Raw genomic sequence first — 65,787 nt, forward strand, 5'->3', positions numbered from 1 at the left:
ATTATTAGGATTTTTTAAACTTTTACTGACACACATAGTTAATAGCAATGTGTTATAACTTTACCGAAAATAATAATCTGTATATCTTTAATTGTTTAGACGTTATTAAGATATAATGCATCTTTCACATAGGGAACATTTGTAACATGTTAGGAAAAACAAACAAATGATTTGAAAATATTCATAATTACAGCATACAATTTGTCAGGCTTCATAACAATGGTATTTATAACATACTCTGTAAAAATCAAGCAAATAGCATTTGTGGTTCACGAGAAAATATGTATATATAATCAAAGCTATCAGACTATAGCAGCCGGTGTATGAAGACACATACGATTATACAGCATTATTTGGCAGCTTCGCAAGACCTAATTTTAAACGTTGTTGGTAAGTTAGATAATTAGTGGGGACCCGCTATTTGCAGTTCTTCCCCTCCATAATTGCTAAAATAAAGTTTTACTGACATTTTATTGACCCTACCACTGCATAGGGCACATCTGTAACATGAACGCTACTGAATGGCACATACATTGAAAACTACGGAGAACTGAGACAAATCCACTTTACACTTCATAAATAATCTTAAAACGTTTCCAACCAAGGCAACACCCACTTGAAATACGTTCATTCTCATTTTTGGTAAACAAAAAGAGAGATTGTTACATATGTTCCCTATGATGCATCTACAGAGAGAGAGAGAGAGAGACAGACAGACACTAACTCTCTCTCTCTCTCTCTCTCTCTCTCTCTCAGCTGGGAGTGTGTGGGAGGGGTCTGCAGTGAGCGGGAGTGCTGCTGAGAGCTCTGTCCTTTGGCTGCGTTTTTTTGTTGCTTTACTTTTTTCAGTTTGTTTATTTTGTCTTCTGTTTTCAGTGCTTTTCTTATTGTGGGGGAACAGGGGAGGGGAGGGGGGAGTACCGGTAGTTCTTCCCGGGTCGGGGGGTCGGACCCCCTGAATGCGTCTTTTGAAAAACTGACCCGACGCCATGGAGTCAAGATCGCTCCGGTGCAGTTCTGCCCCCTAGAGCAGTGTGTGTTAGCGGTTGGGGAGGTAGCAGGGTGTGAAAATATCAAGTCTGCTGCCATTGTTATCTTCTTAAAAACCACTGATCTGCTCAATCAGCTAGTGGCTAATGGCACAGTGTTAGACGACACTTTCACCCCGGTGTTGCCGCTCGCTGCTCCTGCCCGGAAGGTAACGCTGTCTAACGTCCCTCCGTTCATCCGCACCGGCTCGGGCAGCTGATGTCCGGCATTAAGAGGGTCCCGCTGGGCTGCAAAGCCCCGCAACTGAAACACGTCGTGTCCTTCCGAAGGCAGCTGTATATGATCCTCAATAACATCAATGAGGATCTTAATGTCTCCGAAGTTGGATCTCTCTTGCTGCCACCACCACGAAGATTGCTCTTTAGTAATGTTGGAAAGTCAAAGACAGCAACCGTCAGGGTTCTTGCATATGACGTATTCGTGCTGCACCTCTCTGCAAGGATCCAGGACAGTTTGTCAATGTAAACTCCAGTGCCTGGGAACTTTTCCACCTAAAAGACAATGGTAAATAAAAAACAAGTTTATCCCCAAACTATTCTTATATTATGTTAAGTGGAATACATTATCAGTAAGGCTGTGATTTTGTTACAGAAATGTGTTATTAAAGACCACAGTATGTCTCAATTCTAAGTTTATTAATTTACAGACATAATAAAGTCAGTGAATCTGTGACACCCATAATTCAATTACATTCTTATTATCAACTATAACTATGAATATAACTGATAATGTAGCATCATTAGATTGTTTACAACCAATATTTGTTTTCAATATATATATTTTTACCTTGTCTTTGTAATATTGTAGACCAAGAGTGTTATACTTGTTTTGGTGATTCTTTGTCAGATTCAGAACAATTTGCTGTGGGGCTGTCAGAACCACTTGATGGTGACACACTTTTGTCTTCATTGCTGATAAATGTGGCTTTTGTTACAATTTTTTTCAGATTGTCCAAAAGGTCTGGAATCTCTGGAGAAAAAAACCTTAGTATTAAATGATAATCATTTCTAGTAATATATTTAATGCAAAGTGAAAACAAAACCATCAATGCCTGCAATTATACTTGAGAGACTTGCTCTATGTTATTGGCAAACTGACCTTTTTGTGGGTCATTAACATTAGCTACGAAAAAAATAAAAGAGATAAAATACAAGAATTTCCAGGTCTAATGTAATGCATATAGTCATTAATGTAGGATTATGAAGTTATGTTGAAAAACTTTATTTAATAATCAGTATTATTAAACTATTAGACAGTGCACATTAAGAGTCTGTATTGTGGTTCTAGATTACTTCAGTATGATCAACTATAATACATTACTCTGGAATCTAAATTACTGAAGAATAACATTTATCAAGGTAAGGAATTATTTGCTATAAATAAAAAAACTTACCATCAACCATACGGTTTCGAAGACATTGGTTTTCATTTTTAAGTCTTGTGTTTTCCTTTTCGAGCTGCTTAACGTTTTGCTGTAGCTCAACTTCACTGGACTCTTTAAATGTCTGTAGAATATGACGGGATCTAATTCTTGAAGCTCCATCGGTTTTCTTTCTTATTTTGTGCTGTATTCAGAGAGGAAAAGAGTTTAAAATTAAAATATATATATATATATATGAATATGATTAAAAAAAAACAATCCTGCAATACATTTATTTAATATTTGCAGTAATTATCTCACCGGTAACTGTGGTTCATCAAGGTCACTATCATCTGAAATTTGAAGTTTTTTGTTTGGTTTAGGTACTCTCTTCATTTTAGGACAGGGCATTTTTGTTAGGTCATTAAGTTTTCTTCTTAGTTCGCCTTCTTTTCCTAAAATAAAAATAAAATAAATAAAACCCTGCATTATGTCCACAGATATTTGGGGATTATATTTATTTGTCATAAAAATACTGTGCTTTGACCATACAAATTAAGATGAACAGCCAACACTGAATCAAAACTGAAGTTAAATTATATCTGGTTTAATTTATTTTGTGATTTGGGGGATTTTATTGTAAAGCACAACACACAATAAATCGTTCTTACAAATGCCAGTCAAGTATGACGAGTTTTTAGCGCCCTCACCACCACCTACCATGTTATAAGAGTATGTTAGACGTACAACACATTAATAACTTAAACATTCATTTCAAATATACTGTGATTGTATATATCAAATAGCATGTAAAGACTTTAATGTTTTTTTTTTTTAAATAAACATTGTTACCAGTCATAATGATCTGCGCTTCATGGACAGGCCATCCACCTTTTGGAGGTTTGTTCGTGTCTCTCCACTCTGCTCTGAAGTTTCGAGTCGTCTCTTCGTCATCATCAGCAATGCTGAATAAATCAAAATTGCGAAAGCAAGCAGTGGGAATCACGCTGTAAGAGTCTTTGTCGACCCCGCTTTCCCACTTCACCAACGCGTGCATCACCGCCATACTACCTTCACCTTCTCGTCCGTTTTTCCCCCGACAAGTCACGGCACAAAAAACAGTCCCGCTCTGCATTCTGGTACTTGGCGTTCTTAATAACACCAACAGGGTGTAATCGCATAGACCACTCGAGTATAAAGTACTACATATCCCATCTGTTACAGTTTTTTTTCTTCTTCTGAAACTGCAAGCGCACTACATAAAGTTTGGCAAATGAAGAAATTTGGATGATGAGTTTACAATCTTATAAACAGTATTTAAGTAAACCTAGATATGCAATTCCAAAAAGAACAGCATCGAGATGGAGAAACAGGATACAAAAATAATAATACAATGTTTATACTTTTTGTATTTTAATTACAGTATGTAATTATTGCCTTTTGATTTACATTTACAGAAAAAGAACGGCGGCAAACGTGGACTACCCAACAAGAAGCAACAAAGTTACTAAAATATCAGATTCTCAGGTAAGCTTCATGCAGCCATACATGTATAATTATAAAATCAATCCAAAAAATAGACCTTGTTTACCCTACAACTGATTTGAGTGTTAATTCTATTTAAGATATAAAAAAATATTTTATTTTCTGAACTAATAATCTGTGAACATTCTATTATCTCTATAATTTTAATTAATACATTTATTTTATTATTGGTGGAACATTATGTTTTTCAGCTCAGATGATTTCACGTACCATCAATTTTTCTGTTAATAAATGTGCAAAAACAAATCAGATGGATAGGCCCCTACATATGAACATTAAGTTAAAGGCCTAGAGTGAGTGTTCTTCACTTCCAGTCATGGCGGGCCACAATCCAGCTCTTTGTAACTCATCAACAACCAAAGACCTGGGAAAAGGGTTAAATGGCTTCAGTTAAGCCAATTAGGTAATTAAGAGCTCAACTGGAAAAAAAACAGCAGGCATAGGGGTACTTTAGGACCACAGTCACTGATATAACCTACAATGTTGTTGTAATGAAAATCAGCAGACAGTGGGCCTCCTCCAGGACTAAGGTTGAGAAGCACTGGTCTTGAAGACCACAATAACAATCGACCTCAAGGGCTAGGGATATTCGAGGTGATGCTAAACCAGTCCTGAATGTTTAAATATAATGTTATTTTCTTGTAGTGTGCCGTTGCTGTTAATGCAACCAGTTATATTGAGCCATCAAATACAGAAGCTGACGAAAGACATCAACATGTAAATTTAGTTGTAAATTTAAAGTGTGTGTGAAAAGTATTTTGTATATGGAGATTAACCCATAGTTTCACAGATAAATTGTGGACCAGTGATATTCAGGATCTTCAAAACAAGTCCTGAATGCTCAAACTTAACACTTCTTTTTTTAGAGTGTCGTTGCTGTCAATCCAGCCAGTGATGTGGAGCCATCAGATACAGAAGCTGATGAAAAACAACATGTAAATTTCCTAAATTAATATGGTGCATCAAAATACTTATTTAGCACTTTCAACTGTTTCTTTGTGATTCCTAAAATGACTTTACAGGCTGGGGCTGGGGGAAGACACTGCGCCCGCCTGGAGAAGCCTGTACAAGCCCCCCTCAATAAGAGAGCTGGCAATCTGCAGTGGAGGGTGTTACACACCATTATTGCTGTCAATTCTTTTATTACTGTTCTTAACCCTGCTGTGTCCGACGCCTGCCCATTCTGTGCTCAGAGAGAGACCGTGTTTCACTGTTTCAGCACTTGCTCTCGGTTGTCACCCATTTTTAGTCTTTTAACTCGTCTTTTTACTGATCTTAACCTGATTTTTAACACAAAGGTTTTTATTTTAGGGGCGCGATACACCAGAAAGACCAAACATGTGGACCAGCTGGTAAACTTCTTGCTGGGCCAGGCTAAAATGGCCGTCTATAAGACTAGGAAGAACAGAGTGTGTGGGGAGGGCAGTGAGGATGCAGTGAGAGTGTTTGCCATGCTGGTCAAGTGCAGAGTCAGACTAGAGTTTAACTATTACAGGCTGATGAATGATTTGGAGAGTTTTGAACAGGTCTGGTGTATTAATGATGCCCTTTGTGAATTGTATGACGGGGAGTTGGTTTTTATTATGTAATTCATTTATAGGGTTTAGTATTTGATGGTTGTTTTGTTGTGTGTATTGGGTTGCTTTCTTTAAAAGTGTACAGATCAGTGGCGGAGTTAATGCTTGTTGGGGGGAGACAAACAAAGGGGAACACTATTTTTTATTTATTTATTTATTTTCTTTTGTATGAATTATTGCGTGTTGCAAACAGGCAATGAAGTCTGATAAAAGTCAAAAAGTCTCTCTCTCTCTCACACACACACACACAGCCAGCAAGACACACAGAGCCAGCCAGCTCAGCGATGACATCACAAACATCTCTCTCAGGTGACTCCTATGACATCACAGATCACGTACATTCCGTTGCTTGCCGTCTGTCAACCACTCAGTCACTGCCAGCCAGACTGGCTGGCTGACTGGATGGTGGGGCTGCTTGCTGCTGCTGCGTACCTTAGCAAGCTTATTTGCTTGACCGGCCTTCCTCCTCCGCCCACATGCCCACCTATGTCCGATCTGCTGTTCACCTGGATCACAGCTCCGCCCCAACAAGGCAGAGCCTCCCAAGAATGGTACAAACTCACCCACGATCCCCTCCACGGAAAGCTATAGCAAAAGGCAAAAGCATTATACGTAATGAAGAGGAACCCGAGTCCAAGACGCATCCGACCAGCCATACATATTTGTGTGTATTAAAGATCACATTTTATTACATTTAGATTTTCTGTACTTTATTACATCTTTTTGTGATTTTTAAATGTATTGTTTCTTTTCCTTATATATGTATGTATGTATGTATGTATGTATGTGTGTGTGTGTCTGTGTGAAAGTGTATGTGTTTGTGTGTCTCTGTGTGAAAGTGAGTGTGTGTGTGTCTGTCTCTGTGTTTGTGTGTCTGTCTCTGTGTGAAAGTGAGTGTGTGTGCGTGTGTCTGTCTGTGAAAGTGTGTGTGTGTGTGTGGGTGTGACAGTGTGTATGAGTGTCTGTCTGTCATGTAACTCGCACATCTGTGAGGGCACCATTTTTGCAGAAAGAGATGTACACATTTTGGAGCAACATATGCTGCCATCCAGACATCGTCTTTTCCAGGGACATCCCTGCATTTTTCAGCAGGATAACGCCAAACCACATTCTGCCCAGATTACAAGCGCATGGTTGCGTAGGCAGAGAGTGCGGGTGCTAGCATGGCCTGCCTGCAGTCCTGACCTGTCTCCGAATTGAGAATGTGTGGCGCACTATGAAGTGCAAATTAAGACAACGAAGGCCCTGTGCAGTTGCGCAGCTGAGGAAATGCATAATGGATGAATGGGGGGAAATCCCACTTGCTAAACTTAACCAAGTGGTGTCTTCAGTGCCCAAGTGCTTAATAAGTGTTATTAAAAGAAAAGGTGATGTTACATAGTGGTAAACAGTCGACTGTCCCAACTTTCTTGGTTTCTTTTCACTGCTAATGAGATGCTGTAGAGTGAGTTAGTTATATTGCTTTCAGGAGCTCTAATCGTATTGATGAGTTCATGCAGCATTTGTAATTGAATTTCAAAAAGAAATCCTTGCTGTCTGGCCTGTGTGTATGAGATGTACTCTGTCAATCTTTGGCTAACAACTGAAACATTGGTAGAACAGAAATGGCAACATAAAAAAGAAAAGTACATTTTAAAAGAGCACATTAAATAGGATGAATATACAGTTTTTTACAATCACTTTGTCACTAATTTCAGAACCTTGATGTCATTTTTCAAAACTCTAGACACAAAACTCAAAACGGTCATCACTTGTAACACAGGCTGTCCAATGTTCAAAACATTGCATTGTGCATTCATATCTTTAAAGAAACCTTGCACTTGCAGACTTGTTGGTTCAAATAATTCATTTATCATGAAATACCATAGTAACATTTATTTAGATCACCCACACAGAAGATACCGATAGTTTCACTGTGTAGTTGTTCGTACAATCATTAAATATTGTAGTACAAAATATGTGATACATGTTTCATTATGGTACTACACATAAATACATCACTGTAAAAGGACTAGTAGAGAGAATACTACAGACACAGTGGAATCATTGAACAAAATCTGAAATGTATTGATGCAATACAATCAAATCACACCATAGGTTTCTTTGAAGCCATGCAACAATAATTAGCTACAAAAAAGAACAAAACTACAGTAAAATGTCAACTGCAGTGTTCCTCACCTGGCTTAGTGTAAAACAAAGGATTGATTACTGTACTTCTGAATTTCCATCAGCCCTGTGTTCAGGTTCAGGTTCTCACAACCATTTTTCACAAGAGGCATCTTGAAACTGAACATACCTGAACATACTCAGTCATCAGCTGCTTCACTCTGTCTGCATTTCTTTCAAAAGGCACACTATACTCTGTGCTACACATTGGTATGCAGTATACAGTCATTTGACAATTGAGAGTAGCCTAATGTTTAGTGCATGCTGAAGACTTGCCGCTTCTCAGTACGGAAATTTCTGATGATTGAGGCCACAGTTGATCCTGAGTTGATTCTGAGGTTTGATTGAATCATTGTAGCTGCCTCAGTCATGGTCATGCCATGATTTACAACATGCTCTACAACTATTTCTCGGATTTCACTGGACACTATTTGCTGTTGCTGCCGCTGTCTGGTCCGTGGCCTTGTCCTCTACCACGTTCCCCCAACACCTCTCAAATGAGGCCCATGGCTGCCTCTCTGGTGAGGCCTAAGCCCTCCTCTATGACGAGGCCCACGACCACCTCTCAGAAGGGGTGCATGTCCCCTTCCATTCCTTTGACCACCACGTCTTCCTCCTCCCACTGCTTGACCTCTATTGTGACCTGGATGACCTGCCGGCTCCATGTTATCACTGTGTTGCTGGGGTGGATAGCACTCAATTCACTCGATACTCGTACCACAATGTGAAATCAATCATCAATAACCAGTTGGCAGTATTGGAAAAGCAATTACAAGGGCCTGCATACATACAGTAATGTCAAATCTGATGTGGAAGAACAATCATCTTCAACCAGGTTGGAGCGTTAGTTGCAATGCCTTTAATACACGCAGCGTGGAGAGGAACAGTGACTCAAGTAGATCCCAAAGTCGCTCTGCCTTCATTTTAACAGTCAGAGCTTTTATACACAAAAATCAAAGAGCTGGTTATAATCAGAAAGTCATTACTATGTTATCTTAAAAGTTAGCTAAGCAGAATTTATATCATTATAGGACAGAGTTCGTAGATCAACACATGGATTAGGGAGCAGGCACTTCAATCATACTGTTTGACATTGTCTCCAAGATTCTCATCGTAAATAACAAACAGAAATCAAACTACCTTCTGGCCTGACCTTCTAGCTTGACCTTATCTTTCTTAAGTATACAAGAGAGAAAAACAGGTATTAGAGAAAGAATTTCTAACTTTCCTTCCACACTGCAAACATGGTGTGGAAAAGTGCTACATGATGATGAATGATGATGAAATATTACATCCATAGATAATGTAGTCCAACTGGTTCATGCTCCTCGTTTATTGATGTCAATGGATCTCATTATCCTGAAACTTTCATGATCGAAACATGGAATATTGTTTGTCAGTTTCCATAAAATTATGCATTAAGAGTAATGCAACAGTCACTTATCATTTTGAGCAGCTGTATCAATTGATAGTTAGATCTTTGTAATGAAATGAATAGACAGTGATCTCAGATGTAATGTGTGAATTGCATTTTGAAATGGTAATACTTTGATGTTAAGTTGTGTCATTTTAGTTCAATGAACAAATGATCTGAGGTTGATGTGTATTGTATCCAAGCAATTGTAAAAAAGTGTTAGAGTTTTGAAAAATGTGCATTTTGATCATCGGGTGTGAGTTTAGTGTCTAGAGTTTTGAAAAATGACATCAAGGTTCTGAAATGAGTGCCAAAGTGATTGTAAAAAAGTGTAATATCAGGGGACAGTGGCTATTAGTGATCTGGCCTTCCATGGCCTCTGTATTAATGTAACAGGTCACATTGTATGTGTACACTGATACTTGATAGTATAATATAGTACAAGTAAAAAACATACATAGGTATCATAGAAGTATTTTGCAGAAATGATTATGGATAGTTATCAAAATGGAGAGGAAATGCTAAATCCAGTCTCCCCAGGCTGAGCTTCTATTGCTACACCTGCTAAGTGGCTGCTGGCCCCACTATATGGATAGAGCCACACCAAGTACAAGAGTCTCCCCATTGCTATTTATATCTCCCTATCCAGTCTTCTATAGGTGTCAGGGTGGGGTGCCTATTCCCCTGCATGCTTTGAAACCTATAGCACCTGGGACGCACACTTGGGATCCGGTTCCTCTGCCCCTCACATACACATGAGGAATCCCAGGTGCTCAATACGTCATACTGTCTCTTTCATCTCATGTGTAAACTATGGACAAATACATGACTAAACGTGTTAAGTTGCTTTTCCCAGAATGCTTTGCGCCACGATATGCAAATAACGGGGACTATGATTGGCTCCCTGACATTACCCACACTGCGACTGATGCTACCCATTTCACTACCCAACAAAGACCCATAATATGCGTGTGTGTGTCTGTCTGTCTGTCTGTCAAAGTATGTGTGTCTGTGTCTGTTTGTGTGTGTTTGTGTGTCTGTCTCTGTGTGAAAATGTGCCTGTCTCTGTGTGAAAGTGAGTGTGTCTGTGTCTGTGTCTGTCTGTCTGTGAAAGTGAGTGTGTGAAAGTGTGTGTGAGTGTCTGTCTGTCTGTCTGTCTTTGAAAGTGTGTGTGAGTGTCTGTCTGTCATGTAACTTGCACATCTGTTAGGGCACCATATGCAGAGATGTACACATATTGTTCCTTTTCCATATACACTCACCTAAAGGATTATTAGGAACACCATACTAATACTGTGTTTGACCCCCTTTCGCCTTCAGAACTGCCTTAATTCTACGTGGCATTGATTCAACAAGGTGCTGAAAGCATTCTATAGAAATGTTGGCCCATATTGATAGGATAGCATCTTGCAGTTGATGGAGATTTGTGGGATGCACATCCAGGGCACGAAGCTCCCGTTCCACCTGTAGCGTAAGGTACACTTATAAATTTCAATTAAAGAAGTGAATTTATAGTATCACCTTATCACGAATCCTGGAATCTTGTAGAACTCAATTTCTGTAATAATTGGACGCAGACACCAATTCCAAAGATATAAATTGTCAAATTTATTCAAAACAAAGACTAAATGTAGCACTACACTAATTATACAAAAGGGAAAAACTAATTAAAATTCAACTCTAGATCAACAAATCAAAGACAAATCACTTCCGTGACCAAATCAAAGACCATGGGATCGCATATGATAACACAAATCTTAAACAAAAGAGGTTATAAACACATTGACTACAATACCAGTTAGTAAGATGAAGGTGAGTCTCTTGTTAGTATTATTAGTCAGACATTAAATAACTACGCAGGTTAGTATTTATGTCAGGTAACTTCTCGTTATATATATATATCAGTCTCATTAACGTTTAGGTACAGAGAAAGATCCTATCATTACTTGTTACCACAATTTCCCTTAACTGATTATTATTCAATGATTAAGGATAGGCAGGGCCACCAATAATCTAATGTCTATTAACTTGTGTCAATTTCAGACTAAACAGTTAAACAGGAATGAGAAGATATTTCTCGGCGTTGACAGATTTTATTTCTAAAATTATCAACAAAACAGTTTAATGCAACACACATTTATATTTAAGAAAACTAAATGATATTACACATTCTAGAGTTATGAATCACAGATTAACATTTCTAATTGATTTCTCAAATGTCATGAATCATGAACTCCAAACTGTTAAACTTATCTGAACTTCGTCGCAGAGAGGCCTCTCTGCCTTCGGGCTCAGATAACAGCACACGGCACGAGGTCCGTGTGGTTTGGAACAAAGGCAGTCCGGTTCGGCTTTGTCCAAGAACTTCCACTCAGTCGATGCACCTGGAAGTTGGGGTTTCGCGAAAGTAGAGTCGTTTCCAAACAGATTTTCCACTGGTTTGAAGGCTCCAAGGTTGTGCACAAAATCTTCTTTGTAAGCAGGTTTCCACCGTAGTTACTTGAAGACAAAGTCTTTGAGGAAAGCAGGGCCCTGTTTGTTCCAAGGGTCAAGTTTCTTAAGACTCAAATAGCTATTTAAGTGACTGACACTTTCGTATTCAGTCGACTTAGTCAATTGTCCAGCTGTAAAACTCCACTGATCAGGTGGGTCTGTGAAGTTATTTATTTAATAAAGTCCTTTAAAATAATTCTTCGCTCAATCTCCTTCTCATAGTTTAACTCTTCTGTTGCCGGCAAAGACTTGGTTGGTTTCTGATTCCGGTTCTGGCAACAGAGCTACAGGTTGAGCTGTGGCAGCGAGTTTCTGGTTCAGGTGAGAGAGAGAGAGAGAGAAAGACTGTCCGCTGTTCCTTATAGTCTGTCAGATCAGTAGGTGATTGGTCCCTGAGTTCTTGAGATTGGATTTCCGTTTCAGCCCCCAGTGTCCTATTGGAGGGAGGCTTTATTTATGACTGATGTCAATCCATGCCATCTTTTGGAAATGCCGGTTGGCCTGGGTTCGTAGCTCTATGTCGGGATTTCGGCTCTCATCCACTTCAAAGAGTTTTTATCACCTACAGGCCCCTTTCTCCAGACATCTCATAGCAGAATTCCAAACTATTTGGCCTCTTCTCGGTGCCATCCTCCCCAAAACTGTCACTTTGATGCAAACCAGTTCCAAGCTGATGAGCTAAGGAAATCTGATAACTTTGGGGGGGGAGAGGTCTTCTTTAGATCAGTGCTTCAGCTCAGAGCCCAAATGCTCTTATCCAAATACACCCAACATAACGCTACATATGTATGTATGTATGTATATATGTGTAGAAGGAAAATTAGAAATTATTTTCTTACACCTGTTTTTCTCTCTTGTATACTTAAGAAAGATACGGTCAAGCTAGAAGGTCAGCCCAGAAGATAGTTTGATTTCTGTTTGTTATTTACGATGAGAACCTTGGAGACATTGTCAAACGGTATGACCTACGTGCCTGTTCCCTAAAACCATGTGTTGACCTATGAACTCTGTTCTATAATGATATATGTTCTGCTTAGTTAGCCTTTAAGATAACATAGTAATGACTTTCTAGCATGTATGGATGTATATATATGTATGTATGTCCAATTGCCTTGACAATACAAATGAATTGAATTGAGAGGAAGAGAGAGAGAGAGAGAGAGAGAGAAAGAGAGAGAGAGAGACAGACAGACAGACAGACAGCTCAGCGATGACATCACGAGCCTCTCTCAGCTGACTGCTATGACATCACAGAGCACGTACATTCCGTTGCTTGTCGTCTGTCAACCACTCAGTCACTGCTAGCCAGACTGTCCCTAAGACAAAGTGTACAATACTTCAATTATATCTCCTCCAGACAGATAAAGAGTATTAAGAGCTACGATGAAGATACCCAGGAGACGTAAAAAGCTTGCATCACCTGGTATTTCCTGGAGGTCACCCATCCAAGTACTAACCAGGCCCTGGCCCGTTTAGTTTCCAAGGTCTGACGAGACCGGGCACGTTCAGGACGGTGTGGCCGCAAGCCGAAATGCCTGGCTGCATGATGTCTCTTAAAGGCTGACGGGTGTTGACGGAATTTCCAGCAAAAAATAAAAAATAAAAAAATAAAAAAATGGAGGGAAAAATAACAGTGCAGGAAAGGGTGTTGAAAGTAGCCGGGAACGTGTACAATTCTTCAATTATATCTCCTCCAGACAGAACGAGAGTATTAAGAGCAACGATGAAGTTACCCAGGAGACGTAAAAAGCTTGCAGCACCTGGTATTTCTAGGAGATCTCCCATCCAAGTACTGACCAGGCCATGCCCCGTTTAGCTTCCGAGATCTGACGAGACGGGGTGCGTCCAGGACGGTGTAGCCGCAAGCCGAGAGGCCTGGCTGCATGATGTCTCTTAAAGGCTGACGGGTGTTGACGGAACTTCCAGCAAATAAAAAAAGAAAAATGGAGGGAAAAATATCAGTTCAGCAAAGGGTGTTGAAAGTAGCCGGGTACGTGTACATTTCTTCAATTATATCTCCTCCAGACAGAAAGAGAGTATTAAGATCTACGATGATGTTACCCAGGAGACGTATAAAGCTTGCAGCACCTGGTATTTCCAGGAGGTCACCCATCGAAGTACTGACCAGGCCCTGCCCTGTATAGCTTCCGAGATCTGATGAGATCGGTCGCGTTCAGGACGGCATGGCCGCAAGCCGAGACACCTGGCAGCATGATGTCTCTTAAAGGCGGGCGGGTTTTGACGGACCTTCCAGCAAAAAAAAAAAGAAAAAAGAAAAATGGAGGGAAAAATATCAGTGCAGCAAAGGGTGTTGAAAGTTGCCGGGTACGTGTACATTTCTTCAATTGTATCTTCTCCTGACAGAAAGAGAGTATTAAGAGCTACGATGAAGTTACCCAGGAGACGTAAAAAGTTTGCAGTACCTAGTTTTTCCAGGAGGTCACCAATCCAAATACTGACCAGGTCCTGCCACGTTTTGCTTCCTAGATCTGACAAGATCGGGCGCGTTCAGGACGGTGTGGCCGCAAGCCAAAAAGCCTGGCTGCATGATGTCTCTTAAAGGCTGGCGGGTATTGACGGAACTTCCAGCAAAAAAAAGAAAAATGGAGGGAAAAATACCAGAGCAGCAAATGGTGTTGAAAGTAGCCGGGTACGTGTACAAATCCTCAATTATAACACCTCCAGACAGAAAGAGAGTATTAAGAGCTAGAATGAAGTTACTCAGGAGACTAAAAAGCTTGCAGCACCAGGTATTTCCAGAAGGTCTCCCATCCAAGTACTGACCAGGTCTTGCCCCGTTTAGCTTCCAAGATCTGATGAGATCGGGCGCGTTCAGGACGGTGTGGCCGCAAACCTAGAGGCCTGGCTGCATGATGTCTCTAAAAGGCTGGCGGGTATTGACGGAAGTTCCAGCAAAAAAAAAAGAAATAAGAAAAATGGAGGGAAAAATATCAGTGCAGCAAAGGGTGTTAAATGTAGCTGGGTACGTGTACAATACTTCAATTATATCTCCTCCAGACAGAAAGCGAGTATTAAGAGCGACGATGAAGTTACCCAAGTGATGTAAAAAGCTTGCAGCACCTGGTATCTCCAGGAGGTCTCTCATCTAAGTACTGACCAGGCCCTGCCCCGTTTAGTTTCCGAGATCTGACGAGATCGTGCGCATTCAGGATGGTGTGGCCACAAGCCGAGATGCCTGGCTGCATGATGTCTCTTAAAGGCTGGAGGATATTGACAGAACTTCCAGCAAAATAAAGAAGAAAAAAGAAAAATGGAGGGAAAAATATCAGTGCAGCAAAGGGAGTTGAAAGTAGCCGGGTACGTGTACAATTCTTCAATTATATCTCCTCCAGACAGAAAGAGAGTATTAAGAGCTATGATGAAGTTACCCAGGAGACGTAAGAAGCTTGCAGCACCTGGTATTTCCAGGAGGTCTCCCATCCAAGTACAGAATAGACACTGCCCCGTTTAGCTTCCGAGATCTGATGAGATTGGGCGCGTTCAGGACGGTGTGGCCGCAAACCAAAAGGCCTGGCTGCATGATGTCTCTTAAAGGCTGGCGGGTATTGACGGAACTGCCAGCAAAAAAAAAAGAAATAAGAAAAATGGAGTGAAAAATTTCAGTGCAGCAAAGGGAGTTGAAAGTAGCCGGGTACGTGTACAATTCTTCAATTATATCTCCTCCAGACAGAAAGAGAGTATTAAGAGCTATGATGAAGTTACCCAGGAGACGTAAGAAGCTTGCAGCACCTGGTATTTCCAGGAGGTCTCCCATCCAAGTACTGATCAGGCCCTGCCCCGTTCAGCTTCCGAGATCTGACGAAATCGGGCACGTTCAGGACGGTGTGGCCGCAAACAAAGAGGCCTGGCTGCATGATGTCTCTTAAAGGCTGGCGGGTATTGATGGAACTTCCAGCAAAAAAAATAAGAAAAAAGAAAAATGGAGAGAAACAAATCAGTGCAGCAAAGGGTTTTGAAAGTAGCCGGGTACGTGTACAATTCTTCAATTATATCTCCTCCAGACAGAAAGAGAGTATAAAGAGCTACGATGAAGTTTCCCAGGAGACGTAAAAATCTTGCAGCACCTGGTATTTCCAGGAGGTCACCCATCGAAGTACTGACCAGGCCCTGCCCCATTTAGCTTCCGAGATCTGACGAGATCGTGCGCATTCAGGATGGTGTGGCCGCAAGCCGAGAGGCCTGGCTGCATGATGTCTCTTAATGGCTGGCGGGTATTGACGGAACTTCCAGCAAAAAAAAAAAAAAAAAAAAAAAAAAGAAAAAGAAAAATGGAGGGAAAAATATCAGTGCAGTAATGGGTTTTGAAAGTAGCCGGGTACGTGTACAGTTCTTCAATTATATCTCCTCCAGACAGAAAGAGAGTATTAAGAGCTACGATGAAGTTACCCAGGAGACGTAAAAAGCTTGCAGCACCTGGTATTTCTAGGAGGTCACCCATCCAAGTACTGACCAGGCCCTGCCCCGTTTAGCTTCCGAGATCTTACGAGATCGGGCGCATTCAGGACGGTGTGGCCACAAGCCGAGAGGCCTGGCTGCATGATGTCTCTTAATGGTTGGCGGGTTTTGACGGAACTTCCAGCAAAAAAAAAAAAAAAAAAAAAAAAAGAAAAATGGATGGAAAAATATCAGTGCAGCAAAGGGTGTTGACAGTAGCTGGGTACGTGTACAATACTTCAATTATGTCTCCTCCAGACAGAAAGAGAGTTTTAAGAGCTACGATGAAGTTACCCAGGAGACGTAAAAAGCTTGCAGCACCTGGTATTTCTAGAAGGTCAGCCATCCAAGTACTGACCAGGCCCTGCCCCGTTTAGCTTCCGAGATCTTACGAGATCGGGCGCATTCAGGACGGTGTGGCCACAAGCCGAGAGGCCTGGCTGCATTATGTCTCTTAAAGGTTGGCGGATATTGACGAACTTCCAGCAAAAAAAAAAAAGAAAAATGGAGGGAAAAATATCAGTGCAGCAAAGGCTGTTGAAAGTAGCCGGGTACGTGTACAATTCTTCAATAATATCTCCTCCAGACTGAAAGAGAGTATTAAGAGCTACGATGAAGTTACCCAGGAGACGTAAAAAGCTTGCAGCACCTGGTATTTCCAGGAGGTCACCCAACCAAGTACTGACCAGACCCTGCCCCGTTTAGCTTCCGAGATATGATGAGATCAGGCGCGTTCAGGACGGTGTGGACGCAAGCCGAGAGGCCTGGCTGCATGATGTCTCTTAAAGGCTGGCAAGTATTGACGGAACTTCCAGCAAAAAAAAAAAAAAAAAAAAATAGAAAAAGGGAGGGAAAAATATCAGTGCAGCAAAGGGTGTTGAAAGTAGCCGGGTACGTGTACAATTCTTCAATTATATCTCCTCCAGACAGAAAGAGAGAATTAAGAGCTACGATAAAGTTACCCAGGAGACGTAAAAGCTTGCAGCACCAGGTATTTCCAGGAGGTCTCCCATCCAAGTACTGACCAGGCCCTGCCCCATTCAGTTTCCGAGATCTGACGAAATCGGGCACGTTCAGGACGGTGTGGCCGCAAACAAAGAGGCCTGGCTGCATGATGTCTCTTAAAGGCTGGCGGGTATTGATGGAACTTCCAGCAAAAAAAATAAGAAAAATAGAGGGAAAAATACCAGTGCAGCAAAGGCTGTTGAAAGTAGCTGGGTACATGTACAATTCCTCAATTATAACACCTCCAGACAGATAGAGAGTATTAAGAGCTACGATGAAGTTTCCCAGGAGACGTTAAAAGCTTGCAGCACCAGGTATTTCCTGGAGGTCTCCCATCCAAGTACTGATCAGGCCCTGCCCCGTTTAGCTTCCGAGATCTGACGAGATCGGGCGCTTTCAGGACAATGTGGCCGCAAGCCAAGAGGCCTGGCTGCATGATGTCTCTTAAAGGCTGGCGGGTATTGACGGAACTTCCAGCAAAAAAAAAAAAAAAAAAAAAAGAAAAAGAAAAATGGAGGGAAAAATATCAGTGCTGTAATGGGTTTTGAAAGTAGCCGGGTACGTGTACAATTCCTCAATTATATCTCCTCCAGACAGAAAGAGAGTATTAAGAGCTACGATGAAGTTACCCAGGAGACGTAAAAAGCTTGCAGCACCTGGCATTTCCAGGAGGTCACCCATCCATGTACTGACCAGGCCCTGCCCCGTTTAGCTTCCGAGATCTTACGAGATCGGGCGCATTCAGGACGGTGTGGCCACAAGCCGAGAGGCCTGGCTGCATGATGTCTCTTAATGGTTGGCGGGTTTTGACGGAACTTCCAGCAAAAAAAAAAAAAAAAAAAAAAAAAGAAAAATGGATGGAAAAATATCAGTGCAGCAAAGGGTGTTGACAGTAGCTGGGTACGTGTACAATACTTCAATTATGTCTCCTCCAGACAGAAAGAGAGTTTTAAGAGCTACGATGAAGTTACCCAGGAGACGTAAAAAGCTTGCAGCACCTGGTATTTCTAGAAGGTCAGCCATCCAAGTACTGACCAGGCCCTGCCCCGTTTAGCTTCCGAGATCTTACGAGATCGGGCGCATTCAGGACGGTGTGGCCACAAGCCGAGAGGCCTGGCTGCATTATGTCTCTTAAAGGTTGGCGGATATTGACGAACTTCCAGCAAAAAAAAAAAAGAAAAATGGAGGGAAAAATATCAGTGCAGCAAAGGCTGTTGAAAGTAGCCGGGTACGTGTACAATTCTTCAATAATATCTCCTCCAGACTGAAAGAGAGTATTAAGAGCTACGATGAAGTTACCCAGGAGACGTAAAAAGCTTGCAGCACCTGGTATTTCCAGGAGGTCACCCAACCAAGTACTGACCAGACCCTGCCCCGTTTAGCTTCCGAGATATGATGAGATCAGGCGCGTTCAGGACGGTGTGGACGCAAGCCGAGAGGCCTGGCTGCATGATGTCTCTTAAAGGCTGGCAAGTATTGACGGAACTTCCAGCAAAAAAAAAAAAAAAAAAAAATAGAAAAAGGGAGGGAAAAATATCAGTGCAGCAAAGGGTGTTGAAAGTAGCCGGGTACGTGTACAATTCTTCAATTATATCTCCTCCAGACAGAAAGAGAGAATTAAGAGCTACGATAAAGTTACCCAGGAGACGTAAAAGCTTGCAGCACCAGGTATTTCCAGGAGGTCTCCCATCCAAGTACTGACCAGGCCCTGCCCCATTCAGTTTCCGAGATCTGACGAAATCGGGCGCGTTCAGGATGGTGTGGCCGCAAGCCGAGATCCTGGCTGCATGATGTCTCTTAAAGGCTGGCGGGTATTGACGGAACAGCCAGCAAAAAAAAAAAGAAAAATAGAGGGAAAAATACCAGTGCAGCAAAGGCTGTTGAAAGTAGCTGGGTACATGTACAATTCCTCAATTATAACACCTCCAGACAGATAGAGAGTATTAAGAGCTACGATGAAGTTTCCCAGGAGACGTTAAAAGCTTGCAGCACCAGGTATTTCCTGGAGGTCTCCCATCCAAGTACTGATCAGGCCCTGCCCCGTTTAGCTTCCGAGATCTGACGAGATCGGGCGCTTTCAGGACAATGTGGCCGCAAGCCAAGAGACCTGGCTGCATGATGTCTCTTAAAGGCTGGCGGGTATTGACGGAACTTCCAGCAAAAAAAAAAAAAAAAAAAAAAGAAAAAGAAAAATGGAGGGAAAAATATCAGTGCTGTAATGGGTTTTGAAAGTAGCCGGGTACGTGTACAATTCCTCAATTATATCTCCTCCAGACAGAAAGAGAGTATTAAGAGCTACGATGAAGTTACCCAGGAGACGTAAAAAGCTTGCAGCACCTGGCATTTCCAGGAGGTCACCCATCCATGTACTGACCAGGCCCTGCCCCGTTTAAATTCCAAGATCTGATGAGATCGGGGGCGTTCAGGACGGTGTGGCTGCAAGCCGAGAGGCCTGACTGCATGATGTCTCTTAATGGTTGGCGGGTTGTGACGGAACATCCAGCAAATAAAAAAAAAGAGAAATGGTGGTAAAAATATCAGTGCAGCAAAGGGTGTTGAAAGTAGCCAGGTACGTGTACAATTCTTCAATTATATCTCCTCCAGATTGAAAGAGAGTATTAAGAGCTACGATGAAGTTACACAGGAGACGTAAAAAGCTTGCAGCACCTGGTATTTCCAGGAGGAAACCCATCCAAGTACTGACCAGGCCCTGCCCCGTTTGGCTTCCGAGATCTGACGAGATCGGGCGCGTTCAGGACGGTGTGGCCGCAAGCCAAGATGCCTGGCGGCATGATGTCTCTTAAAGGCTGGCGGGTATTGACGGAACAGCCAGCAAAAAAAAAAAGAGAAATGGAGGGAAAAATATCAGTGCAGCTAAGGCTGTTGAAAGTAGCCGGGTACGTGTACAACTCTTCAATTATATCTCCTCCAGACAGAAAGAGAGAATTAAGAGCTACGATGAAGTTACCCAGGAGACGTAAAAAGTTTGCAGCACCTCGTATTTCCAGAAGGTCACCCATAAAAGTACTGACCAGGCCCTGCCCCGTTTAAATTCTGAGATCTGACGAGATCGGGCGCGTTCAGGACGGTGTGGCCGCAAGCCGAGAGGCCTGGCTGCATGATATCTCTTAATGGCTGGCGGGTATTGACAGAACTTCCAGCAAAAAAAAAAAAAAAAAAAAAGAAAAAGAAAAATGGAGGGAAAAATATCAGTGCAGTAATGGGTTTTGAAAGTAGCCGGGTACGTGTACAATTCTTCAATTATATCTCCTCCGGACAGAAAGAGAGTATTAAGAGCTACGATGAAGTTACCCAGGAGACGTAAAAAGCTTGCAGCACCTGGCATTTCTAGGAGGTCACCCATCCAAGTACTGACCAGGCCCTGCCCCGTTTAAATTCCAAGATCTGATGAGATCGGGGGCGTTCAGGACGGTGTGGCTGCAAGCCAAGAGGCCTGGCTGCATGATGTCTCTTAATGGTTGGCGGGTTTTGACGGAACATCCAGCAAATAAAAAAAAAGAGAAATGGTGGTAAAAATATCAGTGCAGCAAAGGGTGTTGAAAGTAGCCGGGTACGTGTACAATTCTTCAATTATATCTCCTCCAGACTGAAAGAGAGTATTAAGAGCTACGATGAAGTTACCCAGGAGACGTAAAAAGCTTGCAGCACCTGGTATTTCCTGGAGGTCTCCCATCCAAGTACTGACCAGGCCCTGCCCCGTTTAGCTTCCGAGATCTAACGAGATCAGGCGCGTTCAGGACAATGTGGCCGCAAGCCAAGAGGCCTGGCTGCATGATGTCTCTTAAAGGCTGGTGGGTATTGACGGAACTTCCAGCAAAAAAAAAAAAAAAAAAAAAGAAAAATAGAGGGAAAAATACCAGTGCAGCAAAGGGTGTTGAAAGTAGCCGGGTACGTGTACAATTCTTCAATTATATATTCTCCAGACAGAAAGAGAGTATTAAGAGCTACGATGAAGTTCCCCAGGAGACGTAAAAAGCTGGCAGCACCTGGTATTTCCAGACGATCTCCCATCCAAGTACTGACCAGGTCCTGTCCCGTTTAGTTTCCGAGATCTTCCGAGATCGGGCGCGTTCAGGACTGTGTGTCCGCAAGCCGAGAGGCCTGGTTGCATGATGTCTCTTAAAGGCTGGCGGATATTGACGGAACTTCCAGAAATAATAATAAAGAAAAAGAAAAATGGAGGGAAAAATATCAGTGCAGCAATGGGTGTTGAAAGTAACCGGGTACGTGTACAATACTTCAATTATATCTCCTCCAGACAGAAAGAGAGTATTAAGAGCTACGATAAACTTACCCAGCAGACGTAAAAAGCTTGCAGCACCTGGTATTTCCAGGAGGTCTCCCATCCAAGTACTGACCAGGCCCTGCCCCATTCAGTTTCCGAGATCTGACGAGATCGGGCGCGTTCAGGATGGTGTGGCCGCAAGCCGAGATCCTGGCTGCATGATGTCTCTTAAAGGCTGGCGGGTATTGACGGAACTGCCAGCAAAAAAAAAAAAGAGAAATGGAGGGAGAAATACCAGTGCAGCAAAGGTTGTTGAAAGTAGCCGGGTACGTGTACAATACTTGAATTATATCTCCTCCAGACAGAAAGAGAGTATTAAGAGCTACGATGAAGTTACCCAGGTGACGTAAAAAGCTTGCAGCACCTGGTATTTCTAGGAGGTCTCCCATCCAAGTACTGACCAGGCCCTGCCCCGTTTAGCTTCCGAGATCTGACGAGATCGGGCGCATTCAGGACGGTGTGGCCACAAGCCGAGAGGCCTGGCTGCATGATGTCTCTTAAAGGTTGGCGGGTATTGACGGAACTTCCAGCAAAAAAAAAAAAAAGAAAAATGGATGGAAAAATATCAGTGCAGCAAAGGGTGTTGACAGTAGCTGGGTACATGTACAATACTTCAATTATATCTCTTCCAGACAGATAGAGAGTATTAAGAGCTACGATGAAGTTACCCAGGAGTTGTAAAAGCTTGCAGCACCAGGTATTTCCAGGAGGTCTCACATTCAAGTACTGACCAGGTCCTGCCCCGTTTAGCTTCCGAGATCTGACGAGATCGGGCGCGTTCAGGATGGTGTGGCCGCAAGCCGAGACGCCTGGCTGCATGATGTCTCTTAAAGGCTGGCGGGTATTGACGGAACTGCCAGCAAAAAAAAAAAAAGAGAAATGGTGGTAAAAATATCAGTGCAGCAAAGGGTGTTGAAAGTAGCGAGGTACGTGTACAATACTTCAATTATATCTCCTCCAGATTGAAAGAGAGTATTAAGAGCTACGATGAAGTTACACAGGAGACGTAAAAAGCTTGCAGCACCTGGTATTTCCAGGAGGAAACCCATCCAAGTACTGACCAGGCCCTGCCCCGTTTGGCTTCCGAGATCTGACGAGATCGGGCGCGTTCAGGACGGTGTGGCCGCAAGCCAAGATGCCTGGCGGCATGATGTCTCTTAAAGGCTGGCGGGTATTGACGGAACAGCCAGCAAAAAAAAAAAAGAGAAATGGAGGGAAAAATATCAGTGCAGCTAAGGCTGTTGAAAGTAGCCGGGTACGTGTACAACTCTTCAATTATATCTCCTCCAGACAGAAAGAGAGAATTAAGAGCTACGATGAAGTTACCCAGGAGACGTAAAAAGTTTGCAGCACCTCGTATTTCCAGAAGGTCACCCATAAAAGTACTGACCAGGCCCTGCCCCGTTTAAATTCTGAGATCTGACGAGATCGGGCGCGTTCAGGACGGTGTGGCCGCAAGCCGAGAGGCCTGGCTGCATGATGTCTCTTAATGGCTGGCGGGTATTGACAGAACTTCCAGCAAAAAAAAAAAAAAAAAAAAAAAGAAAAAGAAGAATGGAGGGAAAAATATCAGTGCAGTAATGGGTTTTGAAAGTAGCCGGGTACGTGTACAATTCTTCAATTATATCTCCTCCGGACAGAAAGACAGTATTAAGAGCTACGATGAAGTTACCCAGGAGACGTAAAAAGCTTGCAGCACCTGGCATTTCTAGGAGGTCACCCATCCAAGTACTGACCAGGCCCTGCCCCGTTTAAATTCCAAGATCTGATGAGATCAGGGGCGTTCAGGACGGTGTGGCTGCAAGCCAAGAGGCCTGGCGGCATGATGTGTCTTAAAGGCTGGCGGGTATTGATGGAACTTCCAGCAAAAAACAAAAGAAAAAAGAAAAATGGAGGGAAAAATATCAGTGCAGTAATGGGTTTTGAAAGTAGCCGGGTACGTGTACAATTCTTCAATTATATCTCCTCCAGACAGATAGAGAGTATTAAGAGCTACGATGAAGTTACCCAGGAGACGTAAAAAGCTTGCAGCACCTGGTATTTCTAGGAGGTCTCCCATCCAAGTACTGACCAGGCCCTGCCCCGTTTAGCTTCCGAGATCTGACGAGATCGGGCGCATTCAGGATGGTGTGGCCGCAAGCCGAGAGGCCTGGCTGCATGATGTCTCTTAAAGGCTGGCGGGTATTGACGGAACTGCCAGCAAAAAAAAAAAAGAAAAATAGAGGGAAATATACCAGTGCAGCAAAGGGTGTTGAAAGTAGCCGGGTACGTGTACAATTCTTCAATTATATCTCCTGGAGACAGAAAGAGAGTATTAAGAGCTACGATGAAGTTACCCAGGAGACGTAAAAAGCTTGCAGCACCTGGTATTTCTAGGAGGTCTCCCATCCAAGTACTGACCAGGCCCTGCCCCGTTTAGCTTCCGAGATCTGACGAGATCGGGCGCATTCAGGACGGTGTGGCCGCAAGCCGAGAGGCCTGGCTACATGATGTCTCTTAAAGGCTGGCGGATATTGACGGAACTTCCAGCAAAAAAATAAAATAAAAAGAAAAATGGAGGGAAAAATATCAGTGCAGCAAAGGGTGTTGAAAGTAGCCTAGTACGTGTACAATTCTTCAATTATATCTCCTCCAGACAGAAAGAGAGTATTAAGAGCTACGATGAAGTTACCCAGGAGACGTAAAAGGCTTGCAGCACCTGGTATTTCTCGGAGGTCTCCCATCCAAGTACTGACCAGGCCCTGCCCCGTTTAGCTTCCGAGATCTGACGAGATCGGGCGCGTTCAGGATGGTGTGGCCGCAAGCCAAGATGCCTGGCTGCATGATGTCTCTTAAAGGCTGGCGGGTATTGACGGAACAGCCAGCAAAAAAAAAAAAGAAAAATAGAGGGAAATATACCATTGCAGCAAAGGGTGTTGAAAGTAGCCGGGTACGTGTACAATTCTTCAATTATATCTCCTGGAGACAGAAAGAGAGTATTAAGAGCTACGATGAAGTTACCCAGGAGACGTAAAAAGCTTGCAGCACCTGGTATTTCTAGGAGGTCTCCCATCCAAGTACTGACCAGGCCCTGCCCCGTTTAGCTTACGAGATCTGACGAGATCGGGCGCATTCAGGACGGTGTGGCCGCAAGCCGAGAGGCCTGGCTACATGATGTCTCTTAATGGCTGGCGGGTATTGACGGAACTTCCAGCAAAAAAAAAAAAAAAAAAAAAAGAAAAAGAAAAATGGAGGGAAAAATATCAGTGCAGTAATGGGTTTTGAAAGTAGCTGGGTACGTGTACAATACTTCAATTATATCTCCTCCAGACAGATAGAGAGTATTAAGAGCTACGATAAAGTTACCCAGGAGACGTAAAAGCTTGCAGCACCAGGTATTTCCAGGAGGTCTCACATTCATGTACTGACCAGGTCCTGCCCCGTTTAGCTTCCGAGATCTGACGAGATCGGGCGCGTTCAGGATGGTGTGGCCGCAAGCCGAGATGCCTGGCTGCATGATGTCTCTTAAAGGCTGGCAGGTATTGACGGAACTGCCAGCAAAAAAAAAAAAGAAAAATAGAGGGAAATATACCAGTGCAGCACAGGGTGTTGAAAGTAGCCGGGTACGTGTACAATTCTTCAATTATATCTCCTGGAGAAAGAAAGAGAGTTTTAAGAGCTACGATGAAGTTACCCAGGAGACGTAAAAAGCTTGCAGCACCTGGTATTTCCAGGAGGTCACACATCCAAGTACTGACCAGGCCCTGCCCCGTTTAGCTTCCGAAATCTGATATGATCGGGCGCGATCAGGACGGTGTGACTACAAGCCAAGAGGCCTGGCTGCATGATGTCTCTTAAAGGCTGGCGGATATTGACGGAACTTCCAGCAAAAAAATAAAATAAAAAGAAAAATGGAGGGAAAAATATCAGTGCAGCAAAGGGTGTTGAAAGTAGCCTAGTACGTGTACAATTCTTCAATTATATCTCCTGGAGACAGAAAGAGAGTATTAAGAGCTACGATGAAGTTACCCAGGAGACGTAAAAGGCTTGCAGCACCTGGTATTTCTAGGAGGTCTCCCATCCAAGTACCGACCAGGCCCTGCCCCGTTTAGCTTCCGAGATCTGACGAGATCGGGCGCATTCAGGACGGTGTGGCCGCAAGCCAAGAGGCCTGGCTGCATGATGTCTCTTAAAGGTTGGCGGGTATTGACGGAACTTCCAGCAAAAAAAAAAAAAAAAATGGATGGAAAAATATCAGTGCAGCAAAGGGTGTTGACAGTAGCTGGGTACGTGTACAATACTTCAAATATATCTCCTCCAGACAGATAGAGAGTATTAAGAGCTACGATAAAGTTACCCAGGAGACGTAAAAGCTTGCAGCACCAGGTATTTCCAGGAGGTCTCACATTCATGTACCGACCAGGTCCTGCCCCGTTTAGCTTCCAAGATCTGACGAGATCGGGCGAGTTCAGGATGGTGTGGCCGCAAGCCGAGATGCCTGGCTGCATGATGTCTCTTAAAGGCTGGCGGGTATTGACGGAATTTCCAGCAAAAAAAAAAAAAAAAATGGATGGAAAAATATCAGTGCAGCAAAGGGTGTTGACAGTAGCTGGGTACGTGTACAATACTTCAATTATAACTCCTCCAGACAGATAGAGAGTATTAAGAGCTACGATAAAGTTACCCAGGAGACGTAAAAGCTTGCAGCACGAGGTATTTCCAGGAGGTCTCACATTCATGTACTGACCAGGTCCTGCCCCGTTTAGCTTCCGAGATCTGACGAGATCGGGCGCGTTCAGGATGGTGTGGCCGCAAGCCGAGATGCCTGGCTGCATGATGTCTCTTAAAGGCTGGCGGGTATTGACGGAACTGCCAGCAAAAAAAAAAAAGAAAAATAGAGGGAAATATACCAGTGCAGCAAAGGGTGTTGAAAGTAGCCGGGTACGTGTACAATTCTTCAATTATATCTCCTGGAGACAGAAAGAGAGAATTAAGAGCTACGATGAAGTTACCCAGGAGACGTAAAAAGCTTGCAGCACCTGGTATTTCCAGGAGGTCTCCCATCCAAGTACTGAGCAGGCCCTGCCACGTTTATCTTCCGAAATCTGATATGATCGGGCGCGTTCTGGACGGTGTGACTACAAGCCAAGAGGCCTGGCTGCATGATGTCTCTTAAAGGCTGGCGGATATTGACGGAACTTCCAGCAAAAAAATAAAATAAAAAGAAAAATGGAGGGAAAAATATCAGTGCAGCAAAGGGTGTTGAAAGTAGCCTAGTACGTGTACAATTCTTCAATTATATCTCCTCCAGACAGAAAGAGAGTATTAAGAGCTACGATGAAGTTACCCAGGAGACGTAAAAGGCTTGCAGCACCTGGTATTTCTCGGAGGTCTCCCATCCAAGTACTGACCAGGCCCTGCCCCGTTTAGCTTCCGAGATCTGACGAGATCGGGCGCATTCAGGATGGTGTGGCCGCAAGCCAAGATGCCTGGCTGCATGATGTCTCTTAAAGGCTGGCGGGTATTGACGGAACAGCCAGCAAAAAAAAAAAAGAAAAATAGAGGGAAATATACCAGTGCAGTAAAGGGTGTTGAAAGTAGCCGGGTACGTGTACAATTCTTCAATTATATCTCCTGGAGACAGAAAGAGAGTATTAAGAGCTACGATGAAGTTACCCAGGAGACGTAAAAAGCTTGCAGCACCTGGTATTTCTAGGAGGTCTCCCATCCAAGTACTGACCAGGCCCTGCCCCGTTTAGCTTACGAGATCTGACGAGATCGGGCGCATTCAGGACGGTGTGGCCGCAAGCCGAGAGGCCTGGCTACATGATGTCTCTTAATGGCTGGCGGGTATTGACGGAACTTCCAGCAAAAAAAAAAAAAAAAAAAAAAGAAAAAGAAAAATGGAGGGAAAAATATCAGTGCAGTAATGGGTTTTGAAAGTAGCTGGGTACGTGTACAATACTTCAATTATAACTCCTCCAGACAGATAGAGAGTATTAAGAGCTACGATAAAGTTACCCAGGAGACGTAAAAGCTTGCAGCACCAGGTATTTCCAGGAGGTCTCACATTCATGTACTGACCAGGTCCTGCCCCGTTTAGCTTCCGAGATCTGACGAGATCGGGCGCGTTCAGGATGGTGTGGCCGCAAGCCGAGATGCCTGGCTGCATGATGTCTCTTAAAGGCTGGCAGGTATTGACGGAACTGCCAGCAAAAAAAAAAAAGAAAAATAGAGGGAAATATACCAGTGCAGCACAGGGTGTTGAAAGTAGCCGGGTACGTGTACAATTCTTCAATTATATCTCCTGGAGAAAGAAAGAGAGTTTTAAGAGCTACGATGAAGTTACCCAGGAGACGTAAAAAGCTTGCAGCACCTGGTATTTCCAGGAGGTCACACATCCAAGTACTGACCAGGCCCTGCCCCGTTTAGCTTCCGAAATCTGATATGATCGGGCGCGATCAGGACGGTGTGACTACAAGCCAAGAGGCCTGGCTGCATGATGTCTCTTAAAGGCTGGCGGATATTGACGGAACTTCAAGCAAAAAAATAAAATAAAAAGAAAAATGGAGGGAAAAATATCAGTGCAGCAAAGGGTGTTGAAAGTAGCCTAGTACGTGTACAATTCTTCAATTATATCTCCTGGAGACAGAAAGAGAGTATTAAGAGCTACGATGAAGTTACCCAGGAGACGTAAAAGGCTTGCAGCACCTGGTATTTCTAGGAGGTCTCACATTCATGTACCGACCAGGTCCTGCCCCGTTTAGCTTCCAAGATCTGACGAGATCGGGCGAGTTCAGGATGGTGTGGCCGCAAGCCGAGATGCCTGGCTGCATGATGTCTCTTAAAGGCTGGCGGGTATTGACGGAATTTCCAGCAAAAAAAAAAAAAAAAATGGATGGAAAAATATCAGTGCAGCAAAGGGTGTTGACAGTAGCTGGGTACGTGTACAATACTTCAATTATAACTCCTCCAGACAGATAGAGAGTATTAAGAGCTACGATAAAGTTACCCAGGAGACGTAAAAGCTTGCAGCACGAGGTATTTCCAGGAGGTCTCACATTCATGTACTGACCAGGTTCTGCCCCGTTTAGCTTCCGAGATCTGACGAGATCGGGCGCGTTCAGGATGGTGTGGCCGCAAGCCGAGATGCCTGGCTGCATGATGTCTCTTAAAGGCTGGCAGGTATTGACGGAACTGCCAGCAAAAAAAAAAAAGAAAAATAGAGGGAAATATACCAGTGCAGCACAGGGTGTTGAAAGTAGCCGGGTACGTGTACAATTCTTCAATTATATCTCCTGGAGAAAGAAAGAGAGTTTTAAGAGCTACGATGAAGTTACCCAGGAGACGTAAAAAGCTTGCAGCACCTGGTATTTCCAGGAGGTCACACATCCAAGTACTGACCAGGCCCTGCCCCGTTTAGCTTCCGAAATCTGATATGATCGGGCGCGATCAGGACGGTGTGACTACAAGCCAAGAGGCCTGGCTGCATGATGTCTCTTAAAGGCTGGCGGATATTGACGGAACTTCCAGCAAAAAAATAAAATAAAAAGAAAAATGGAGGGAAAAATATCAGTGCAGCAAAGGGTGTTGAAAGTAGCCTAGTACGTGTACAATTCTTCAATTATATCTCCTGGAGACAGAAAGAGAGTATTAAGAGCTACGATGAAGTTACCCAGGAGACGTAAAAGGCTTGCAGCACCTGGTATTTCTAGGAGGTCTCCCATCCAAGTACCGACCAGGCCCTGCCCCGTTTAGCTTCCGAGATCTGACGAGATCGGGCGCATTCAGGACGGTGTGGCCGCAAGCCGAGAGGCCTGGCTGCATGATGTCTCTTAAAGGTTGGCGGGTATTGACGGAACTTCCAGCAAAAAAAAAAAAAAAAATGGATGGAAAAATATCAGTGCAGCAAAGGGTGTTGACAGTAGCTGGGTACGTGTACAATACTTCAAATATATCTCCTCCAGACAGATAGAGAGTATTAAGAGCTACGATAAAGTTACCCAGGAGACGTAAAAGCTTGCAGCACCAGGTATTTCCAGGAGGTCTCACATTCATGTACCGACCAGGTCCTGCCCCGTTTAGCTTCCAAGATCTGACGAGATCGGGCGCATTCAGGACGGTGTGGCCGCAAGCCGAGAGGCCTGGCTACATGATGTCTCTTAATGGCTGGCGGGTATTGACGGACCTTCCAGCAAAAAAAAAAAAAAAAAAAAAAGAAAAAGAAAAATGGAGGGAAAAATATCAGTGCAGTAATGGGTTTTGAAAGTAGCTGGGTACGTGTACAATACTTCAATTATATCTCCTCCAGACAGATAGAGAGTATTAAGAGCTACGATAAAGTTACCCAGGAGACGTAAAAGCTTGCAGCACCAGGTATTTCCAGGAGGTCTCACATTCATGTACTGACCAGGTCCTGCCCCGTTTAGCTTCCGAGATCTGACGAGATCGGGCGCGTTCAGGATGGTGTGGCCGCAAGCCGAGATGCCTGGCTGCATGATGTCTCTTAAAGGCTGGCAGGTATTGACGGAACTGCCAGCAAAAAAAAAAAAGAAAAATAGAGGGAAATATACCAGTGCAGCACAGGGTGTTGAAAGTAGCCGGGTACGTGTACAATTCTTCAATTATATCTCCTGGAGAAAGAAAGAGAGTTTTAAGAGCTACGATGAAGTTACCCAGGAGACGTAAAAAGCTTGCAGCACCTGGTATTTCCAGGAGGTCACACATCCAAGTACTGACCAGGCCCTGCCCCGTTTAGCTTCCGAAATCTGATATGATCGGGCGCGATCAGGACGGTGTGACTACAAGCCAAGAGGCCTGGCTGCATGATGTCTCTTAAAGGCTGGCGGATATTGACGGAACTTCAAGCAAAAAAATAAAATAAAAAGAAAAATGGAGGGAAAAATATCAGTGCAGCAAAGGGTGTTGAAAGTAGCCTAGTACGTGTACAATTCTTCAATTATATCTCCTGGAGACAGAAAGAGAGTATTAAGAGCTACGATGAAGTTACCCAGGAGACGTAAAAGGCTTGCAGCACCTGGTATTTCTAGGAGGTCTCCCATCCAAGTACTGACCAGGCCCTGCCCCGTTTAGCTTCCGAGATCTGACGAGATCGGGCGCATTCAGGACGGTGTGGCCGCAAGCCGAGAGGCCTGGCTGCATGATGTCTCTTAAAGGTTGGCGGGTATTGACGGAACTTCCAGCAAAAAAAAAAAAAAAAAAGAAAAATGGATGGAAAAATATCAGTGCAGCAAAGGGTGTTGACAGTAGCTGGGTACGTGTACAATACTTCAATTATAACTCCTCCAGACAGATAGAGAGTATTAAGAGCTACGATAAAGTTACCCAGGAGACGTAAAAGCTTGCAGCACCAGGTATTTCCAGGAGGTCTCACATTCATGTACCGACCAGGTCCTGCCCCGTTTAGCTTCCAAGATCTGACGAGATCGGGCGAGTTCAGGATGGTGTGGCCGCAAGCCAAGATGCCTGGCTGCATGATGTCTCTTAAAGGCTGGCGGGTATTGACGGAATTTCCAGCAAAAAAAAAAAAAAAAATGGATGGAAAAATATCAGTGCAGCAAAGGGTGTTGACAGTAGCTGGGTACGTGTACAATACTTCAATTATAACTCCTCCAGACAGATAGAGAGTATTAAGAGCTACGATAAAGTTACCCAGGAGACGTAAAAGCTTGCAGCACGAGGTATTTCCAGGAGGTCTCACATTCATGTACTGACCAGGTTCTGCCCCGTTTAGCTTCCGAGATCTGACGAGATCGGGCGCGTTCAGGATGGTGTGGCCGCAAGCCGAGATGCCTGGCTGCATGATGTCTCTTAAAGGCTGGCGGGTATTGACGGAACTGCCAGCAAAAAAAAAAAAGAAAAATAGAGGGAAATATACCAGTGCAGCAAAGGGTGTTGAAAGTAGCCGGGTACGTGTACAATTCTTCAATTATATCTCCTGGAGACAGAAAGAGAGAATTAAGAGCTACGATGAAGTTACCCAGGAGACGTAAAAAGCTTGCAGCACCTGGTATTTCCAGGAGGTCTCCCATCCAAGTACTGAGCAGGCCCTGCCCCGTTTATCTTCCGAAATCTGATATGATCGGGCGCGTTCTGGACGGTGTGACTACAAGCCAAGAGGCCTGGCTGCATGATGTCTCTTAAAGGCTGGCGGATATTGACGGAACTTCCAGCAAAAAAATTAAATAAAAAGAAAAATGGAGGGAAAAATATCAGTGCAGCAAAGGGTGTTGAAAGTAGCCTAGTACGTGTACAATTCTTCAATTATATCTCCTCCAGACAGAAAGAGAGTATTAAGAGCTACGATGAAGTTACCCAGGAGACGTAAAAGGCTTGCAGCACCTGGTATTTCTCGGAGGTCTCCCATCCAAGTACTGACCAGGCCCTGCCCCGTTTAGCTTCCGAGATCTGACGAGATCGGGCGCGTTCAGGATGGTGTGGCCGCAAGCCGAGATGCCTGGCTGCATGATGTCTCTTAAAGGCTGGCGGGTATTGACGGAACTGCCAGCAAAAAAAAAAAAAGAAAAATAGAGGGAAATATACCAGTGCAGCAAAGGGTGTTGAAAGTAGCCGGGTACGTGTACAATTCTTCAATTATATCTCCTGGAGACAGAAAGAGAGTATTAAGAGCTACGATGAAGTTACCCAGGAGACGTAAAAAGCTTGCAGCACCTGGTATTTCCAGGAGGTCTCCCATCCAAGTACTGAGCAGGCCCTGCCCCGTTTAGCTTCCGAGATCTGACGAGATCTGGCGCATTCAGGACGGTGTGGCCGCAAGCCGAGAGGCCTGGCTGCATGATGTCTCTTAAAGGTTGGCGGGTATTGACGGAACTTCCAGCAAAAAAAAAAAAAAAAAAGAAAAATGGATGGAAAAATATCAGTGCAGCAAAGGGTGTTGACAGTAGCTGGGTACGTGTACAATACTTCAATTATAACTCCTCCAGACAGATAGAGAGTATTAAGAGCTACGATAAAGTTACCCAGGAGACGTAAAAGCTTGCAGCACCAGGTATTTCCAGGAGGTCTCACATTCATGTACCGACCAGGTCCTGCCCCGTTTAGCTTCCAAGATCTGACGAGATCGGGCGAGTTCAGGATGGTGTGGCCGCAAGCCGAGATGCCTGGCTGCATGATGTCTCTTAAAGGCTGGCGGGTATTGACGGAATTTCCAGCAAAAAAAAAAAAAAAAATGGATGGAAAAATATCAGTGCAGCAAAGGGTGTTGACAGTAGCTGGGTACGTGTACAATACTTCAATTATAACTCCTCCAGACAGATAGAGAGTATTAAGAGCTACGATAAAGTTACCCAGGAGACGTAAAAGCTTGCAGCACGAGGTATTTCCAGGAGGTCTCACATTCATGTACTGACCAGGTCCTGCCCCGTTTAGCTTCCGAGATCTGACGAGATCGGGCGCGTTCAGGATGGTGTGGCCGCAAGCCGAGATGCCTGGCTGCATGATGTCTCTTAAAGGCTGGCGGGTATTGACGGAACTGCCAGCAAAAAAAAAAAAGAAAAATAGAGGGAAATATACCAGTGCAGCAAAGGGTGTTGAAAGTAGCCGGGTACGTGTACAATTCTTCAATTATATCTCCTGGAGACAGAAAGAGAGAATTAAGAGCTACGATGAAGTTACCCAGGAGACGTAAAAAGCTTGCAGCACCTGGTATTTCCAGGAGGTCTCCCATCCAAGTACTGAGCAGGCCCTGCCCCGTTTATCTTCCGAAATCTGATATGATCGGGCGCGTTCTGGACGGTGTGACTACAAGCCGAGATGCCTGGCTGCATGATGTCTCTTAAAGGCTGGCGGATATTGACGGAACTTCCAGCAAAAAAAAAAAAAGAAAAATAGAGGGAAATATACCAGTGCAGCCAAGGGTGTTGAAAGTAGCTGGGTACGTGTACAATTCTTCAATTATATCTCCTGGAGACAGAAAGAGAGTATTAAGAGCTACGATGAAGTTACCCAGGAGACGTAAAAAGCTTGCAGCACCTGGTATTTCTAGGAGGTCTCCCATCCAAGTACTGACCAGGCCCTGCCCCGTTTAGCTTCCGAGATCTGACGAGATCGGGCGCATTCAGGACGGTGTGGCCGCAAGCCGAGAGGCCTGGCTACATGATGTCTCTTAATGGCTGGCGGGTATTGACGGAATTTCCAGCAAAAAAAAAAAAAAAAATGGATGGAAAAATATCAGTGCAGCAAAGGGTGTTGACAGTAGCTGGGTACGTGTACAATACTTCAATTATAACTCCTCCAGACAGATAGAGAGTATTAAGAGCTACGATAAAGTTACCCAGGAGACGTAAAAGCTTGCAGCACGAGGTATTTCCAGGAGGTCTCACATTCATGTACTGACCAGGTCCTGCCCCGTTTAGCTTCCGAGATCTGACGAGATCGGGCGCGTTCAGGATGGTGTGGCCGCAAGCCGAGATGCCTGGCTGCATGATGTCTCTTAAAGGCTGGCGGGTATTGACGGAACTGCCAGCAAGAAAAAAAAAGAAAAATAGAGGGAAATATACCAGTGCAGCAAAGGGTGTTGAAAGTAGCCGGGTACGTGTACAATTCTTCAATTATATCTCCTGGAGACAGAAAGAGAGAATTAAGAGCTACGATGAAGTTACCCAGGAGACGTAAAAAGCTTGCAGCACCTGGTATTTCCAGGAGGTCTCCCATCCAAGTACTGAGCAGGCCCTGCCCCGTTTAGCTTCCGAAATCTGATATGATCGGGCGCGTTCTGGACGATGTGACTATAAGCCAAGAGGCCTGGCTGCATGATTTCTCTTAAAGGCTGGCGGATATTGACGGAACTTCCAGCAAAAAAATAAAATAAAAAGAAAAATGGAGGGAAAAATATCAGTGCAGCAAAGGGTGTTGAAAGTAGCCTAGTACGTGTACAATTCTTCAATTATATCTCCTCCAGACAGAAAGAGAGTATTAAGAGCTACGATGAAGTTACCCAGGAGACGTAAAAAGGCTTGCAGCACCTGGTATTTCTCGGAGGTCTCCCATTCAAGTACTGACCAGGCCCTGCCCCGTTTAGCTTCCGAGATCTGACGAGATCTGGCGCATTCAGGACGGTGTGGCCACAAGCCGAGAGGCCTGGCTGCATGATGTCTCTTAAAGGTTGGCGTGTATTGACGGAACTTCCAGCAAAAAAAAAAAAAAAAAAAGAAAAATGGATGGAAAAATATCAGTGCAGCAAAGGGTGTTGACAGTAGCTGGATACGTGTACAATACTTCAATTATATCTCCTCCAGACAGAGAGAGAGTATTAAGAGCTACGATAAAGTTACCCAGGAGACGTAAAAGCTTGCAGCACTAGGTATTTCCAGGAGGTCTCTCATTCATGTACTGACCAGGTCCTGCCCCGTTTAGCTTCCGAGATCTGACGAGATCGGGCGCGTTCAGGATGGTGTGGCCGCAAACCGAGATGCCTGGCTGCATGATGTCTCTTAAAGGCTGGCGGGTATTGACGGAACTGCCAGCAAAAAAAAAAAGAAAAAAGAAAAATGGAGGGAAAAATATCAGTGCAGCAAAGGCTGTTGAAAGTAGCCGGGTACGTGTACAATACTTCAATTATATCTCCTCCAGACAGATAGAGAGTATTAAGAGCTACGATGAAGTTTCCCAGGAGACGTAAAAAGCTTGCAGCACCAGGTATTTCCAGGAGGTCTCCCATCCAAGTACTGACGAGGCCCTGCCCCGTTTGGCTTCCGAGATCTGACGAGATCGGGCGTGTTCAGGACGGTGTGGCCGCAAGCCAAGAGGCCGGGCTGCATGATGTCTCTTAAAGGCTAGCGGGTATTGACGGAACTTCCAGCAAAAAATTAAAAATAAATAAATAGAAAAATGGAGGGAAAAATATCAGTGCAGGACAGGGTGTTGAAAGTAGCCGGGTACATGTACAATTCTTCAATTATATCTCCTCCAGACTGAATGAGAGTATTAAGAGCTACGCTGAAGTTACCCAGGAGATGTAAAAAGCTTTCAGCACCTGGTATTTCCAGGAGGTCACCCATCCAAGTACTGACCAGGCCCTGCCTAGTTTCTCTTCCGAGATCTGACGAGATCGGGCGTCTTCAGGACGGTGTGGCCTCAAGCCAAGAGGCCTGGCTGCATGATGTGTCTTAAAGGCTGGAGGGTATTGATGGAACTTCCAGCAAAAAACAAAAGAAAAAAGAAAAATGGAGGGAAAAATATCAGTGCAGCAAATGGTGTTGACAGTAGCTGGGTACGTGTACAATTCTTCAATTATATCTCCTCCAGACAGATAGAGAGTATTAAGAGCTACGATAAAGTTACGCAGGAGACGTAAAAGCTTGCAGCACCAGGTATTTCCAGGAGGTCTCACATTCAAGTACTGACCAGGTCCTGCCCCGTTTAGCTTCCGAGATCTGACGAGATCGGGCGCGTTCAGGACGGTGTGGCCGCAAGCCGAGATGTCTGGCTGCATGATGTCTCTTAAAGGCTGGCGGGTATTGACGGAACTTCCAGCAAAAAAAAAAAAAAAAAGAAAAATGGATGGAAAAATATCAGTGCAGCAAAGGGTGTTGACAGTAGCTGGGTACGTGTACAATACTTCAATTATATCTCCTCCAGACAGATAGAGAGTATTAAGAGCTACGATAAAGTTACCCAGGAGACGTGAAAGCTTGCAGCACCAGGTATTTCCAGGAGGTCTCACATTCATGTACTGACCAGGTCCTGCCCCGTTTAGCTTCCAAGATCTGACGAGATCGGGCGAGTTCAGGATGGTGTGGCCGCAAGCCGAAAGTCCTGGCTGCATGATGTCTCTTAAAGGTTGGCGGGTATTGACGGAACTTCCAGCAAAAAAAAAAAAAAAAAATGGATGGAAAAATATCAGTGCAGCAAAGGGTGTTGACAGTAGCTGGGTACGTGTACAATACTTCAATTAAATCTCCTCCAGACAGATAGAGAGTATTAAGACCTACGATAAAGTTACCCAGGAGACGTAAAAGCTTGCAGCACGAGGTATTTCCAGGAGGTCTCACATTCATGTACTGACCAGGTCCTGCCCCGTTTAGCTTCCGAGATCTGACGAGATCGGGCGCGTTCAGGATGGTGTGGCCGCAAGCCGAGATGCCTGGCTGCATGATGTCTCTTAAAGGCTGGCGGGTATTGACGGAACGTCCAGCAAAAAAAAAAAAAAAAAAAAAAAATGGATGGAAAAATATCAGTGCAGCAAAGGATGTTGACAGTAGCTGGGTACGTGTACAATACTTCAATTATATATCCTCCAGACAGATAGAGAGTATTAAGAGCTACGATAAAGTTACCCAGGAGACGTAAAAGCTTGCAGCACCAGGTATTTCCAGGAGGTCTCACATTCATGTACTGACCAGGTCCTGCCCCGTTTAGCTTCCGAGATCTGACGAGATCGGGCGCGTTCAGGATGGTGTGGCCGCAAGCCGAGATGCCTGGCTGCATGATGTCTCTTAAAGGCTGGCGGGTATTGTCGGAACTGCCAGCAAAAAAAAAAAAAAAAGAAAAATAGAGGGAAATATACCAGTGCAGCAAAGGGTGTTGAAAGTAGCCTAGTACGTGTACAATTCTTCAATTATATCTCCTCCGGACAGATAGAGAGTATTAAGAGCTACGATGAAGTTACCCAGGAGACGTAAAAGGCTTGCAGCACCTGGTATTTCTAGGAGGTCTCCCATCCAAGTACTGACCAGGCCCTGCCCCGTTTAGCTTCCGAGATCTGACGAGATCGGGCGCATTCAGGACGGTGTGGCCGCAAGCCGAGAGGCCTGGCTGCATTATGTCTCTTAAAGGTTGGCGGGTATTGACGGAACTTCCAGCAAAAAAAAAAAAAAAAAAGAAAAATGGATGGAAAAATATCAGTGCAGCAAAGGGTGTTGACAGTAGCTGGGTACGTGTACAATACTTCAATTATATCTCCTCCAGACAGATAGAGAGTATTAAGAGCTACGATAAAGTTACCCAGGAGACGTAAAAGCTTGCAGCACCAGGTATTTCCAGGAAGTCTCACATTCATGTACCGACCAGGTCCTGCCCCGTTTAGCTTCCAAGATCTGACGAGATCGGGCGAGTTCAGGATGGTGTGGCCGCAAGCCGAGACGCCTGGCTGCATGATGTCTCTTAAAGGTTGGCGGGTATTGACAAAACTTCAAGCAAAACAAAAAAAAAAAAAAAAATGGATGGAAAAATATCAGTGCAGCAAAGGGTGTTGACAGTAGCCGGGTACGTGTACAATACTTCAATTATATCTCCTCCAGACAGAAAGAGAGTATTAAGAGCTACGATGAACTCACCTAAAGGATTATTAGGAACACCATACTAATACTGTGTTTGACCCCCTTTCGCCTTCAGAACTGCTTTAATTCTACGTGGCATTGCTTCAACAAGGTGCTGAAAGCATTCTTTAGAAATGTTGGCCCATATTGATAGGATAGCATCTTGCAGTTGATGGAGATTTGTGGGATGCACATCCAGGGCACGAAGCTCCCGTTCCACCACATCCCAAAGATGCTCCATTGGGTTGAGATCTGGTGACTGTGGGGGCCAGTTTAGTACAGTGAACTCATTGTCATGTTCAAGAAACCAATTTGAAATGATTCGACCTTTGTGACATGGTGCATTATCCTGCTGGAAGTAGCCATCAGAGGATGGGTACATGGTGGTCAAAAAGGGATGGACATGGTCAGAAACAATGCTCAGGTAGGCCGTAGCATTTAAACGATGCCCAATTGGTACTAAGGGGCCTAAAGTGTGCCAAGAAGACATCCCCCACACCATTACACCACCACCACCAGCCTGCACAGTGGTAACAAGACATGATGGATCCATGTTCTCATTCTGTTTACGCCAAATTCTGACTCTACCATCTGAATGTCTCACCTCTTTTTCCTATTTGTAGTGGAGATGAGTGGTACCCGGTGGGGTCTTCTGCTGTTGTAGCCCATCCGCCTCAAGGTTGTACGTGTTGTGGCTTCACAAATGCTTTGCTGCATACCTCGTTTGTAACTAGTGGTTATTTCAGTCAAAGTTGCTCTTCTATCAGCTTGAATCAGTCGGCCCATTCTCCTCTGACCTCTTGCATCAACAAGGCATTTTCGCCCACAGGACTGCCGCATACTGGATGTTTTTCCCTTTTCACACCATTCTTTGTAAACCCTAGAAATGGTTGTGCGTGAAAATCCCAGTAACTGAGCAGATTGTGAAATACTCAGACCGGTCCGTCTGGCACCAACAACCATGCCACGCTCAAAATTGCTTAAATCACCTTTCATTCCCATTCAGACATTCAGTTTGGAGTTCAGGAGATTGTCTTGACCAGGACCACACCCCTAAATGCATTGAAGCAACTGCCATGTGATTGGTTGATTAGATAATTGCATTAATGAGAAATTGAACAGGTGTTCCTAATAATCCTTTAGGTGAGTGTATATGTATGTATTTGTATGTATGTCCAATTGCTTTGACAATACAAATGAAATGAATTGAGAGAGAGAGAGAGAGAGAGAGAGAGAGAGAGAGAGAGGAATATGAGCTCCTAAAAAACATTTGTTTTTATACATAAGCGGATTTAATTTGTGATTTACAAATGAATATATAGCACTATAAACATACACAGAAGACATGGAATAGAAATTCAGAAGAAAAAGTATTCAAAAAATAATAATTTTAAGAGAAACACAAAAAGAAGAAAGCAGAGAGACAGTTCAGGAAGAAAAGTCAGAAAAGAAAAGCTGAAGACAAGAATTGGAGGTAAGAGACAAAAAATTAAACAAAAAAATATGTATTAATAAAATAAATAAGCATTCTCAGTAGTTGACTCAGCCAATGAAAATGCAGAGCTCCGATTTGAATAGAGTGACAGTAGGAGAGAGCCCAACTGCCACTGAGACTGATAGAAATCTATCGAACAGCAGTCTGACTGCAGAGCTGCCTTTTGAAATCCGATACCCTGAAGACATTCGCTCTGCACAGGCTAAGAAGGACTACAAACAAGCTGTGATGAGAGCATCTCCTGAGACCCTCATCCTAGACTACACCGGTAAAGGAGAAAACAGGGTCAAGAACAATCTACTGTTCTACACCGCCTTTCACAAAACCCTGTGCCAGACATACCCCAATAACAACAAGAGGGGCATTAGCAGAGGCAGGCAGATCTCAGTGCTGGTAGAGAAAGACACAGACATTGTGATGCTCACTTTTAATGTATACCACAACGGGACCATCATGGTGCAGGGCAGCGAGAGCAGCCTGGACCAATTAGCTCTCGGCTTCCACACCTCAAAGCAGCAGACTGAGGTAGAGAAACAAGAGCCAGAGCCGGCCACCCTGCAGTCTGCCCCCAGCCACACGGAGCCAGACAGTGCCCCATCTCCCACAGACTGCCCCCCTGTCTCCCCAAAACTCTCCAGCAACATTAAAACACTAAAGGAATGCCTATCAGTGCTGGAGCTGGAGTTTGCGGAGTTCAGGGAGCAGACCTTGAGCACCCTGGCCCAGACCTCCTTGTGTGATCAGCTCCGGGATGAGATGCACAGACTAAAGATGCAGCACAAGGCTGAGATCCATGAGCTGAGAGCAGCAGTGAGAGACCTGGAGGAGCAGAGCCAAACCCTGAGGACGGAGCTGCGCAGAGCGAGGGAGGAGCTGACCTGGACACCCCAGCACAGCTAGCTGAGGAGCCTGCAGAGCCAGCTGGAGGAGCTAAGAGAGGAGCTACACATCACTGGAGCACAGAGACTGCACTGCACTGACCCCACAACACCTCCAACCCCTGACGCACCCACTGATCCACCCACACTCCCCACCACTCCTGACACACCCACTATCACCAGACCTGCCACTAATACACAACCCCCTGAAACGCCACTCCCCCAAAACACACCCGCTGCCCCCACCACTCCCGACGCAAACCCGGAGTGGCAGGTCAACGCAGAGGTGGTCATTCTGAGCGAATCCAATGGGAAGTTCCTGGTTGAGAGGCGCCTCTTCCCTGGGCGAAAAGTGAAAAAGCTTTGGTGCTCCACAGCACAGAGAGCCCTGGAGCTGCTCTCCAAGAGGAGGCTTTGCCAAGTCAAACACATCCTCATCCACACCGGCACTAACGACCTGAGTGCCCGCAGGGGCGATGTGGCCTCAGCCCTGAGACAGGTAGCAACGAAAGCCACAGAGGAATTCCCAACTGCCAAAATTTCCATCTCCACACTGCTGCCCCGCACAGACGTGCCCCTGCACATCATCCAGGCCATCAACGCAGAAGTGTCCCGAAGATGTGCCCTCCTCCCCAACGTCCACCTGGCACACCACTGAGACATCCAGCCACATCACCTGTATGACCACGTCCACCTCAACAAGACGGGTGTGAGGATCATCTCAAAGGTCCTCAAGGACACAACCCTGGGCCGAAACCCCACACACCCCCACCTCGAGACCAGGAGCAAACCCCCCAGCCCCCGGCCACATCCCCAGCCACCGGCTCCACCCCAGCCCCAGCCCCTGAGACCCCGCGGCCCCATCCCCCACCCCCCCATCCCCAGAGGGCCCGTCCAGCACAGCAGAGCGGACAGCCGGGGACCAGCACAGCCACACAGCCACGCAGCAGCGGCTTCCAGAGCCTGGAGGCCCGATGCTGCCCAGCTGGCCCAGATAAGGCAACTCCTCAGTGTCATCTGTTCCACACTGCTGAGTTAACTGAGCCTCAACACACATATATATGGTTGTGGAGATGGAGAGTAAGAAAAAATGTGATTTAATTATTCTGATATTTTGATGCAAACATAAAATCTTTGAGTGATTATTATGTATATCCATATATAATTATTAATAGTAATATAATATCAGTTGTAGACCACAAATTAAACTTTCTTATGTAGAAGAGACAAGTATAATAAAATATATTAACATGTCCTTTAAAATAAGCAGTTGGAATATGCAGGGTTTACGCTCCTCAACTTTTGGAATGAAGAGCACAGGCCCTGAACTGATCAACACTGTAAATAGTTCAGATGTTTTCATTCTTGTAGAGACTTGGTGCTGTGCAGATATGTCTATACACTGGATGGATACAATGGATACAGGGAGCTGATTGTGCCCTCCTATAAAAAACCCAAAGTCAGGTGTGGCAGGGCCTCGTGGGGGATTATCGTGTGGTACAGGGAGGAGCTCCGAGCAGCCCTATGCCCAGTACAGAGAGGAGACACACACCTGTGGATGAAAATCAGAAAAGACACCCTACAAAATAACACAGATATATACCTATGTGCAATTTATATGCCACCCGCAGACTCCCCCTACTATAATGAGGAAGGCTTTCATGAGCTTCAAAACGAAATCTGCCACTTCCAGACCCTGGGCTCTGTACTGCTGTGTGGCGATCTCAATGCCAGGACTGGCAGAGAGATGGACTACATCAATACAGAGGGGAACACACACCTGTTCGGAGACTCCCCGCTGTGCCACACACACACCTCCACACTGACACAGCCACGACAGCGTGGTAAACAAGAGCAGGAAGCAGGTAGTGCGCCTATGTAAAAGCCTGGGTCTATATATCATCAATGGCAGGACCAGGGGGTACTCTCTGGGGAGATTCACATACTGCTCGGCTCTGGGCAGCAGTGTGGTGGACTACGCCATAACTGACCTGGACCCACAAGCCAACAATGCGTTTATAGTCAGACAACAATCTCCACTATCAGACCACAGCCAAATAACACTTTACCTAAAAAGATCAGCGCAGCCACAAGTCAGAGCCAAACTTCCCACAAAACTGGTCTCCCTGCCACCCAGTTAGAGATGGTCAGAGCCCAGCACAGAGAACTACACAAGAGCCCTGAATAGTGATGAGATTGAAAACATGTTAGACAGATATCAATCCTCACACTATCAAATAAACCAAAACGGAATAAACTCAGCCACCAAAACACTGAATGAAATATTTGAGAGACTGGCTTTAAAATCAAACATTAAAACAATTAAAAACCAAAATATGAAATCGTCTAAAAGAAAAAAAGAACAGTGGTGTGACCAGGAGTGTGAAACTTCTAGGAAACACCTGAGACATCTCTCCAACACTAAACACAGAGAGCCCGACAACCAGGAGGCTCGCCTCAGCTACTGCCAGGCCCTGCGGCACTACAAGCAACTCCTCAGTAAGAAAAAAGACCACTATATGGGCAGAATAAATACCCCAAAAACAAAAAATGAAATACCAATTCAAAATGGAGAAATCTGGAAAACACACTTTACCAAAATGTTGAAAACAATCCAAAGCCAGAACAGGTTAAAATATTAAAAAACCTAAATAAATTGGAAGAAATCATTAAGAATAACCAAAATCCCTTAGATAACCCATTTACAATACAGGAACTAAAACATCAACTCAAAATCCTCAAACCCAGGAAAGCCAGCGGCCCCGACAGCATCAGCCCTGAGATGCTGAAGCACAGCAGCCCGCAGCTGCAGGAGGCTCTGCTCAAACTCTTTAACCTGGTGCTGAGAGCCGGGTGTTTCCCTGAGGTCGGGAATCAAGGATTGATCACCCCGATTTTTAAAAGTGGAGACAAATTAGACCCCAATAACTACTGGGGCAGCTGTGTGAGCAGTAACCTGGGGAAGGTGTTCTGCAGTATCATCAACGCCCAGATACTGGCCTTCCTTACCAAGCACAGTGTCCTGAATAAGAGTCAGATTGGCTTCCTACCAAAACACCGCACAACCGATCATATTTACACTCTACACACCCTCATAAATAAATATACCCAAAACAATAAAGGAAAAATATTTGCCTGTTTTGTAGACTTTAGAAAGGCATTTGACTCAATCTGGCACAAGGGATTATTTTATAAACTTCTACAGAGTGGTGTAGGGGGTAAAGTTTATGACATCATTAAATCAATGTATTCTGAAAACAAATGCGGAGTTCAAATTGGCAACTCAAGAACAGAGTTCTTCACTCAGGGGCGGGGAGTGAGACAGGGCTGCAGTCTGAGTCCAACACTGTTCAACATCTACATCATCGAGTTGGCCACAGTGTTGGAGCAGTCTGACGCCCGCAGCCTAACTCTCCATGACACAGAGATCAAGTTCCTGCTCTATGCAGACGACCTGGTGCTGCTGTCGCCCACAGAGCAGGGGCTTCAGCAGAACCTGGCGCTGCTAGAGCAGTACTGTCAGAAATGGGCCCTGGCAGTCAATCTGGACAAGACCAGAGTTATGGTTTTCCAGAAAAAAGCCCCATCTCAGGGAAACAGGTACCGCTTCACTCTGGGCAGCACTGGATTAGAGCACTGCACCAGATACAACTACCTTGGCCTGACCATCAGTGCGTCAGGGAGCTTCAGCCTGGCTATAAACGCATTAAAAGACAAGGCACGCCGGGCATTTTATGCCATAAAGACACAATTTGGGAAAACAACAATACCAATAACTATTTGGATTAAAATATTAAACTCCATCATCCAACCAATCCTGCTATATGGGAGCGAAGTGTGGGGTCCCCTCATGAACCTCAATAACAACAATTGGGACAAAAGCCCCATGGAAATATTCCACCTAGAATTTAATAAAAACATCTTACACGTACACAGAAACGCCCCCACGGCTCTGAGGCTCACAGAGCCCGAACACACAATGACCAAAACAACAACAATTGGGAAAATTGACATGTACCTGAAAAGCAAATACACAAAAGATTAGAGACACGAATTAGAATTACAAAACAAATTGGAATGCTACCGGGCCCTGAATAGAAACATTACATTGGCTGAATACTTAAAAATCCAAAATATAAAAGAGAGACAAAATCTAACTAAATACAGGCTCAGTGACCACAGCCTCGCCATTGAAAAAGGCCGCTACAGAAAATTCTGGGTTGCCAGAGAAGAGCGGCTGTGCAGCCAGTGTGACCTAGGGGAGGTCGAAACACAGGCGCATTTCCTGCTGTCCTGCCCTAAATACACAAAAATCAGGGAGACATACTTTAAAATATTAAAAATGCATATCCCTGAGTTCAGCATGATCCCCGATTGCTGCAAACTCCCCGTCCTGCTGGGAGAGGAGGAGCGCACTGCCTTCTTAGCAGCGCAATATGTATCCACCTGCCACAGCCTGCGAGACAGTGTGTAGACACCAGCCTGTGGCACTCCATTTGCAAAACAAAATAAAAACAGTGATTTTTCTGATGTCATGACACAAATTTTGATACAAACAACAAATATGGTTTATATCCTACTTAATTTTATTTCAATGTGTACTATATTTGTTCCACTGAATCTTGTATTGCAATGTTTTGTCTTGATTGATAGAACATTTGTATCTGCTTTGGCAATATTGTGATAGATCATGCCAATAAAGAACCTTTGAATTGAATTGAAATGAATTGACAGACAGACAGACACACGCACACACACACACACACACACACACACACACACACAGAGCCAGCCAGCCAGACAGCCAGCCAGCTCAGCCATGACATCACGAGCCTCTCTCAGCTGACTGCTATGACATCACAGAGCACGTACATTCCATTGCTTGCCGTCTGTCAACCACTCAGTCACTGCCAGCCAGACTGGCTGGCTGGCTGGATGGGGGGGCTGCTTGCTGCTGCTGCGTATCTTAGCAAGCTAATTTGCCTGACCGGCCTTCCTACTCCTATGCCCAAATGCCCACCTAAGCCTCGTTTGTAATGCATGTCATTGTATTTCAAAAAGGAATCTGGAAATAGTAAACCTATTTTCTTTATTTGAATGTATTAAAGATCACATTTTATTACATTTTCTTTTTCTGTACTTCATTACATTATATTGAGATTCATAATTCTATTATTTATTTTCCGTATGTATGTATGTATGTATTATTGTATGGAAGGAAAGTTAGAAATTATTTTCTCAAACCTGTTTTTCTCTCTTGTATACTTAAGAAAGATAAGGTCAAGCTAGAAGGTCAGGAGGCCATAAGGTAGTTTGATTTCTGTTTGTTATTTACGATGAGAACCTTGGAGACAATGTCAAACGGTATGACCTACGTGCCTGTTCCTTAAAACCATGTGTAGATCTATGAACTCTGTTCTATAATGAAATATGTTCTGCTTAGTTAGCCTTTAAGATAACATAGTAATGATTTTCTAGCATGTATGTATGTATGTATGTATGTCCAATTGCTTTGACAATGAATTGAATTGAGAGGGAGAGAGAGAGAGAGAGAGAGAGAGAGAGACAGACAGACTGACAAACACAAACAGACACACACACACACACACACAGCCAGCCAGCCAGCTCAGCGATGACATCACAAGCCTCTCTCAGCTGACTGCTATGACATCACAGAGCATGAACATTCCGTTGCTTGCCGTCTGTCAACCACTCAGTCACTGCCAGCCAGACTGGCTGGCTGGCTGGATGGGGGGGCTGCTTGCTGCTGCTGTGTACCTTAGCAAGCTTATTTGCTTGACCGGCCTTCCTACTCCTCTGCCCACATGCCCACCTATGCCCGATCTGCTGTTCACCTGGATCACAGCTCCGCCCCAACAAGGCAGATCCTCCCAAAAATGGTACAAACTGATCCACGTTCCCCTCCACGGAAAGCTTTAGCCCAAAATAAGGGACACATTCTGCCCAATATGTCAGCGCCAACCACAGCCTGAGGGACACAGTGACACACGAGCACCGGCTGTAAATATAATGTAAATACTCGTTTGTAATGCATGTCATTGTATTTCAAAAAAGGAATCTGGAAATGGTATACCTATTTTCTTTATTTGTATGTATTAAAGATCACATTTTATTACATTTTCTTTTTCTGTACTTCATTACATCTTATTGTGATTCATAATTCTATTATTTATTTTCCGTGTATATGTATGTATGTATGTATTGTGACAAACCAAGGGGCAGGGTCATACATGGCAGATATGTCAGGCCAGGTCTGCTGCAAGGTGTGTACTCTAGGGTAGAATACCGACCCTAGGCAACTACACTCCCCAGAAACCCTCAGGCAGCCATTCTAGCACCTAATGTGGTCACTTGGTGTTACTTCCTCAATTATTCACCAGGTATATAAGGCGGGCCTGAGAGAGAGAGAAGTGAGAGACAATAGGGTGAGTTATCTGGAAAACAGAGGTAGCTCATAAGGAGAAAGCCAAGACTTATTTATTCCAGACTTTGTTTAAAATAGAATGATTATGTAAGATTAGTTACAACTCCAGTGTGAGTTAGGTTTTGTTTTCAGATTTGTTTTGTTTGAAGTAAACATACAGGCACAGCCCTGTATTTGCAACCTCCTCCCTGGGTCATGACTGGTTTTTACTCCTAAGAAGATCACAGAGAAGACCCGCACATGTGTACAGCCAAGGCGTTTTGTCACATTTGGTGTAGAATGCGGGCAGCACCTCATGAAACCCAGACTGGCTGAGTGAATTTTTTTATCCAAAAAAAAAAAACTACAGGCTGTAATAGCCCAACAGGAAGCGACCAGGGTGCAGCAGGTGGCTCACCAGGATGCTATGCGGATGCATCAGGAAGCACTGCAGGTCCAGCATGATACAAATAAAATGTTTAGAGTGCAGGAAAAGGTGACTAAAGAGCTGAAAGAGAGTGTTGAAGCACTTGCAACCAGGATTGGGCCACAGGGGGCTGCAACCTATTCCACTCCCCGCACCAATCACTTTCTGCAGAAAATGACAAAACAGGACGATGTTGAGGCCTTCCTTATGACCTTTGAGAGGACAGCGGAGAGAGGGATGGCCAAAAGATTCCTGGGCAGGGCTTGTGGCACCTTATCTGGCAGGGGATGCACAGAAAGCGTACTTTGATCTGGAGCTGAAGGACGCCCAGGACTATGATAAATTGAAAGCGGAGATAATGACCCGATTGGGCGTGACCACCGCAGTGAGGGCACATCGGTTTCAGCAGTGGGCCTACCAACCAGGACAACCAATCTGAACGCAGATGTTTGATCTGATCCATCTGGCCAGGAAATGGCTACAGCCAGAGGTCCATTCATCAGCTGAGGTGGTGGAGGCCATAGTCCTTGACAACTACCAACGCTGTTTGCCCAAGGACGTTCGACGCTGGGTTGGCCAGAATGAGGTGCTGTCCGCTGACACCTTGGTGGCCATTGTAGAGCGGTTCTATACAGCCGGAGCAGCAGAGCATGTACCGGAGGTTAAAAACTCGTTCCCCAGGCCATGACGAACCAGCGGACCGGGTAAGATGGTTCCAAAGTACTCTGGGAAACATGACGCGCTGGGTTGGAAGAAAAGAGCAAGACTGGGGGGGGCAAAGGTGGGGCCTAAAGCCGAGACTAAGGGTTATAGGGGGTCACCATCACAACCAATTGTCTGCTACAATTGTGACAAAGTAGGACATATTGCGGCCCACTGCCCAGGTAGAGAGGAACCAATGCAATGTAATGTGTGTGATATGGGGAAAGAGAAACCGGTATTTTATGCCTGCCCTGTTGGGACGGATGTTTTCATAGGCGGAGTACCTAATCCAAAACACATGTGTACAGTGATAGTCGATGAGAAAGAAGTGGCTGCTCTACTCGACTCTGGCAGTATGGTTACACTGGTCACAGAAAAATTAGTAGCGACCAACAAGCTGGATAGACATCAGGAGCTCAGTATCACATGCACACATGGTGACACACGCCCCTATCCCACAGCCCTTGTAAACATACAGACAGAGGCCGGGAAACTAGATTACGAAGTCGGTGTGGTACCCAACATGCCATATGATGTGATACTGGGACGATATTTTCCTAATTTTGGAAAACTAGATAGAAAACATAGTAAATTGGAAATGCACACTGAAAACTGTAAGCCAGAAGTTGCCTCGATCCCACAACTAGAGCTAAAAGTAGACCTGGTTCCAGTTGAGTCGACAGTGAAGGTTTTGGTTGGGGAAAATTAAACTGAAAACATAGGGGTGGAATGTAGTGACGTAGATGACCCTATGGAGGGTGAGGAACCCAGCACTAGCAGGGTGGGTGAGAATCCATTCATAGAGACCCCTGAAGCTGACAATGTAGAAGTGTCAGTGTTAGAGGGACTCCCCACTGATTTTGGCAGCGCACAGGTGCGAGATCTCACTCTACACTATGCTAAAGAAAATGTGAAGGTAGTAAATGGGACCCCTATGACTACTGCAGACCCGCCAACAGCTTATCCTTATTTTATGGTAAAAAATGACCTATTGTACCGTGTAAATAAGATAGGGGTGGACATTGTGGAGCAATTGCTAGTTCCCACCCCATTCAGACGAACAGTTCTCAATCTGGCACATGGGCATATCCTGGGGGGACATCTGGGGATGGACAAAACCAAGGATAGACTCCTGAGGAGGTTTTACTGGCCAGGCGTACATGCAGACGTGACAGAACATTGTAGCTCATGTCCTGAATGTCAACTACATGCTCCTAAACCAGCCTTCAGAAGCCCACTGGTCCCTTTGCCCATCATAGAGACCCCCTTTGCTAGGATAGCTATGGATGTGGTGGGACCTCTCCCGAAATCAGCCAGAGGGCATCAGTATATACTGGTTATTTTGGATTATGCCACCAGGTACCCAGAAGCCATTCCACTGCGGACCATGGCTTCAAAAGGTATTGCAAAAGAGCTAATGTTGATGTGTAGTAGGGTGGGGATACCGAGGGAGATATTAACAGATCAGGGCACACCCTTTATGTCTAAGGTTATGACCGATCTGTGTAAATTGTTGCAGGTTAAGCAGTTGAGAACATCAGTCTACCACCCACAAACAGATGGGTTGGTTGAGAGATTTAATAGGACCCTGAAGTCCATGCTAAGAAAGGTAATCGATAAGGATGGGAAAAATTGGGAATTCATGCTGCCCTACTTGATGTCTGCCATTAGGGAAGTCCCACAGGCTTCCCTGGGCTTTTCGCCTTTTGAACTGTTATATGGGAGGCACCCCAGGGGGATATTAGACATAGCCCGTGAAACGTGGGAACACGATTCCACTCCTTTCCGGAGTGTAGTCGAGCACATCAATGCTATGCAAGAGAGAATAGCCACAGTCACTCCCATTGTGAGAGAGCACCTAAGGCAGGCACAGGAACACCAACAATTCGCCAGGCTACACTGAGGGTGTTCCAGCCTGGTGATAGGGTGTTGGTGTTGGTTCCCACTGTAGAATGTAAATTTCTGGCTACGTGGATGGGACCTTATGAGATTATAGAGCGAATACGGGAAGTGAACTATAAGGTTCAGCAACCCGGCCGCCGACCCCCAGAACAAATATATCATGTCAACTTAATAAAAGCCTGGAAGGACAGGGAAGTGTTGATGTTGACTTACCCCCCTCAGCCACTAGGGACACCGAAGGTGAATATTGCAGCTGCCTTGTCACCTGACCAGTTGAAGGAGGTGAACGACTTGATAATACGTAATAGGGAAGTTTTCTCAGGCATACCGGGGCGTACCCATTTAGTCTCTCACAACATTGTGTCTCTCCCAGGAAAGAAGGTAAATATGAGGCCTTACAGGGTACCAGAAGCTCGCAGGAACACTATTAGAAATGAGGTTAAGGAAATGCTGGAGGCAGTGGTTATTGAAGAATCCCACAGTGAGTGGTCCAGCCCTATAGTCATGGTTTCCAAACCTGATGGCTCCTGGAGATTCTGTAATGATTTTAGAAAGGTTAATGAAATTTCAAAGTTTGATGCATACCCAATGCCCCGAGTAGATGAATTGTTAGAGAATATTGGGAATGCTCGCTATATTTCAACTATTGACTTAGCCAAGGGCTACTGGCAGATTCCCTTGACCCCGGGTGCCAAAGAAAAAACAGCCTTTGCAACCCCAGATGGTCTGTTTCACTACACAGTGATGCCCTTTGGCCTGCATGGTGCTCCTGCCACCTTTCAAAGGTTGATGGACCACATACTTAGACCACACAGGACGTATGCGGCAGCATATTTAGATGATGTGGTCATTCACAATCCAGATTGGGAATCACATTTGTCTCAGCTCCAAGCGGTATTGGATTCAATACATGCAGCAGGCCTGATGGCTAATCCAACCAAATGCAATTTGGGGTTGGAAGAGGCCAAATACTTGGGCTATACAGTAGGGAGGGGTATGGTGAAACCCCAAATATCCAAGGTTGAAGCCATAAACTCTTGGCCTAGGCCTGTCAATAAAAAGCAGGTTAGGGCATTTTTAGGGTTAACTGGGTATTACCGGAGGTTTATTCCCAACTATGCTACCTTAGCGGCCCCTCTGACTGATATGACTAAGGCTACAGAACCCAATATGGTTAGATGGGGTGATACAGCAAACCGGGCTTTCCGGAGCCTACAGGAGGCGCTCTGCCGCAACCCCGTTTTAATGGTACCTGACTTTCAGAAAGAATTTATAGTCCAGACGGACGCCTCTGAGGTGGGGATCGGAGTGGTTTTGTCCCAAAGAATGGGTGATCACGAACACCCGGTGTTGTTCCTTAGCAGAAAGTTGGAATCCAATGAAATAAATTATTTGGTAGTTGAAGAAGAATGTTTGGCAGTGAAGTGGGCTTTGGACAGTCTTCGATACTATTTGTTGGGCAGGCACTTCACCCTGATCACTGACCATGCCCCCCTCACTTGGATGCATCGTTCGAAAGACAGGAATGCCCGTGTGATGAGGTGGTTTTTGAGTCTCCAACATTTTCATTTCACCCTGCAGCACAGGCCAGGGAAGGCCATGGGGAATGTTGATGGGCTGTCCCGGGTGCATGCTTTTTTGCGGCTGTCGCTCGACCTATGGGGTCGCAGCTGGGGGGGAGGATGTGGGACAAACCAAGGGGCAGGGTCATACATGGCAGACATGTCAGGCCAGGTCTGCTGCAAGGTCTGCACTCTAGGGAAGAAAACCGACCCTAGACAACTACACTCCCCAGAAACCCTCAGGCAGCCTAATGTGGTCACTTGGTGCTACTTCCTCAATTATTCACCAAGTATATAAGGCGGAAAGATAGAGTCAAGCTAGAAGGTCAGGCCAGAAGCTAGTTTGATTTCTGTTTGTTATTTACGATGAGAACCTTGGAAACAATGTCAAACGGTATGACCTACGTGCCTGTTCCCTAAAACCATGTGTAGACCTATGGACTCTGTTCTATAATGATATATGTTCTGCTTAGTTAGCCTTTAAGATAACATAGTAATGACTTTCTAGCATGTATGCATGTATGTATGTATATATATATATATATATATATATGTATGTATGAATGTATGTATGTCCAATTGCTTTGACAATACAAATGAATTGAATTGAGAGGGAGAGAGAGAGAGAGAGAGAGAGAGAGAGAGAGACAGACAGACTGAAAAACAGACAAACAGACACACACACACACACAGACATACACACACACACACAGAGCCAGCCAGCCAGCCAGCTCAGCGATGACATCACGAGCCTCTCTCAGCTGACTGCTATGACATCACAGAGCACGTACATTCCGTTGCTTGCCGTCTGACAACCACTCAGTCACCGCCAGCCAGACTGGCTGGCTGGCTGGATGTGGGGGATGCTTGCTGCTGCTGCGTACCTTAGCAAGCTTATTTGCTTGACCGGCCTTCCAACTCCTCTGCCCACATGCCCACCTATGCCCGATCTGCTGTTCACCTGGTCACAGCTCCGCCCCAACAAGGCAGATTCTCCCAAAAATGGTACAAACTGATCCACGTTCCCCTCCACGGAAAGCTTTAGCCCAAAATAAGGGACAAATTCTGTAACAACATAATGGATGCCCACCCAACCTGTGACAAAACTGAGAAAAAAGAAAAACGCCAGTCCTCCTGGGGGAGGGACACACAGCCACCCTGGCTGCCCAATATGTCAGCGCCTACCACAGCCTGAGGGACACAGTGACACACGAGCACCGGCTGTAAATATAATGTAAATACTTGTTTGTTATGCATGTCATTGTATTTCAAAAAAGGAATCTGGAAATAGTAAACCTATTTTCTTTATTTGTATGTATTAAAGATCACATTTTTTTACATTTTCATTTTCTGTACTTCATTACATCTTATTGTGATTCATAATTCTATTATTTATTTTCCGTGTAGATGTATGTATGTATGTATGTATGTATATGTATGTATGTCCAATTGCTTTGACAATACAAATGAATTGAATTGAGACGGAGAGAGAGAAAGAGAGAGAGAGAGAGAGAGAGAGGAATATGAGCTCCTAAAAAACATTTGTTTTTATACATAAGCGGATTTAATTTGTCATTTACAAATGAATATATAGCACTATAAACATACACAGAAGACATGGAATAGAAATTCAGAAGAAAAAGTATTCAAAAAATAATAATTTTAAGAGAAACACAAAAAGAAGAAAGCAGAGAGACAGTTCAGGAAGAAAAGTCAGAAAAGAAAAGCTGAAGACAAGAATTGGAGGTAAGACCTTTCACCTATAGAGACAAATAATTAAACAAAAAAATATGTATTAATAAAATAAATAAGCATTCTCAGTAGTTGACTCAGCCAATGAAAATGCAGAGCTCCAATTTGAATAGAGTGACAGTAGGAGAGAGCCCAACTGCCACTGAGACTGATACAAATCTATCGAACAGCAGTCTGACTGCAGAGCTGCCTTTTGAAATCCGATACCCTGAAGACATTCGCTCTGCACAGGCTAAGAAGGACTACAAACAAGCTGTGATGAGAGCATCTCCTGAGACCCTCATCCTAGACTACACCGGTAAAGGAGAAAACAGGGTCAAGAACAATCTACTGTTCTACACCGCCTTTCACAAAACCCTGTGCCAGACATACCCCAATAACAACAAGAGGGGCATTAGCAGAGGCAGGCAGATCTCAGTGCTGGTAGAGAAAGACACAGACAGTGTGATGCTCACTTTTAATGTATACCACAACGGGACCATCATGGTGCAGGACAGCGAGAGCAGCCTGGACCAATTATCTCTCGGCTTCCACACCTCAAAGCAGCAGACTGAGGTAGAGAAACACGAGCCAGAGCCGGCCACCCTGCAGTCTGCCCCCAGCCACACGGAGCCAGACAGTGCCCCATCTCCCACAGACTGCCCCCCTGTCTCCCCAAAACTCTCCAGCAACATTAAAACACTAAAGGAATGCCTATCAGTGCTGGAGCTGAAGTTTGCGGAGTTCAGGGACTAAAGATGCACCACAAGGCTGAGATCCATAAGCTGAGAGCAGCAGTGAGAGACCAGGAGGAGCAGAGCCAAACCCTGAGGACGGAGCTGCACAGAGCGAGGGAGGAGCTGACCAGGACACCCCAGCACAGCCAGCTGAGGAGCCTGCAGAGCCAGCTGGAGAAGCTAAGAGAGGAGCACAGAGACTGCACTGCACTGACCCCACAACACCTACAACCCCTGACGCACCAACTGACGCACCCACTGATCCACCCACACTCCCCACCACTCCTGACACCCCCACTATCACCAGACCTGCCACTAATACACAAACCCCTGAAACGCCACTCCCCTAAAACACACCCGCTGCCCCCACCACTCCCGACGCAAAACCCGGAGTGGCAGGTCAACACAGAGGTGGTCATTCTGAGCGACTCCAATGGGAAGTTCCTGGATGAGAGGCGCCTCTTCCCTGGGCGAAAAGTGAAAAAGCTTTGGTGCCCGACAGCACAGAGAGCCCTGGAGCTGCTCTCCAAGAGGAGGCTGTGCCAGGTCAAACACATCCTCATCCACACCGGCACTAACGACCTGAGTGCCCGCAGGGGCGATGTGGCCTCAGCCCTGAGACAGGTGGCAAAGAAAGCCACAGAGGAATTCCAAACTGCCAAAATCACCATCTCCACACTGCTGCCCCGCACAGACGTGCCCCTGCACATCATCCAGGCCATCAACGCAGAAGTATCCCGAAGATGTGCCCTCCTCCCCAACGTCCACCTGGCACACCACTGAGACATCCAGCCACATCACCTGTATGACCACGTCCACCTCAACAAGACGGGTGTGAGGAAGGTCCGTTTTTAGTGTTTCTCTGAACACATCCAAGCTTACCTAGGCGCTACATATTATTTTCAATTACCCGTAATTCTGATCTGTATTTTGGCTTGTTAATAGAAGTTATTGAAGTTGGACTCCTAATTCAAAATAACCAATATGTATCTCAACGTAATTTACTGACAGACATCACTCTTTATCACTTTCACTTTTGAAGGAACTGCTTTGTATTCTGTGTATTGTTTTATTGTAGTGCTGCTTCCTTTCTTGGCCAGGTTTTACTTGCAAAAGTGATTTTATTCTCAATGTAAGCTCAAAGTCAAATAGTTTAAATAAGAAAACAATGTATTGAAATGAGAACATCATGAACCTGTGTAATTGTGCTGAAGGACAAGCACTGAAAGCAGAGAGAATTTTGTGTTTGGCATTGAATAGCCTTAAAGAAAACTATGCCGTTTTTGGAAACTTTCATATTTAAGTTGAATGTAGGCAAAAACATTCCAGTCACTCTGAAGAGAGAATACAGTTTACTGTTCGAATAAGTAGCCCCTGAATTGAAGATAAAAATCAAAAGTGCTGTTCGTAATTAGTTTACACTTTTACATCAGATGTCTTGTTTTTGCGTTCCAAATTGAGGAGTTGTGGCATATAATGTAAATGAAGTTACTTCACTAGTAGTGCGATTTCTACGTTGTGTATGTGTGTTTGTATATATGAACTCATACATTTTTTAAAGATTGTATTTGGAAAACAAATTCAGGTATAGCACGTGTCCCCCTTTTGAATGGGTTCTATATATAACATTTTAAAACGAATGGTTCTGTGTAGAACGCTATGTTTGGGGGTTCTTCATGTAACCCCTTTGAAGGGGTTCTACATAGAACCATAAAGGGATCCACCAGAGCGATTACTCGAGGAACCCTTTATGGTTCTGTGCAGAACAATTTCTTCTAAGAGTGTGGAGTGTCGCCACACAATTTCTCTCAGAGGGCTTTTGACCAATGGCAATCCAATCCTGAATGACGTCACCACTATCCTGTTGTACTTTATGGGAGAGATGTATTAAGTAGTTTATAATGAGAAGAATAACAATAATCACCTGTTTTTCATAGGTTTTGTATCCATGGTCTCCTTCATATTAGGAAAGGAAGTTGATCCATAGCCTACTCAGAGACAACTGAGAGTTGGTCTCTGAGCAGCAGCACAAAGGGGTCGAGTCTCTCAATGTCCGTGTGTTGGAGATATTCCACCATATTGGTCCCAGCCTTTAAAACAATGTTAAAGAAGATGTTAAAGATATTGTAGAAATATATTGCAGAAGAGCAGAACTACAATCACACTTTTTCAATGCTATTGCTGTTTTCTACCTCCCTGGTGAGGTACCAATGCGGGAAGTTTGAGAGAGTATTTCTAAAATGTGTATGATCCAATACACACAGTTATTTAAAAAGCTGACGTCTTGTACATGCTCACCAGAACCAAGCCTAATTAAATAACACATTTAATATTAAATAAGTACATGTGCAGTAGCCACTTGGACAATTACAGATCCCCAGGTCAAAACACAACAGAAAGACATGGAAGATCGTATTTTCAAATCACATCTGTGGCCCCCCTAACTGTAATTTGGTATTAGTGGGTCAAAGGATTTATTTGGTTCAAGTGATAATAAGATCATATTTTGAAATGAAACACTACAGGATGTCATATTTAAAATGACTGTGAGTACCTTTCTTTAGTGACGGTTCTGAGGGGGGCAGGGATTAGTTGAGTGTGCTAATTGGAGCTGTGAAGTGTGCAGAGAAAATACAAATGTTTTCTTTTAATATGAAAACAAAGAACTTTTTTTTAACACCGACCTGGGATTGTGTTTCTTTCCAAGTTTCCTTATTGTTTCTGAGAAGAGACTGTTCACTTGCAAAGTGAACTGGACCCGTGTGACTCGCAGGTAAGGAGAGCCCGTGTTGAACTAAGATGGCTACAGTGAGTTTTCCTGGACAAAGCTCGGGCAAAGGATAGCGCAGAGTGCACCTGCACCTGAGATTGTGTTGAGAAGCTTTGTGATAAGAGCAGGTAAAGAGGGAAAAGAAACACAAGTATTTTCTTTGTTTGAAGAACACATTTTGTTTTAACTGAAACGGGACTACAACTTTTGAAAGGGAAATAGTTGCTAGTGCACTGTATTTTTATTGAGTTTATTAGAAGAAAAAAGCTTATATTTTGGACAGAACGAACTCGTTTGTCATGCAACTAGCAGCAAACGATGTGAAGCAAACAAAACAGTTAGCAAGTTAGCAAGTTAGCAAGTTACAGTCTGTCCTAGGTCCGGGGGTGCTTATGGTTGTTTATGGGTTCCCTTACCTTAGCCAGTGTCATGTACGGGTGTCCGTACCTTACTGGAGTGTTTGTTTTTATTATAATATATATACATAAAATAATATATAATAATGTAATATTTCAGATAAATCGTCACAGTGAGTGACACCAGCATTATTGGTTTTTTGAGAAATAAAAAAACAGAATGTAGAGAAGAAAATGTTGGAAGGAAGTTGGGAGAAAGACTGGTCTCCGAAGGAGCACCGGGACTGGTGGAAGCAACAACAACCAGATAAGACAGAGAAAGGAATTGTGATATTGTGTCAGGTTGGTGAGAATCAAGAAAAGAAAATAACAGAAATGGAAGATCATCATAAACAGTAATGTGAATTGAGAGAAGAAGTTGTGAAAAATACGATAGAATTAATAGAACTACAAGGCAAATTAGAAGGGCAAGAAAAGTGGTCAGAAAAGGTGAAGGTGTAGGTGCGCGATGTGCTGCCGTGTTAGCAGCGCGTCGCGACACAGATCACTCCGAGGACGACAGGCCCGATTGGGATGATTTAGATCGCAAAGCATGGGAATATGAAAAAGGAGGTTTTGCTAGCGCTCCTCCCCCATATAATCCGGAATATAAATCAATCACTGATTTTGGTTATAATAATACATTGTATCCAGATCTGACCGCTCTGAAAACGGTCCCAGCTGCACCCATGCAAGTCAAAACTAGACAGAGTAAAGAGGAAGGTCAATCAATAGTCTATACGACTAAAACCCATGTCCCCTTCTCCCCAGGAGAAAAAGAAATTATATGGGTGTCCCTCCCAAAATTAAAACCAAACCAGGGTAACACAACTTTTTGGGATATTCTAGATGAAAAGATGGTTATTCACCTCCTTCACCCGCACGATGTACACATCATCGTGAAGGCTAAATGTCCGCCCAACATTTGGATACAGTTACTACGAGAATATCAGACCGGGGAGTGGGCTAATGTAGCCTCTACAGATGAGGAGGAAATAACAGAACTTTTTCACATTGGATCAAGAAAACTGAGATAGTGAAATAATGAAATAATCGAGTGGGATTATTTGACATTTTATTCTAAATAATCATAAGCTTAAATAATAAGTTATAAGGGCTGTTTGAGACACTGCAGGGTCAATAAAACATGCCACAGATCGGATATCTGAATTATCTTTAGATATCAATGTGTATGTGCTTTGTGTGTTTATGAATATGTATAGTTTGAAGGTGATATAAGGTAAATGTCTATGTTTTGGCAATCATTTTAGAATTATATTTAAAAATGTAACAACAGATTTATCATATTCATGAGGATCTTTGGCTCTATACAGAGTGCCTCAAGCATCAGAAATCAGAAAGAAAGACTATTATAAGAAAAGTAATCCAAAATATACATTGAATAAACAGATGGATAATAATAGTAATACATAAATAGTCATGGTGTCTCCACAAGAAGAACCAGAATTTGTTTGTTAAACATCATGTTATGGACAAGCTCTGTCAAAAGTCAAATTCAAGGAAACGAAAGGCTAGAAGAGAGCCTGGTGCAGCCTGTGAAAGCAGGAGAATGTAAACAGTCTGGTGACATGTTACAGTCTTTCAGAAAATGTTTGGTTATTGGTGCCTAGCATATAATACCTGAAATGAAAGTCAAAGTAGACCATGGTTTTAAGATGAGTGATGTAGGAAAAGGGTAAGATACCGCAGAAGTATAAGATTACAACTATAGAATAAGTAAGCTCAAGTAATATAAAATGCTTTACAGGAGAAAAGTAAGAATGGAAAGGAAGAGTAAAAGAGAAGGTGTCCTAGGATTATGGGAATCATTATTGAGATCAATGGCCTATTGGCTAATATTTTGTTAGGTACATATATGACTTCAATAAACGAATAATGGAGTGACATCTGTATAAATATAAATAAAACATATTGATAAAAAAACCTGAATACATTTCTTGTAAGAAATTAAGAATAGGAGAAAGAATAGCTGTTAGAATGCAGAGCAATGTTAACCAAAGTTGAAGAGGGTTTGAGTAAGTTGACGAGGGTCTGAGTAAGTTGATAAGGCTTGGGAAGCAGGAAAAGGTGAGTTTGATGTGTGTGAGACAAATGTGCTGCCACTTTTAGCACAGAGAGCTTCTGATGGTGATTGAATGAAACGTGGGAAAATAAATAAACTTGATGTAGGATAAATGAATAAATAATTGAATGAGATATGAGCCGCAGAGACCTCCCACATTGGAAAGTGGACTACAGCAGATAATCCTCTCCTCTCCCAGGGCAGGGTGATTAAGTGGGGACGCGTGTGAAGAGTGCAGGTGGACCCAGGTGAGTTGTGAAAGAAAGAAGAAACAAAAATAATAAGGCACGCGTGCAAACAATCAAAATAATACTAAGTGAATAACAAATTAAACAATAAAGTGAAAGATAATCAACACACAAAATAATGGCAATATAGAACCAAACAAAATACACAAGCCATATTGCATAAAGTGAAGTGAAATATAAATATAATAAGTAATGGTGATTAAGGAGCTAATTAACACCGTCCGTGACATTTACATTGGTTGGGTGTGTGGATACCAGTAATAATTTTTGTTTTATTGAAATACAAAATAATTCTATTTTTCCGAAGTGCTGAACTTTAATACAGTCTAGAAAGATTAATATTTTTTGTCTTGGGCTATATTATTATTACCATAGTTTTTCTATTGTATAAGTATCTTGGAGTAGAGGCATAGGTGGGCATGTGGGCAGAGGAGTAGGAAGGCCGGTCAAGCAAATAAGCTTGCTAAGGTACGCAGCAGCAGCAAGCAGCCCCCACATCCAGCCAGCCAGCCAGTCTGGCTGGCAGTGACTGAGTGGTTGACAGACGGCAAGCAACGGAATGTACGTGCTCTGTGATGTCATAGCAGTCAGCTGAGAGAGGCTCGTGATGTCATCGCTGAGCTGGCTGGCTGGCTGGCTGGCTGGCGGGCTGGCTGGCTCTGTGTGTGTGTGTGTTTGTGTGTGTGTCTGTTTTTCTGTTTGTCAGTCTGTCTGTCTGTCTCTCTCTCTCTCTCTCTCTCCCTCTCAATTCATTTGTATTGTCAAAAGCAATTGGACATACATACATTCATACATATATATATATATATATATATATACATGCATACATACATGCTAGAAAGTCATTACTATGTTATCTTAAAGGCTAACTAAGCAGAACATATATCATTATCGAACAGAGTTCATAGGTCTATACATGGTATTAGTGAACAGGCACGTAGGTCATTCTGTTTGACATTGTCTCCAAGGTTCTCATTGTAAATAACAAAGAGAAATCAAACTACCTTATGGCCTCCTGACCTTCTAGCTTGACCTTATCTTTCTTAAGTATACAAGAGAGAAAAACAGTTGTGAGAAAAGAATTTCTAACTTTCCTTCCACACATACATACATACATACATACATACAAACCAGAGGCATGCAAAAAAATATAAAGAGGAAGAAAATGTTGTATAGCACATACAAAAGGGATGGTGATGAAACAAAATACATAGAATATGTTGAGCTGCAAAGAGATCTTAAGAAAGGGATCAGGAAAGCAAAGAGGGAAATAGAAAGAAACATAGCTCTTGGAGCTACAACCAATGCAATGAGCTTTTTTCAAAATTACAACAGCAAGCGGTCAATTAAGGAGGAGGTGAAACAGATAAAGGGCAAAAATGGAGGTATCTTGGAAAATGAACAAGATGTGGCAAATATTCTAAATGAGTATTTCACAGAGGTTTTTACAAAAGAAAAAACAGATGACATGCCACAGGTTGACAATCAATCCAGTCAAACCCTAAGAGAGATCAGGATAAATGAGGAGGAGGTACTAAAGGGACTAGCAGAATTAAAATCAAACAAATCACCTGGGCCAGATGGGATATTTCCAACAGTACTTAAAGAAATGAGGGAAATTATGTATAGGCCGTTAACTCGATTATTTCAAATGACACTTAGAACAGGGGATGTTCTGACTGGAAGACAGCAAATTTCATACCAATCCACAAGAAAGGGGACAAAACTGAGCCAGGAAATTACAGACCAATCAGTCTCACCTGCATCACCTGTAAAATGTTGGAAAAAATGATTAGACAGAAAATAGAGGAGCATCTCAATGAAAACCATATTCTTGGAGATAGTCAACATGGGTTTAGACGAGGCAGATCATGTCTTACTAACTTAATACATTTTTTTGAACATGCAACTGCAGCTGTAGATCACGTGAAAGCATATGATATGATATACTTAGATTTCCAAAAAGCTTTTGATAAGGTTCCACACCAAAGACTGATCCTCAAATTGGAAGCTGTAGGCATTCAGGGTCATGTAAGTAGATGGATTATGAACTGGTTGATGTATAGGAAACAGATTAGAGGAGTCACTTCTAACTGGAGTGAGGTTGTTAGTGGAGTTCCACAGGGATCAGTACTAGGGCCTTTGCTTTTTCTAATCTATATTAATGATCTGGACTCTGGGATACTTAGCAACCTTGTCAAATTTGCAGATGATACTAAAATAGGTGGCTTAGCAGATACAATCTTGGCAGCACATGCTATTCAGAGGAACTTAGATAAATTCAGTTGTGGGCTGACACCTGGCAAATGAAATTCAATGTGGACAAGTGCAAGGTAATACATGCAGTAAAACAAAAATGTCCACTATAATTACACTATGGGAGGTACAGATCTAGATGAAGTAATGCATGAGAAAGACCTAGGAATCTATGTGGATTCACTTTCTCCATCCAAACAATGTGGGGAAGCAATACAAAAGGCATACAGAATGCTAGGGTATATCGTCAAAAGTGTAGAATTTAAGTAATGTTAAGACTGTACAATGCGCTAGACCTCATCTGGAATACTGTGTACAGTTCTGGGCACCACACTTCAAGAAGGATATTGCTGCTTTAGAGACAGTTCAGAGGAGAGCAACCAGACTTATTCCAGGTCTGAAGGGAAAGTCCTACTCGGAGAGACTGAGGGAACTGAACCTTTTCACCCTGGAACAGAGGAGATTACGTGGGGACTTGATCCAAGTCTTCAAAATCATGAAAGGTTCCTCAAACCAGAGGAGCTTTTCCAGATCAGCAGGGACACACGCACCAGGGGACAACAAATGGAAATTGGGCTTCAAGGCATTCAAGATGGAAAGTGGTAGAAGCTGAAAGTTTGGGAACATTTAAAAATAGACTGGATAGGATCCATGGATCACTTAGATATTAATGGACACCAAACGAGCATGATGGGTCGAATGGCCTCCTCTCGTTTGTAAACTTTCTTATGTTCTTATGTTCTTATGAATGTTCCCTAAGCATGTTTCAAATGTTCCCTAATTTATGTTACAAATGTGCCTTAGCACCTCTCTCTCTCTCTCTCTCTCTCTCTCTCTCTCTCTGTCTCAATTCAGTGCATTTGTATTGTCAAAGCAATTGGACATGCATACATACATACATACATACATACATATATATGGAAAATAAACAATATGTGTACATCTCTGCATTAATGGTGCCCTAACAGATGTGCAAGTTACATGACAGACAGACAGACAGACACTCACACACACTTTCACACACACACACACACACACACTTTCACAGACAGACAGACAGACAGACACACACACACACACACACACACACTTGTATACCTGACACGTATAGAAGACTGGATAGGGAGATATAAATAGCAATGGGGAGACTCTTGTACTTGGTGTGGCTCTATCCATATAGTGGGGCCAGCAGCCACTTAGCAGGTGTAGCAATAGAAGCTCAGCCTGGGGAGACTGGATTTAGCATTTCCTCTCCATTTTGATAAGTATCCTTAATCATTTCTGCAAAATACTTCTATGATACCTATGTATGTTTTTTACTTGTACTATATTATACTATCAAGTATCAGTGTACACATACAATGTGACCTGTTACATTAATACAGAGGCCACGGAAGGCCAGATCAGTAACAGCCACTGTCCCCTGATATTACACTTTTTTACAATCACTTTGGCACTCATTTCAGAACCTTGATGTCATTTTTCAAAACTCTAGACACTAAACTCACACCCGATGATCAAAATGCACATTTTTCAATTGCTTGGATACAATACACATCAACCTCAGATCATTTGTTCATTGAACTAAAATGATACAACTTAACGTCAAAGTATTACCATTTCAAAATGCAATTCACACATTACATCTGAGATCACTGTCTATTCATTTCATTACAAAGATCTAACTATCAATTGATACAGCTGCTCAAAATGATAAGTGACTGTTGCATTACTCTTAATTCATAGTTTTATGGAAACTGACGAACAGTATTCCGTGTTTCGATCATGAAAGTTTCAGGATAATGAGATCCATTGACACCAATAACCGAGGAGCATGAACCAGTTGAACTACATTATCTATGGATGTAATATTTCATCATCATTCATCATCATGTAGCACTTTTCCACACCATGTTTTCAGTGTGGAAGGAAAGTTAGAAATTCTCTCTAATACCTGTTTTTCTCTCTTGTATACTTAAGAAAGATAAGGTCAAGCCAGAAGGTAGTTTGATTTCTGCTTGTTATTTACGATGAGAATCTTGGAGACAATGTCAAACAGTATGATTGAAGTGCCTGCTCCCTAATCCATGTGTTGATCTATGAACTCTGTCCTATAATGATATAAATTCTGCTTAGCTAACTTTTAAGATAACATAGTAATGACTTTCTGATTATAACCAGCTCTTTGAATTTTGTGTATAAAAGCTCTGACTGTTAAAATGAAGGCAGAGCGACTTTGGGATCTTCTTGAGTCACTGTTCCTCTCCACGCTGCGTGTATTAAAGGCATTGCAACTAACGCTCCAACCTGGTTGAAGATGATTGTTCTTCCACATCAGATTTGACATTACTGTATGTATGCAGGCCCTTGTAATTGCTATTCCAATACTGCCAACTGGTTATTGATGATTGATTTCACATTGTGGTACGAGTATCGAGTGAAATGAGTGCTATCCACCCGAGCAACACAGTGATAACATGGAGCCGGCAGGTCATCCAGGTCACAATAGAGGTCAAGCAGTGGGAGGAGGAAGACGTGGTGGTCAAAGGAATGGAAGGGGACATGCACCCCTTCTGAGAGGTGGTCGTGGGCCTCGTCATAGAGGAGGGCTTAGGCCTCACCAGAGAGGCAGCCATGGGCCTCATTTGAGAGGTGTTGGGGGAACGTGGTAGAGGACAAGGCCACGGACCAGACAGCGGCAGCAACAGCAAATAGTGTCCAGTGAAATCCGAGAAATAGTTGTAGAGCATGTTGTAAATCATGGCATGACCATGACTGAGGCAGCTACAATGATTCAATCAAACCTCAGAATCAACTCAGGATCAACTGTGGCCTCAATCATCAGAAATGTCCGTACTGAGAAGCGGCAAGTCTTCAGCATGCACTAAACATTAGGCTACTCTCAATTGTCAAATGACTGTATACTGCATACCAATGTGTAGCACAGAGTATAGTGTGCCTTTTGAAAGAAATGCAGACAGAGTGAAGCAGCTGATGACTGAGTATGTTCAGGTATGTTCAGTTTCAAGATGCCTCTTGTGAAAAATGGTTGTGAGAACCTGAACCTGAACACAGGGCTGATGGAAATTCAGAAGTACAGTAATCAATCCTTTGTTTTGCTTTTTACACTAAGCCAGGTGAGGAACACTGCAGTTGACATTTTACTGTAGTTTTGTTCTTTTTTGTAGCTAATTATTGTTGCATGGATTCAAAGAAACCTATGGTGTGATTTGATTGTATTGCATCAATACATTTCAGATTTTGTTCAATGATTCCACTGTGTCTGTAGTATTCTCTCTACTAGTCCTTTTACAGTGATGTATTTATGTGTAGTACCATAATGAAACATGTATCACATATTTTGTACTACAATATTTAATGATTGTACGAACAACTACACAGTGAAACTATCGGTATCTTCTGTGTTACTATGTTACTATGGTATTTCATGATAAATGAGTTATTTGAACCAACAAGTCTGCAAGTGCAAGGTTTCTTTAAAGATATGAATGCACAATGCAATGTTTTGAACATTGGACAGCCTGTGTTACAAGTGATGACCGTTTTGAGTTTTGTGTCTAGAGTTTTGAAAAATGACATCAAGGTTCTGAAATTAGTGACAAAGTGATTGTAAAAAACTGTATATTCATCCTATTTAATGTGCTCTTTTAAAATGTACTTTTCTTTTTTATGTTGCCATTTCTGTTCTACCAATGTTTCAGTTGTTAGCCAAAGATTGACAGAGTACATCTCATACACACAGGCCAGACAGCAAAGATTTCTTTTTGAAATTCAATTACAAATGCTGCATGAACTCATCAATACGATTAGAGCTCCTGAAAGCAATATAACTAACTCACTCTACAGCATCTCATTAGCAGTGAAAAGAAACCAAGAAAGTTGGGACAGTCGACTGTTTACCACTATGTAACATCACCTTTTCTTTTAATAACACTTATTAAGCACTTGGGCACTGAAGACACCACTTGGTTAAGTTTAGCAAGCGGGATTTTCCCCCATTCATCCATTATGCATTTCCTCAGCTGCGCAACTGCACAGGGCCTTCGTTGTCTTAATTTGCACTTCATAGTGCGCCACACATTCTCAATTCGGAGACAGGTCAGGACTGCAGGCAGGCCATGCTAGCACCCGCACTCTCTGCCTATGCAACCATGCGCTTGAAATCTGGGCAGAATGTGGTTTGGCGTTATCCTGCTGAAAAATGCAGGTACGTCCCTGGAAAAGATGATGTCTGGATGGCAGCAAATGTTGCTCCAAAATGTGTACATCTCTTTCTGCAAAAATGGTGCCCTCACAGATGTGCGAGTTACATGACAGACACTCATACACACTGTCACACCCATACACACACAAACACACACTTTCACAGACAGACACACGCACACACACACACACACACACACACTTTCACAGACAGACAGACAGACACACACACTTTCACACACAATCACTTTCACAGACAGACACACACACACACTTTCACACAGAGACAGACACACACACACTTA

The 65,787-nt window shown here is 43.7% G+C and overlaps 22 non-coding genes and 53 pseudogenes across 22 annotated transcripts; all 75 read right to left on the bottom strand.

Moving 5' to 3' along the window:
• Positions 1-6,052: 6,052 nt before the first annotated feature.
• LOC136762313 (U5 spliceosomal RNA) lies at positions 6,053-6,167 on the bottom strand. The gene has a single exon (XR_010820517.1). It is a non-coding gene; the product is annotated as a U5 spliceosomal RNA (small nuclear RNA).
• A 6,846-nt stretch (positions 6,168-13,013) lies between these two features.
• LOC136761341 (uncharacterized) lies at positions 13,014-13,132 on the bottom strand (annotated as a pseudogene).
• Positions 13,133-13,353: 221 nt separating this feature from the next.
• LOC136761794 (uncharacterized) lies at positions 13,354-13,472 on the bottom strand (annotated as a pseudogene).
• A 209-nt stretch (positions 13,473-13,681) lies between these two features.
• LOC136762608 (5S ribosomal RNA) lies at positions 13,682-13,800 on the bottom strand. Its single transcript, XR_010820802.1, has one exon. It is a non-coding gene; the product is annotated as a 5S ribosomal RNA (ribosomal RNA).
• Positions 13,801-14,016: 216 nt separating this feature from the next.
• Positions 14,017-14,135, bottom strand: LOC136762225 (uncharacterized; annotated as a pseudogene).
• Positions 14,136-14,340: 205 nt separating this feature from the next.
• Positions 14,341-14,459, bottom strand: LOC136760985 (uncharacterized; annotated as a pseudogene).
• Positions 14,460-14,674: 215 nt separating this feature from the next.
• LOC136761756 (uncharacterized) lies at positions 14,675-14,793 on the bottom strand (annotated as a pseudogene).
• Positions 14,794-15,009: 216 nt separating this feature from the next.
• Positions 15,010-15,128, bottom strand: LOC136761948 (uncharacterized; annotated as a pseudogene).
• Positions 15,129-15,343: 215 nt separating this feature from the next.
• Positions 15,344-15,462, bottom strand: LOC136761064 (uncharacterized; annotated as a pseudogene).
• A 216-nt stretch (positions 15,463-15,678) lies between these two features.
• Positions 15,679-15,797, bottom strand: LOC136760882 (uncharacterized; annotated as a pseudogene).
• Positions 15,798-16,027: 230 nt separating this feature from the next.
• Positions 16,028-16,146, bottom strand: LOC136762446 (5S ribosomal RNA). The gene has a single exon (XR_010820645.1). It is a non-coding gene; the product is annotated as a 5S ribosomal RNA (ribosomal RNA).
• A 223-nt stretch (positions 16,147-16,369) lies between these two features.
• Positions 16,370-16,488, bottom strand: LOC136760823 (uncharacterized; annotated as a pseudogene).
• A 209-nt stretch (positions 16,489-16,697) lies between these two features.
• Positions 16,698-16,816, bottom strand: LOC136761513 (uncharacterized; annotated as a pseudogene).
• A 220-nt stretch (positions 16,817-17,036) lies between these two features.
• LOC136761244 (uncharacterized) lies at positions 17,037-17,155 on the bottom strand (annotated as a pseudogene).
• A 209-nt stretch (positions 17,156-17,364) lies between these two features.
• On the bottom strand, positions 17,365-17,483 carry LOC136762655 (5S ribosomal RNA). Its single transcript, XR_010820849.1, has one exon. It is a non-coding gene; the product is annotated as a 5S ribosomal RNA (ribosomal RNA).
• A 226-nt stretch (positions 17,484-17,709) lies between these two features.
• On the bottom strand, positions 17,710-17,828 carry LOC136760612 (5S ribosomal RNA). Its single transcript, XR_010820232.1, has one exon. It is a non-coding gene; the product is annotated as a 5S ribosomal RNA (ribosomal RNA).
• Positions 17,829-18,051: 223 nt separating this feature from the next.
• LOC136760824 (uncharacterized) lies at positions 18,052-18,170 on the bottom strand (annotated as a pseudogene).
• Positions 18,171-18,379: 209 nt separating this feature from the next.
• Positions 18,380-18,498, bottom strand: LOC136761514 (uncharacterized; annotated as a pseudogene).
• A 220-nt stretch (positions 18,499-18,718) lies between these two features.
• On the bottom strand, positions 18,719-18,837 carry LOC136761300 (uncharacterized; annotated as a pseudogene).
• A 208-nt stretch (positions 18,838-19,045) lies between these two features.
• Positions 19,046-19,164, bottom strand: LOC136762656 (5S ribosomal RNA). The gene has a single exon (XR_010820850.1). It is a non-coding gene; the product is annotated as a 5S ribosomal RNA (ribosomal RNA).
• A 226-nt stretch (positions 19,165-19,390) lies between these two features.
• On the bottom strand, positions 19,391-19,509 carry LOC136761130 (uncharacterized; annotated as a pseudogene).
• Positions 19,510-19,720: 211 nt separating this feature from the next.
• On the bottom strand, positions 19,721-19,839 carry LOC136762541 (5S ribosomal RNA). Its single transcript, XR_010820738.1, has one exon. It is a non-coding gene; the product is annotated as a 5S ribosomal RNA (ribosomal RNA).
• Positions 19,840-20,048: 209 nt separating this feature from the next.
• Positions 20,049-20,167, bottom strand: LOC136761773 (uncharacterized; annotated as a pseudogene).
• Positions 20,168-20,392: 225 nt separating this feature from the next.
• Positions 20,393-20,511, bottom strand: LOC136760941 (uncharacterized; annotated as a pseudogene).
• Positions 20,512-20,722: 211 nt separating this feature from the next.
• LOC136760953 (uncharacterized) lies at positions 20,723-20,841 on the bottom strand (annotated as a pseudogene).
• Positions 20,842-21,060: 219 nt separating this feature from the next.
• LOC136762192 (uncharacterized) lies at positions 21,061-21,179 on the bottom strand (annotated as a pseudogene).
• Positions 21,180-21,395: 216 nt separating this feature from the next.
• Positions 21,396-21,514, bottom strand: LOC136761003 (uncharacterized; annotated as a pseudogene).
• A 209-nt stretch (positions 21,515-21,723) lies between these two features.
• LOC136761998 (5S ribosomal RNA) lies at positions 21,724-21,842 on the bottom strand. Its single transcript, XR_010820421.1, has one exon. It is a non-coding gene; the product is annotated as a 5S ribosomal RNA (ribosomal RNA).
• A 211-nt stretch (positions 21,843-22,053) lies between these two features.
• LOC136760801 (uncharacterized) lies at positions 22,054-22,172 on the bottom strand (annotated as a pseudogene).
• Positions 22,173-22,383: 211 nt separating this feature from the next.
• Positions 22,384-22,502, bottom strand: LOC136762542 (5S ribosomal RNA). The gene has a single exon (XR_010820739.1). It is a non-coding gene; the product is annotated as a 5S ribosomal RNA (ribosomal RNA).
• A 210-nt stretch (positions 22,503-22,712) lies between these two features.
• On the bottom strand, positions 22,713-22,831 carry LOC136761774 (uncharacterized; annotated as a pseudogene).
• Positions 22,832-23,058: 227 nt separating this feature from the next.
• Positions 23,059-23,177, bottom strand: LOC136761235 (uncharacterized; annotated as a pseudogene).
• Positions 23,178-23,393: 216 nt separating this feature from the next.
• Positions 23,394-23,512, bottom strand: LOC136762673 (5S ribosomal RNA). Its single transcript, XR_010820866.1, has one exon. It is a non-coding gene; the product is annotated as a 5S ribosomal RNA (ribosomal RNA).
• Positions 23,513-23,722: 210 nt separating this feature from the next.
• On the bottom strand, positions 23,723-23,841 carry LOC136760797 (5S ribosomal RNA). The gene has a single exon (XR_010820289.1). It is a non-coding gene; the product is annotated as a 5S ribosomal RNA (ribosomal RNA).
• A 216-nt stretch (positions 23,842-24,057) lies between these two features.
• LOC136762392 (5S ribosomal RNA) lies at positions 24,058-24,176 on the bottom strand. The gene has a single exon (XR_010820592.1). It is a non-coding gene; the product is annotated as a 5S ribosomal RNA (ribosomal RNA).
• Positions 24,177-24,386: 210 nt separating this feature from the next.
• LOC136762623 (5S ribosomal RNA) lies at positions 24,387-24,505 on the bottom strand. Its single transcript, XR_010820817.1, has one exon. It is a non-coding gene; the product is annotated as a 5S ribosomal RNA (ribosomal RNA).
• A 225-nt stretch (positions 24,506-24,730) lies between these two features.
• LOC136761186 (uncharacterized) lies at positions 24,731-24,849 on the bottom strand (annotated as a pseudogene).
• A 210-nt stretch (positions 24,850-25,059) lies between these two features.
• On the bottom strand, positions 25,060-25,178 carry LOC136761500 (uncharacterized; annotated as a pseudogene).
• Positions 25,179-25,394: 216 nt separating this feature from the next.
• LOC136762419 (5S ribosomal RNA) lies at positions 25,395-25,513 on the bottom strand. Its single transcript, XR_010820618.1, has one exon. It is a non-coding gene; the product is annotated as a 5S ribosomal RNA (ribosomal RNA).
• A 208-nt stretch (positions 25,514-25,721) lies between these two features.
• Positions 25,722-25,840, bottom strand: LOC136761886 (uncharacterized; annotated as a pseudogene).
• Positions 25,841-26,048: 208 nt separating this feature from the next.
• LOC136761674 (uncharacterized) lies at positions 26,049-26,167 on the bottom strand (annotated as a pseudogene).
• A 210-nt stretch (positions 26,168-26,377) lies between these two features.
• On the bottom strand, positions 26,378-26,496 carry LOC136761933 (uncharacterized; annotated as a pseudogene).
• Positions 26,497-26,712: 216 nt separating this feature from the next.
• Positions 26,713-26,831, bottom strand: LOC136762363 (5S ribosomal RNA). Its single transcript, XR_010820564.1, has one exon. It is a non-coding gene; the product is annotated as a 5S ribosomal RNA (ribosomal RNA).
• Positions 26,832-27,041: 210 nt separating this feature from the next.
• On the bottom strand, positions 27,042-27,160 carry LOC136762624 (5S ribosomal RNA). The gene has a single exon (XR_010820818.1). It is a non-coding gene; the product is annotated as a 5S ribosomal RNA (ribosomal RNA).
• A 225-nt stretch (positions 27,161-27,385) lies between these two features.
• LOC136761187 (uncharacterized) lies at positions 27,386-27,504 on the bottom strand (annotated as a pseudogene).
• A 210-nt stretch (positions 27,505-27,714) lies between these two features.
• Positions 27,715-27,833, bottom strand: LOC136761501 (uncharacterized; annotated as a pseudogene).
• A 216-nt stretch (positions 27,834-28,049) lies between these two features.
• Positions 28,050-28,168, bottom strand: LOC136762013 (uncharacterized; annotated as a pseudogene).
• A 208-nt stretch (positions 28,169-28,376) lies between these two features.
• On the bottom strand, positions 28,377-28,495 carry LOC136762008 (uncharacterized; annotated as a pseudogene).
• Positions 28,496-28,705: 210 nt separating this feature from the next.
• Positions 28,706-28,824, bottom strand: LOC136761502 (uncharacterized; annotated as a pseudogene).
• Positions 28,825-29,040: 216 nt separating this feature from the next.
• On the bottom strand, positions 29,041-29,159 carry LOC136762420 (5S ribosomal RNA). The gene has a single exon (XR_010820619.1). It is a non-coding gene; the product is annotated as a 5S ribosomal RNA (ribosomal RNA).
• A 208-nt stretch (positions 29,160-29,367) lies between these two features.
• LOC136761734 (uncharacterized) lies at positions 29,368-29,486 on the bottom strand (annotated as a pseudogene).
• A 225-nt stretch (positions 29,487-29,711) lies between these two features.
• LOC136761188 (uncharacterized) lies at positions 29,712-29,830 on the bottom strand (annotated as a pseudogene).
• A 210-nt stretch (positions 29,831-30,040) lies between these two features.
• Positions 30,041-30,159, bottom strand: LOC136761503 (uncharacterized; annotated as a pseudogene).
• Positions 30,160-30,375: 216 nt separating this feature from the next.
• On the bottom strand, positions 30,376-30,494 carry LOC136762489 (5S ribosomal RNA). Its single transcript, XR_010820687.1, has one exon. It is a non-coding gene; the product is annotated as a 5S ribosomal RNA (ribosomal RNA).
• A 215-nt stretch (positions 30,495-30,709) lies between these two features.
• LOC136761887 (uncharacterized) lies at positions 30,710-30,828 on the bottom strand (annotated as a pseudogene).
• A 208-nt stretch (positions 30,829-31,036) lies between these two features.
• LOC136762009 (uncharacterized) lies at positions 31,037-31,155 on the bottom strand (annotated as a pseudogene).
• Positions 31,156-31,365: 210 nt separating this feature from the next.
• Positions 31,366-31,484, bottom strand: LOC136761643 (uncharacterized; annotated as a pseudogene).
• Positions 31,485-31,700: 216 nt separating this feature from the next.
• On the bottom strand, positions 31,701-31,819 carry LOC136762393 (5S ribosomal RNA). The gene has a single exon (XR_010820593.1). It is a non-coding gene; the product is annotated as a 5S ribosomal RNA (ribosomal RNA).
• A 211-nt stretch (positions 31,820-32,030) lies between these two features.
• LOC136760606 (5S ribosomal RNA) lies at positions 32,031-32,149 on the bottom strand. The gene has a single exon (XR_010820226.1). It is a non-coding gene; the product is annotated as a 5S ribosomal RNA (ribosomal RNA).
• A 215-nt stretch (positions 32,150-32,364) lies between these two features.
• On the bottom strand, positions 32,365-32,483 carry LOC136761888 (uncharacterized; annotated as a pseudogene).
• A 208-nt stretch (positions 32,484-32,691) lies between these two features.
• Positions 32,692-32,810, bottom strand: LOC136761675 (uncharacterized; annotated as a pseudogene).
• A 210-nt stretch (positions 32,811-33,020) lies between these two features.
• Positions 33,021-33,139, bottom strand: LOC136761645 (uncharacterized; annotated as a pseudogene).
• A 211-nt stretch (positions 33,140-33,350) lies between these two features.
• On the bottom strand, positions 33,351-33,469 carry LOC136760809 (5S ribosomal RNA). Its single transcript, XR_010820290.1, has one exon. It is a non-coding gene; the product is annotated as a 5S ribosomal RNA (ribosomal RNA).
• Positions 33,470-33,677: 208 nt separating this feature from the next.
• Positions 33,678-33,796, bottom strand: LOC136761676 (uncharacterized; annotated as a pseudogene).
• A 210-nt stretch (positions 33,797-34,006) lies between these two features.
• Positions 34,007-34,125, bottom strand: LOC136762032 (uncharacterized; annotated as a pseudogene).
• Positions 34,126-34,342: 217 nt separating this feature from the next.
• LOC136761034 (uncharacterized) lies at positions 34,343-34,461 on the bottom strand (annotated as a pseudogene).
• A 216-nt stretch (positions 34,462-34,677) lies between these two features.
• On the bottom strand, positions 34,678-34,796 carry LOC136761631 (uncharacterized; annotated as a pseudogene).
• Positions 34,797-35,012: 216 nt separating this feature from the next.
• LOC136760819 (uncharacterized) lies at positions 35,013-35,131 on the bottom strand (annotated as a pseudogene).
• Positions 35,132-35,352: 221 nt separating this feature from the next.
• On the bottom strand, positions 35,353-35,471 carry LOC136761824 (uncharacterized; annotated as a pseudogene).
• Positions 35,472-35,686: 215 nt separating this feature from the next.
• Positions 35,687-35,805, bottom strand: LOC136760851 (uncharacterized; annotated as a pseudogene).
• Positions 35,806-36,019: 214 nt separating this feature from the next.
• LOC136761726 (uncharacterized) lies at positions 36,020-36,138 on the bottom strand (annotated as a pseudogene).
• Positions 36,139-36,347: 209 nt separating this feature from the next.
• On the bottom strand, positions 36,348-36,466 carry LOC136761677 (uncharacterized; annotated as a pseudogene).
• Positions 36,467-36,681: 215 nt separating this feature from the next.
• Positions 36,682-36,800, bottom strand: LOC136761189 (uncharacterized; annotated as a pseudogene).
• Positions 36,801-37,014: 214 nt separating this feature from the next.
• LOC136762501 (5S ribosomal RNA) lies at positions 37,015-37,133 on the bottom strand. The gene has a single exon (XR_010820698.1). It is a non-coding gene; the product is annotated as a 5S ribosomal RNA (ribosomal RNA).
• A 215-nt stretch (positions 37,134-37,348) lies between these two features.
• On the bottom strand, positions 37,349-37,467 carry LOC136762063 (uncharacterized; annotated as a pseudogene).
• Positions 37,468-65,787: the final 28,320 nt, after the last annotated feature.

Source organism: Amia ocellicauda, chromosome 10, assembly GCF_036373705.1.
Source record: "Amia ocellicauda isolate fAmiCal2 chromosome 10, fAmiCal2.hap1, whole genome shotgun sequence".
In the NCBI taxonomy this organism is placed as follows: Eukaryota; Metazoa; Chordata; class Actinopteri; order Amiiformes; family Amiidae; genus Amia; species Amia ocellicauda.